A 67613-nucleotide genomic window follows, 5' to 3' on the forward strand; every position below is an offset into this window, starting at 1 on the left:
AACTGCTAATTAATCCACCAAGCTCTCAAAATCACCCCTAGATTTTTTCCAACAGAAACCAAATTCTCTGACTACAAAAAAAAATTGTATCAGAAATCGAAAATTAAAAAATTAAAAAAACATCCATGTTGAAACTAAAAAAAAGTCTGCCTAACTTGTGAGTTACAGAGTTAAAGAATAAAACAGATATTATGAACTAGAACAAAGAGTAGTTCATATCGAAACTTGTTAGATGCAATAAACCTCTCATAATGAGAGTGAAATTTTGAGGATCTTTGACTTTTTTTTTTTAAGAAAATATGGAGTTTGCAGAACTGGTTGCTGAGCATTCAACTTTTGGAGCTAGAACAGAAAAAAGAAGTGTGTGTGTAAGAGAGAGAGAAAATGTAAGGGCCAAGGCATTCAGCAAGGTTCATTATCACATTTTTTTTTTCAAACACAGAGGAAAAAAGAAAACAAAGTTTCTCAGTGAGAGAAAAAAGACAATTATATACTAAGTTTCCATTGTCGTCATCACATCAGACTTCTCATTAGCCAGTTTGGAAGCTAGAAGATGTGGAAAACTGCATTTTAAAGTAACCTACGTACCGGCTGGTCCGATGGTACTGGGTTATCAGAACTCAACTAAAGTCAGTGTCACTAAAATAACCTATGTCCCAAGTGGAGTGACGGAAGGAGACTTCACTTGGGGCCGTGAACACACAATACAATGTACAGGTGATCTATCATAGAATTATATACCTGAAGCCTATATAATTTTATTAACCAATGTCGCCTCAAGAAATTCCGTGAAAACGTTTTTTAAAGAAAGATCTTCATATGTGCTGCGTGCAGTGCTCTCCAGGTCCACCCAGTTGGAACGTGTCAGAATTTCCTTCCTCTTATAACTGGATAATATTGCATACTGTGGATGAACCAACTACCTTTTGTTCATCTATTTATCTGCCAGTGGACACTAGGGTTGCCTCCGCTGCTTGGCTATTGTGAATAATGCTTCAGTGGACATGGACACACAAATATCTCTTCGAGACTCTGCTTTCAGTTCTTTGGGGTCTGTACCTAGTAGTGGGATTGCTGGATCACATGGTGGTTCCTTTTTTTTTTTTTTTTTTGAGGAACTGATATACTGTTTTCCACAGTGGAGACACATTTAATATTCCCAGCAACAGTGCACAAGGCTTCCAACTCCTCCACATTTTCATCAAGACTCGTTATTTTCTGGGTTTGCTCTTTTTTTAATAGTGGCCATCTGCCCTGGCTGGTAAAGCTCAGCTATGGGAGCATCATCCCATGGGCCCAGGTTCATGGACCTGTGGAAGGTCACAGGTTCGATTCCCCATCAGGGCATGTACAAGAAGGCAACCAATCAATGTGTGTTTCTCTTGAACTGATGTTTGTCTCTCTTCCCCTCTCTCTCTCTCTCTCTCTCCCTTCCTCTCTCACTGACTCCTTCCCTTCCTCTCTAAAAGCAATGAAAAGATGTCCTCAGGTAAAAATAATTTTTTTAAATTTTTCAAAAGAAACATAGTGGCCATCCTAATAGGCGTGAGCTGGATTTTATCCACGTTTTAAGTTTGTTTTAAGATGTTAAAATGCTGGACCAGAGTTCTCCTCTCCTGAGCTCACCCTGCAGCCTTTGGTGGCTTCCCTGTGTGGTGATGGTTCGGAGGTGGGTGGGGGTGCATTTCCACGCCACCTCCATCCAGGCTTCTGCTGTAACTGGTCCCCACCAGGCTCGGGAGATGGAGGCAATGACGCTTTGTGTCTCTCGTGCTTCAAGGAGGGTCCAGAATCCCGAAGACAGACCAGGTTCCTCTGGGAACAGCATCATCCCATTGCATTCAGACCCGTGAATTTCAGTTCAAGAATTCTGGGAATTCTGTGCACACTCGGGCAAGCTGGGCCTTTCGGAGCCCAAGTGGATGTGGAATAAAGGAGCCTCAACACTTTGGGTTGGTGTGTGGGTGTGTGGGTATTTATGGGAGGGGTGCTAAAAAGCCGATTGAGCATGTCAGATAAAACATTAACGGCAACAATTACAGTTAGCATTTATTCAACACATTCCAGGCCCTGGTCGGGTGCATTGCCCTGTACACCAGAATGTTGTGGGCTCTGTCTGCGGTCAGGGTGCATATGGGAGGCAAGCAATCGATGCTTCCCTCTCATGTCAATGTTTCTCTCTCTCTCATCAATAAACATGTCTTTGAGTGAGTTTTTGTTGTTGTTGTTGTTGTTTCAAAGAAGCATTTTGCCCTGGCTGGTGTAGCTCAGTGGATTGAGCACAGGCCTGCAAATCAAAGGGTCACCAGTTTGATTCCCAGTCAGAGCACATGCCTGGGTTGCAAGCCAGGTCCCCAGTAGGGGGCACACGAGAGGCAACCACACATTAATGTTTCTCTCCCACTCTTTCTCCTTCTCTTACCCTCTCTCTAAAAATGAATATATAAAATCTCTTTTAAAAAAGATTTCTACGCCCTGGCTGGTGTAGCTCAGTGGATTGAGCGCGGGCCTGTGAACCACACAATTCCGTGTGGTTCGATTCCCAGTCAGGGCACATGCCTAGGTTGCAGGCTAGTTCCTGGTGGGGGACTCACAAGAGGCAACCATACATTGATGTTTCTCTCCTCTCCTTCCCTTGCCCTCTAAAAATGAATAAATAAAATCTTTTAAAAAAGATTTCTAAAAAAAGAATAAATAAAATAATACTAATAAATAAATAAAGGAGCATTTTTCAGGTCTGTGCTAGATTTATGACAATGTTCATTTTATTTTTTCAAAATCACCTTTTATGACCAAAATGGTGATTATTTAGATTGGACAAGGAAACTGGGGCCCAGAGGGGAAATATCACAGGGACAAGGTCACACATCAGCTTTCAGGGGACGAGACCTCTTACAGACTGTGATGAGCAGAGCCACACGGCCCCCAACAGTGTCCACTTCTTAAGTCCCAGGACTTGTGACTATGTCACGTAGCAAAGTGAGAGGCGATGGAAGCTGCAGAGGAAATTAAAGCTGCTTGCTAACCAGGTGACCTTGAGACACGGAGATAGATGATTCTGCATTAACCAGGTGGGCTCAATGTCCTCACAAGGATCCTTATGAGTGAAAGAGGGAGGCAGGAGGGTCTGGGGAAGATCTGAAGGTGGAAAACGAGGCCACCAGCCAAGGAGCGTGGGTGGCCCTGGAAGCCGGGAACGACTGGGGGCGGATTCTCCTCCAGAGCCTCCAGAAGGAACAGAGTCCTGCTGACACCTTCATCTTAGCCAGGTGAGCCCCGTGTCCGACTTCTTGCTTCTAGAACTGCAAGACAATAGGTCTGTGCTGATTTAAGCCACTAACTCTGTGCTGGTTTGTTACGACAGCCGTCGGAAATTAATATAGCTGTTCATAGTGATGTAATGGACCTTGGACGTCCTGGAGGCTGGACGTCCAAGGTCAAGGTGTTGGCAGGGCAGGTTCCTCCTGACACCTCTCTCCTTAACTTGCACGTGGTCTTTCTCTCCCTGTGTCCTCACACGGTCATCCCTCTCCACCTACGCACAGAGATGACTGTTGTCTCTCCCTCTTCAACTGAGGACCCCGGTCCTGTTGGATCAGGGCCCCATCTTTGTGACCTCATGCAACCCTATCTCCTCCTCATTTCCTGCTCTTCTTAGTGTTAAAAGAGCTTACTTTACTGTTCTCACATTTGCTGCTATTTGGAAACAGTGGCGTGACCACACACTGACCTTCACGAACCCAATTCCTTTTCTATAAACAAGGAAGTCTGAGGTCAGTAAGTTTTTCTGAAGGACATTACTGCTATCCTGGCTGGTGTGGCTCAGTGGATTGAGCATAGACCTGCAAACCAAAGGGTTGCTGGTTCAATTCCCAGTAAGGGCACATGCCTAGGTTGCAGACCAGGTCTCCAGTAGGGGGCGAGTGAGAGGCAACCACACAGTGATGTTTCTCTCCCTCTCTTTCTCCTTCGCTTCCCCTCTCTCTAAAAATAAATCTTTAAAAATAATAAAATTAAAAAATAATTTGTCTTTAAAAAAGGACATTACTGCTTTGCCAGAGCTTGCTTGCTTGCTTTCTTTCTTTCTTTTTGCAATACACTGATAATGTACACTTGAAACCTATGTAATTTTATTAACCAATGTCACCCCAATAAATTTTTAAAAAATTAAAAAGAAAAAATTAAAAGAAATTAAAAATAAAAACTTCTTTTTTTAAAGATTTTATTTATTTATCTTTAGAGAGGAAGGGAAGGAGAGAAGGAGAGAAACATCAATGTATGGTTGCCTCTCAAGAGTCCCCCGCTGGGAACTGGCCTGCAACCCAGGCATGTGCCCTGACTGGGAATCAAACCGCGATCCTTTGGTTCGCAGGCCCGCGCTCAATCCACTGAGCTACACTAGCCAGGGTAAAAATAAAAATTTCTTATTTTGTGATTACAGTGAGGTGTTCAAGTTTCTTGTGCTAGTCTAATGGCTTTCAGAAGTTCAATGTGATTTTTAATTTAACTTACTTTTAAAACAGATTTATTGAGGTATAATAAATATATATGCTGAAAGATTTTATTTATTAATTTTTATAGAGAGGGAAAAGGAAGGAGAAAGAGAGAGAGAGAGAAACATCAATGTGTGGTTGCCTCCCATGTACCCAGTACTGGGAACCTGGCCCACAACCCAGGCATGTGCCCTAACTGGGAATTGAACCGGCGACCCTTTGGTTCTCAGCCCAGCACTCACTCCACTGAACCACACCATCCAAGGTTAATAAATACATATTTTTTAACCTACACAAGCTAGTGTACCATTTAATGAGTTTGGACGCATGCAATAACCTTTATAAGTCACCTGCGTGCATAGTCCCCTCTGCTCTTCGCGACAGCCCATTTCAGGCACTTTGGTCTCTATGCTACAGATGGGGAGGCTCTCTGAGAAGAAAGTCTGTGGTCACCCATGGTCACCTGGTCCCTGTCCTGAAGGCACCGGTGCAGAGACCACTCACCTGGGACTGTGGAGAATTAACTGTATCTTGCGCGCCCTCTGGTGGCCATCATGGAGAAAGTCTCTTCTAAGTCGAAGGAAAAAAAATGCCTTTTCATCTGACGAATTGATTTCTGCATTCAGTAACTATTTACTGATTTTCTGCTGTGTGCCAGACAGGGCTCAGGGCCCTTGAGATCCATCAGTGAACAAAACGGACAAGGATCTCTACCCTCGAGAAGCTTCTATTTTTGCAGAGAGAAACAGTATGCCGTCAACATAACACATTCACCTTCACATAATACATTCACCTTCAGTAGAAAGTGGAGTCCTGCCCTGGCTGGTGTAGCTCAGTGGATTGAGCGCGGGCCTGTGAACCAGATGACCGCGGTTCGATTCCCAGTCCCCAGCAGGGAACTCACGAGAAGCAACCATACAGTGATGTTTCTCTCCTTCTCTCCTTCCCTTCCCATCTATATCACAGCAGGGGGAGAGGGGAGGCACCATCTTGACACCCCCATCCTCACCTGAGGACATGCTGGTGAGGACATGTTCATGGTGAGGATATGCTCACTGATTTGAGAGAGAGAAGGATGGAGAGAGATACATCGGTTGTCTCAGTATTCACCTGACCAGAGATCAAACCTGCAATCCAAGTCTGTGCCCTGACTGGGAATTGAACCCACAACCTCTTGGTACATGGGTTAGCACTCCAGCCAACTGAACAACCCAGCCAGGGTGTCTCTCTTGTAAGAGTCAGGACGGCCCCAGATCTGTCCCTGCCTGACCCCGGGATGCCTGACCCCGGGATGCCTGACCCCCGGAGGTCTCTCAAGGCTCCTCACCCTCAGGGCTCTGTTGAAAGTGGACTTTGTGGGATGATGACCCCCCCCCCATGGTGCAGAGTGCAACGTACACAGCTGTGCAGGTAGGCCTGATGTTCTTCCTCTACGCTCCCACTGAGTTCCGTGCCGGCTGTCTCCTTGCTGTGGGCGATAAATGTCTTAACTTCTCTTCTCCAACAGTCTCCCAGCTCCCTGAGGACACGGTAGGATCAGAATTCCATCTCTGTCCCCAGGCACCCAGAAGAGGGGCTGAGACACGGGGAGGGGGGGGCTCACCAGCACTCTACTTAATCAATCAAGCAAATTGGCTAATTAAGATTGGGTTTCTGTCAAAGGCCAGCTAGTCATGTCAGGGGGCTGGGAACTGGCCCATAATTATGCAGAGTCACTGAAGGGTGTAACATCCCTGGAACCAGCAAAGGGGCCGTGCAATAGTCTTAAGAATCCACTGGAAAATTGCACCAGGAGCTTTCAGAGCCAGCTGGGGGACTGTAGCACGGTCCCTAAATCTGCAGGGTAATCACTGTGGAGTCAGGCAATCAGTGGGAATAATAGAAGGGTCCCAAACGCAGCTATCAGGAAACGCCTGGAGGCATTCTTTTACTCCCCAACCCTCTCCCTCTCTCTCTCTCTCCCTCCCATACGTAGTCAACTGCAGGCCAGGAAGAGAGGGTGGACCCCCCCTGCCCCCGCATCTGTGAGTACAGCAAGCCGCTTCTTTCCTGATTCGTTGGCCTCACTGTTCCCGGATAAAGATAAAGCCTGTATTTTGAATCATCTCTGTAGCCATGCGCTGGAGCTCTGTGAGAGAAAAGGGCATGAGTCCCTGAAGTTTGAAAGTATGGGGCATTGGGGAGGGGGATGGAGAACTGGGCAGCTGTCACATGTGGCAGGAGCAGGTCTGACACTGTGAGAACTTGTCTGGCATCGAGAACCACCCCCCCCCCACCCCCGCCAGGGGAGTGCCTGGAGGAGAGGGTCCCCGGATGTATTGTGGGGAGGGTCACGGCAGGACAGCAAGAGCAGGAGCAGGTGTGAGTCATGAGGCAGGGCCTTGCGATTGAAAACTCCCACTTCAGAGGCTTGGCACCAAGTATTTCTTTCTTGTCTCAGGCTTGCTGCAGGTGTTTCTGGATCCACGGGCCAGCTGTCCAAGGCCACGTCAGCCTGGAAGCCACGCCCATCACCTCTGCAGATGTCAGCCAGGAGGCCTGAGAGGGAGGGAGAAGAGGAAGTAAAAGCCGCACCTGGCGGTCAGGCTGCTTCCAGTGGGAAAGGGAAAAAGAGACTACTATGTGCAGAATAGCTGCGATGGTGTCTGGTGGAGGGATGCCCACCATCTCCCAGAGCACCCGCTCACATGCACCTCACCGAGCAAGCCCCAGACGCCGAACACCCCCTCTGGCACTCAACGATGCCCTCATCAGTAGAGAGTGCTGTGTTCTGCCCTCGCATAGATAAGATTGCCACAGACTTGCCCCTGCTTCCCGACAACACCCCAGCGCAGACAAGCTCTCTTCCTTCACCGTGTTCAAAAGGACCGGAGAAAACCCAATTCCTGTGCTAGCTTCTAACTCCCCCACCCGCCCCCCCCCCCATTCATCTGCTCGGGCTTCCATAACCAAGTACCACAGACTGGGCACCTTGAGCCACGGACGTGGATTGTCTTACGGTTCTGGAGGGTGGAAGTCTGCCATGAACGTGTCCTCAGGGTTGGCTCCTCCTGAGGCCTCTCTCCTTGGCTTGTTGGTGGCTGTCTCCTCCCTGTGTCCTCCCATGGTTGTCCCTCTGTGTGTGTCTGTGTCCCAATCCCCTCTTTGTATAAGTCCTATTGAACTAGAGCTCATGAGAATGACTCCATTGTACCTTAGTTGCATCTTTAAATGTCCTATCTCCACCTATACAGTCACTTCTAAGGGCCTGGGAGTTGGGATTTCCAGATATGAATTTGGGGAGACACAGTGCACCCCCTTACTTGGTGTGTTACCGCTCATCCCATCAGGTGCAGTCTCTCTCGCTGCAATGAGTAATAACTCCAACTCGCGTGGACACTTTGAAGAAGGACATAGGAAGTTCTTGGTGGACTAGGAGCGAGGGGGTGGGGGATCCCCAGGCATTTTCACGACACGAAGAGATACCAGTGGCACACCTGGCCGGGCAGTAGCCCGATCGACCCAACACCAGGGACATGAGTCTCTGTCTCCATCCCCTTCGCCCTTGGAGACTGGACAGAGTGGACCCCACCACCACATGCCATGCCCTCTCTTCCCTGGGTCTGTGGGGTCCCCCCCTCAAACACCCCTCCCCCCACCCTCGCCTCAGGAAAGGGAGTGGCTTTGAACCGGACGCCAGATGGATGTTTGGATCCTCACTTAGGCGGGACTCCTGACTCCCCTAAAATCAAGAGAGTTGGAAAAACCTCAACGTGGCAAGAGAATGTGGAAGGATCTCTCCCGATATAGCCCAGGGGAAGGGAAAGGGGACTCACAACAGATGGCATGAGACAGAAGAAAACGGTTTCCTGCTCGCACCAGTCAGCTCACACTCTTTTTTTATTCTATCGTGTTTTTTTTTTATTTTGGATTTCTTTTTTTAGGTATTTTTTTTATAAAAATCTTAGAATGGTTTTAAATGGGCAGAAAAGTCGTAAGGATAGTACAGAGTTTCCCCTGTTGCTAACCTCTGACATTATCACCACAGTGCTGTTTGGTGACCACTTTGTTTGCTAACCAAAGTCCTTGTTTCTCTCGGGTCTCAGTGTTTCCTGATGTGCCTCGGTTCCAGGGACTCGACCCAGGAGACCGCGTCGTATATCCGTTGATGCGACTCACCACTGTCATGGGTGTTGACCTGGAACCTGTGACTGATGCTGTCCGTCACGTTTCTCCCCGGTCCCCCCACCCCCCACGACTGTCACGCTGTTATCTTTGATGAGGCTAATTCATCCCGCCCATGAACACGTATGTGCTTCCACTTATTTGTATCTTCTCGTTTCTTTCTTCAGTGTCTTATGATTTTCCAAGTACAGGTCTTTTATACCCTTGGTCAAATTTATTCCTAGGCAGGGTTTTTGTTTTTGTTGGGGTTTTTTTTTTCCGTGAAGTTCTAAATGTTTTCTTAGTTTCTCTTTCTGAGAGTTCATTATTGGCATATAGAAATGCTATTGATTTCTGGATATTTATTTTGTATCCTGCTACTTTACTGACTTTATTGGTCAGTTCTAGTAGGGTTGGGTTGGGTTTTTTTTTTTTTTTGGTGGAATCTTTAGGATTCTCTACATATAGTACATCACCTGCAAATAATGAGCGTTTTACTTCTTCTTTTCTAATTTGGGGGTCTTTTATTTCTTCTTCTTGTCTGATCGCTATGGCTAGGACTTCCCAACTATGGTGATTCACCAATATGGTGAATAAGAGGGGTGGAAGCAGACAGCCCTGTCTTGTTCCTGATCTTAAGATAAATATTTTTAGTTTTTTTCCCCTTGAACATGCTGTTCTATAATCAGGAGTTATTCTCCACGTCCTCAAGGGAAGAATATTCATGTAAATTATTTGGAATTCTTCTGCATGGGAGAGTTGTCTGTTCTCTCCCATTTATTACTTCATTCAATCAAGTATTTGTATCATTTTCAGGCCTGTGGATATATTTCTTTATACTTGACTTAAATCCAATACTACTTTATCTATTTCATTTATCTAAATATACTCTCCCCCTTTTCTCAACATTTTACTATAAGAAAATTTGAACATACACCCCGGCTGGCGTAGCTCAGTGGACTGAGCGCGGGCCTGCGAACCAGAGGATCGCGGTTCGATTCCCAGTCAGGGCACATGACTGGGTTGCAGGCCAGTTCCCAGCAGGGGACACACCAGAGGCAACCGTACATTGATGTTTCTCTCCCTCTCTCCTTCCCTTGCCCTCTGAATATAAATAAATAGATTTTTAAAAAAAGAAAAGAAAATTTGAACATACAAAAACGTTAAAAGAATCTTACAGTGAAAAAGAACAAATAATCTAATTATAAAATGGGCAAAGGACCTGAATAGACACTTCTCCCAAGACGACATACTGGTGGTCCACAGACAAATGTAAAGATGATGCTCAATGTCACTAATCCTCAGAGAGAAGCAAATTAAAACCACAATGATATGTCACACCTGCCAGAATGGCTATCATCAATAAATCAACCAATGACAAGTGCTGGGGAGGATGGGAAGGAAACCCATGCATGCTGTGGGTGGGAATGCAGACTGGTGCAGCCACTGTGGAAAACAGTGTGGAGGTCCCTCAAAAAATTAAAAATAGAACTGGTTTTTGACTCAGCAAATCCACTTCTAGGGATTTATCCAAAGGGGTTGAAATCATTATCTCCAAGAGACTTCTACGATCCATGTTGATCGCAGCCAAAGTATGAAAACAACCTGAGCGTCTGTAGATGGATGAATCGATTTAAAAAATGAGATATTCACACACAATATGAAGTATTACTTGGTCACAAAAAGAAGGAACTCTTGCCATTTTCAACAACATGGATGGAACTAGAGGGTACTATGTTAAAGTGAAATACGTTCCAGAGAAAAAGACAAATACGTACATGTAAAATCTAAAACACACACACACACACACACAAAATAAAATTAGAGAACAGATTCATAGTTACCAGGCATGGAGATGGGGGGGGATGGGTGGAGTTGATCAAAAGGGTACAAGCTTCCAGTTATAAGATAAATGAGTTCTGGGAACGAGAGTTAAGAATAGTGTACTGTGAGCCCTGGCTGGTGTAGCTCAGTGGATTGAGTGCCAGCCTGAGAACCAGAGGGCCCCCAGTTCGATTCCCAGTCATGGCACATGCCTGGGTTGCAGGCCAGGTTCCCAGTGGCAGGTGGGTGAGAGACAACCACACATTGATGTCTCTCTTCCTTTCTTTCTCCCACCCTTCTCCTCTCTCTAAAAATAAATACATACAATCTTTTTAAAAAGGGAAAGAATACTGTATTGTGTACTTGAAAGTTGCTGAGAGCAGATTTTGCAAGTTCTCACCACAGACACATGAAAAGGTAACTATGTGAGGTAATATGCATGTTAACTAACCTTTCTGTGGCCATCATTTTGCAATATATACATGTATCCAATCACCACGTGGTATACCTTATATGTATACAGTGTTACATAGAGCTGCATCTCAATAAAGCTGGAAAAACTATAGACTATTACAGGGAATACCTAGGTACACAACACCTGAACTCTACCACTGATATTTTGCTTTATTACATATGTATCCCTCTGCCCATCCATCTTACATTATTTTTAAAAGATTCTATTTATCTATTTTTAGAGGGAGGGAGAAAGAGAGGGAGAGAAACATTGATGTGTGGTTGCCTCTCACGTGGTTCCCATTGGGGACCTGGCCTGCAGCCCAGGTATGTGCCCTGACTGGGAATTGAACCAGTGACCCTTTGGTTCACAACCTGCGCTCAATCCACTGAGCTACACCAGCCAGGGCTTATGTTATTTTTGAAGGGAACTACAGACACCACTATACTCCCCCCTCCCAATATTTAAGCATGCATATCATTAACTGGGAGTTCTTATTTCTCTTTTGAGGTAGAATTTGTCATAAAATGCATAAGTCTTAAGCGTACTATAAACACAGGCCCCTGGACAGCCAAAACCTTTATCAAGATGCAGAACAATGCCATTAGCCAAAAAGTCCCCTCAGCCCCCTTCCCACTCAGCTCTGTCCCTACCTTCTCAGTTATAACCACCGTTCTGATTACTCTGCCATCATCAATCCATGTTGTATGCTCTTGGACAGTATCTCAACCTACTCACAGTAGACACACTCACAACCACTTAGTGAAATCTGAATTTAAGTCACAGGAGCCCATGCTGAGCCCTTGAGCCAGGACTTGCCCTGTTTTCTGTCTAGAGAGGCTGGTCAGGGAGCCTTCCTGGAGGAGGTGGCATTGCTGCCTCTCCCTGGCTTTCTTCCCACCTCCCTGGCTGCTCCTTCTCAGCCTCTCTGGGCTCCCCCACCCTCCATTTGCCCATCCATGCTGGTGCTGCTCAGCGTCTGGCTAGACCAGAGCTTACAAACCAGCCAGCTCCAGCCCACGGGCAGGTTTTATTTGGCCCACACAGTATTTTTTTTTTTAATTCGAATTAGTTTTAACATTTAAGAGCTGAGGGATTTTGCTTTTAAAAATATCCAGATTTCTGTCTTCTCTTGGAAATGTGGAACATCTGGCAATGCTGTGTCCCTCTCCCCATATGGCAGGCATTGGCTGCTCTGAGCCATCCCCCACTAGGGGGGCTCTCAGGCACCCAAGCCCTGAATTAACACCTGTCGAGTTTCAGATGGTATTGGAATGGCATGCAGCTAAAACTCCTAGAAATAAATGCTTGAAGACCACCCTGGAATAGCCGTCTGTATTCCCCAGGAGAAACAGACCAAGGGAACCAGGACAGGAGAAGGTCAAGCCCACACACTCCTACAAGATAACATCTCAGGTCTCCCGCACATGAGGAAGGATGTCTTGGGCTTAGTCAGTACAGGATAAAGCAATTCTCCAAAGACACCAGAATGCAGGCATCTGGGACCGAAACCCTGAGTGAGAGAGATAGAGAGCTGGACACCAGAGAAAGAGCCAGAGTGAAGCAGAGGGAAAGAAAGAGGGAGATTCAGTCTGTTGAGACCTTTCCGAGGGGAGTAAAATGGTGTGGGGGCGGTGTATGAGTGTGTAGGAGGGGGCAGCTCTAATCACTCTTCCTGTCTCCGTCATCACCATCACCAGCATCACCATCCTCATCCTCACCATCACCATTTTCATCATCGGGACCATAACCATCACCAACCCCATATCATCACCGCCACCGCCAATACAATTTCTATCTCTAATAATGGCATGGGCGATGAGCCCAGCCCTTTCTCACCAATCTGGGACGAAATATTGGGACGAGACAAGTGGGGTACACACTGCCCCTCCTTCCTCCCACCCATCGCCTGCCCCCCAAGAGATGCCTGGTGTGGGGGTCACAAGCGGCAAAGTCTAGCCCGGCTCCACGGGGGTTGGAAGATTCCTGGGGCAGATTCCTGGGGACCTTGGTTTTCGCTCCAGCTATGACTGCCTGGGTGGTGACATCAAAGTGACCAGGTCCCCTTCGAGGCCCTCTCCCTCCCCAAGGATCAGTGTGGCCTGTGGGATCCTGAGACACGCAACATAGGCAGTGCCTATAAGGTGTCAAGTGTGCGGCAAGACGCAGGGAGATCCTTAAGCCCTGGCTGGTGTAGCTCAGTGGATTGAGCAGGGGCCTGTGAAACAAAAGATCATGGTTCGATTCCCAGTCAGGGCACATGCCTGGGTTGCAGGCCAGTTCCCAGCAGGGGACCCACGAGAAGCAACGATACATTGATATTTCTCTCCCTCTCTCCTTCCCTTCCCTTCTAAAGATAAATAAAAATTAAAAAACAATTCTTAAGTGCATGGAGCAATCCTTTGGAGGGAGCCTTAGGAAGACACAAAGCATGGGTTCTTCTTCTGCTGGGAGGGGTCTTACACCCCTCTGAAGCGAGGGGTCCTCACCAGAGTATGCAGGGGCCTTCTGGAGCGGTCTGTACACTCAGAGGAAAGTTGATGTTTAGCAGCTGCGTCCTTACGCGTTGTTGTTGTTTTTTATAAGCAGGAGAGGCTTTTACCCCAGAGAAGGCGTTCTTTATAGGTGAGAACACGCTGACACGGGGAATTGAGGATTTTTTGTTGTTGTCAGTGACACTGACACTATTTGTAAAAAGCTGTGCAGATACTAGTGACCTTCGCCCGGACGTGAGGGTTGTACGGTGACCTAACAGCACGAGCCGGCTTCCAGGGACCAGGATGAGCGGTACCTGCGCGCGCGGGCCGCAGGTGGGAGCCCTCACGGAGCGTCAGGCACGCCGGGGGCCCACGCGCTAAGCTGCAGTGCCCACTGCCGCCGCCAGGGGCAGCACCGCGCCCGCCCGGCCCGCGCCTCCCGCCTCCGCCCCCCAATCTCCGCCCCCCACCCCCTTCCTCCCCCCCGCTGCGCTCCCCAGAGCCCCGCCAGACCCCGCTCCGCCCGCGCCCCGCTCCATCACCGAGGCTCCCGCAGCCCCGGCGTCGGCCCCGCGCGCCCTCCCCCGGGGCCATGGGGGAGCCCCCCGGCTACCGACCCTCGGCCTGGGTGCATCTGCTCCATCAGCTGCCCCGCGCCGACTTCCAGCTCCGTCCGGTGCCCAGCGGCTTCGCGCCCCAAGAGCAGGAATACCAGCAGGTGGGAGCGGGCGCCGGGGCTGGGGGCCAGCGGTTCTGGGGCCCGCGAGAGAAGGGCGCTGGGTGATGGACCCTTGCGTTCCCTGAGGGTGGGGGCCGGGCCCCGACTTTGGGGTGTCTGGGGGAGGTGGTGCGCGGGGCTCCCATTCCTAGAGGTTCCCCTGGGACGGGCGCTGGGGGGCCAGACCCCTCGCTGCTTGGGTGAGAGAGGGCTAGTGGCCTGTACCCCTGAGTCTCTGAGGAGGGGGGAGAATGGGGGGCCTTGCATCCCAGGCTAGCATCCAGGGTCATCAGGGAGGCTAGGCGTCCTAAAAGATGACCCTTCCCTCATAGGATGGACAGTCCATGGAAGGTGGGGCGCCAGAAAGAGGAGCTGATGGGGGGGGGGGATTCGGGCCAGGACTGGGAACATGAGGTGAAGGTATTGGAAGAGGGGTCTTGGACCCGGTCTCAGGACAGAAGGGGTGGCCAGGGCGTTGGAGGGGCCGGGTAGGGAGGTGGGGATGAGGTTTGGCTTGGGGAGCAGAGGACAGAAACGGTCCCGAGGGTGGGATGGGGTTGGGTGGGAAGCTTAAGGAGCCCAGGGTCTCTGGGGAAGGGGGCCCAGCCTGGCTCAGCTGCAAGAGGGGCCAAAGAACTGTCCTCTGACCCAGTTAAATTGAAGTCCTTGACTTTGAGCTTAATGAGAAAAGCTTGGTTGAGCCGTGGACGGGGTGGGGGGACTGGGTGTCCTGGTGGGGCCCGGGATGGGTCCTAGGCTCTGCCTGTGGGGTGTAGACCCCTCGGATCTGTCCTGGGAAGCCCCTGCGACCAGGGCTGGGAACTGGAGAGCTTAGCACTGTAGGGGGGGGGGTCCCAGAAACGGGGAGAGGGGGATGTGTGATGTATTCTGAGCTATTTGGGTCACGGCCGTGCCAGGCTGAGCGGCTCCTCCCCGCCTCCCGCTCGTGCCCTCTCCCCACCAAAGGGGACCGCGGCCCTGTCCCACAGCCCCTGTTACACAACCGCCACCTCCAGCGCCGGCGGATGCCTGCTCTCGGCCAAGGAGACCGTCCCACGCGGGTGCCCACACAGCCACTCACGTCCCAGACCCCGTGACCGCCTGAGGCACTCGGGCAAGCTAACTAGACCCCCCCCCCCGGGGTAAGAGCACTGTGACCGGAGGGCCCAGAGTCACACACCCCAGGAGGGGACATTGCCCTCCGGGAGGTCACCACAGTGGGCACAGCTGGGAAACGATCAGGGCTCTGGTGACCCTGAGCTGGGGACACACACACACACACATACACACACTCATATACACGCTGATATTCACACTCACACTCACTCATGTGCACCCACACTCCTACACACACACACGTTTTCATGCTCACATGTATACACACTCACATGGACATGTGCATTCACATACATATGTGGACATGCGCACATAGTCTCACACATACACTCGCACACTCATACAGACACATACACACATATATAAACACATATATAAACACATATACACTCGCATACACCCTCATTCATGTGTACACACACATTGTCGAACTCAGTCACACACACATACACACACACTCACATACACATTTGCACACTAATGCTCCCATTGATACATGGTGCCCACCCGCAATCACACACTTCCTCTTTCTCTCTCTCTCTCTCACACACACACCACCTGAGAGACTCTCACACTCACAGATACAGGTGCTCTCATAGAGACACACATATACTCACACGTGCACACACACACACACACACTTGGGCATATTATCCCATGACAGACAAACTCCGTCAGAGATGACACATCTGTAACAGAAACACAAGCACTCCACACACTCATCACACACTCACACACACCACCGTGAGCACAAAGGCAGAGGTACTGGTTTAGGAGAAACAGCATGAGTGAGTCCATAAGTCCGGTTCTGTCCCTGACGTTGTCCCTACCATGCTGTGTGGCTCCAGGGGAACCCCTGCCCCACTCTGGGCATCTATGGAGACGACAAAACCGTAATGCCTCCCCTGTAAAATCCCACCTCGTGGAGAAACCCCGCCCCCGGCTTCCAACCACAAACACTCTTTCCCTCCCTGCCTCTGCCCTCCCACCCTGTGGGTCTCTCTCCATCTCTTCTGTCTCTGTCCGTCCTCCCCCCGCCCCCCGCCTTCTCTGAGCCTCTACTTCCGAATCTCTCTCTGCCTGCCGCCCTCCTGCCCCTGCTCTGTCTTCACTCTCTCGGTCCCCCAGTCTCCATCTCTGAGTCTTACACACACTCACTCTCTCTCCCTCTCTCTGTGAGGCTGTCACACCCCCTCCCCATGAGTCCCTGGGTGACAGACTCACACTGTGGTGGGTGTGCAGAGCTCAGCAGCAGGGGACAGAGAATGAGCAGTGAGCGGGGCAGGCCAGCAGGGAGGAGGGAAGCAGCCTACCACCCCCCCCCCCCCCGCCGCCTCACACACATCTCTAGGAAGAGGAGCCCCCACCCACCCCCCAGATCCCGCTGTTCTGGGTTTCAGTCCTGAGAGATGCTCCATCCAACTATCTGGTTCTGGAGAAACCTGAGGCTCAGAGAGGGGCGGGACCCTGCCGACCATCACACAGCCATGGGTGGGTCAAGTAGAACTAGAACCCAAGACTTGGGCCTCCCCTTGACCCGGTTCCAAATCACAGAGTCCCAGCCTCCAGCCTGGGGGGGCTGGGGACCCCATCTCTCCCCAAAACCTGAATATCACAAGGTGGGCTTGGCCCCCAGCCTGGCAAGGGATGTCTCCCTCCTCCGCTGAGACCCTGGGCACCACCCTCCAGCTGAACTGGGATGGAGCCCAAGCCCCTCTGTGACCCCATGTGACCTCCCTTCCCCAGGCCCTGTTGCTAGTGGCGGCCTTGGCCGGCCTGGGTCTGGGCCTCAGCCTCATTCTCATTGCTGCCTACCTCATCCGTGTCTGCTGCTGCCAGCCCCCCGAGCCCCCCGGCGCCAAGAGCCCCCCACCTGGCGGGGGCTGTGTCACCTGGAGCTGCATCGCTGCTCTTCTCGTCGGCTGGTAATGGGGCCCCAGGGTGGGTGGGGGGAGTGGGGACAGGCTTCCTCTGGTGTCCTAGAATCCCGCTTCAGCCACAAGCACAGTTGTCCCCATTTGATGGATGGAGAAACTGAGGTTCAAGAGACTCAACTTTCCCAGGGCAGGTGGCCTGGCCGGACAGGGTTGGGGTGAAGAGCTGGGTGGTGAGACTGCCTGGGTTTGGGGGTTCTGCCACCGCAGGGAGTGATATAGTGCCCTCCGCTCAGTTTCCACATCTCTAGAATGGGTATTACGGTAACACTCACCCGCTGGTGTTAAGGTTGAATGAGAGATGGTACAGGGCCCAGCTCACCTCGGTACTCCCGATAAATTCGTGAATTCATTCACTCAACAACCACTCCCTTGAGTACCTACTATGTGACCAAGCCTGGCTGGTCACTGCCCTCAGGGCGCGGAGGTTCTGATCTGGGAGACAGACAGTAACTCTGGTCTCGCTCACCCGCAGTAACCGTGCAGGACTCGGGGATGTCACTCCCAGTTTATAAAAAGGAAAGTTCAGGGGAACCGACAAGGCCACATGTCCCAAGCCGCAGAGTGGAGCTTTGGGGACACCCCCAGGGGCGGAGGAGAGGAGCGTTTGGCACCCCAAAACCAAGGGCCAGCTCGGAACACAGCCCCACCGGCAGCCCCCCGCCCCCCACCCACGCGCACACGCTAGGACAGGGCAGCTGTCCCGTTCCACGGGTTGGGGCCCCAAGAGACCTGCCCAGACCCGGGGAGTGGCGCGGAAGCCGGTACTCCCACCCGCGACCCTGGCCACTCCATCATCCCCGGCGCAGTGTATGTGTTGGGGGTGTTTGCGGAGGAGGCGGCCGGGAGGCCTGCGTCCAAGATGCCTCCTCTGGAGGTCCTCCCTGAGTGGGGGCGGACGGGGCAGGCGGACAAAGGCCCGGTGGGGGAGAGACACGGCCGGCCCCCGCGGCCTGGGAACAAGAGCAGCTTTGTGGGCCTGCGGACAATGGGCGGGGGTGCGGGCGGGCGTTGGGTCCCAGGGCTGGGGGTGGGAGCCTGCGCTGCGGCTGGGAACTGGGAGGGCGTCCCGCTCCCGCCCCCTCTGTCTGGCCCTGGCCCCTCCGCGGAGGGACACACTGGAGTAGGGGGTGGGGGCCATTCAGGCCCCACAATGGAACTCTGTGTGCTGGCCGCGGAGGGGCGGGGGCGCCCACAATCCCTTGCTTGGCTCCCAGCTGGCCAGAAGCTAGGGTCCCGCGGGTGAGGGGGGGGGTGGCGGGGGGCTCCAGGCTCGGGTACCCCAGAAGATGGTGGCTGGGGGCCTGAACTCCTGGGAAACCCCAGGGTGTGGGGGAGGGGACGGATGGACTCCGGAGGGACAGGTGCTGGGGACCCTGGATGCTTGAGAAAGGGTCGGGGAGACGGTTGTGGAGCCAGCTGTCGTGGGTGAGGGAATGACTGGCCATCCTGGGGCTGGGCAGGACAGGGGTTCCGCTCCAGTGAGGCGCGAGTTAAATCTGGGGTACCCTCCCCTCTCCACTCCACCTACCATTAACATCACAATGACGTCCCTCGGCCCGGGGGAGTGAGGCCTTCCCGTTACCGTGGCAACCGGTGGGGGCCAGCCTGGAGGCGTTCTTTTCCCACGATGGGCTAGCCCAATAGGGTGGGGGCGGGAGGCGAGAATGGGTGTGTGAGGGCGTGGGGGCTGGCGGCCCCCGGGGTCCCAGGACCCGCTGTGATTCCCCGTCCCTCTTTCTCACAGCGCGGGCATTGGCATCGGTTTCTATGGCAACAGCGAGACCAGTGACGGGGTGGCCCAGCTCAGCTCCGCCCTGGTGCACGCCAACCACACGCTCACCGCCATTGACCACCTGGTGAGGGGCCAGGAGGCAGCGGCCAGATCCTACCCCCTCACCCCTACACTGGTTCCCCACACGGTGGGGCCAAGGGGCCCCCATTCCAGGGAAACGAAATCCAAACTCTGGAGCCAAGACCTGAGACCTAAAATTTAGGACCCTAGGCTCAGGATTTCAGATTCAGACTGTACCACCTCCACCACCCCCCAACCCTGAATGCAAATCCAAGCCTCACACGCGACTCTTTCCAAACCACACCGCAGATCTGGGACTTGGGGCTCCAACCCAGACCCCACACTCACCCCCAGCCCCAGCCCTGGACTTCAACTTAGAGCCGGAACCACGCAGGGAGCAAACACCAGTGACCCCTGCCCCTGCCCCCAGACCTGATGCTTGGCCCCACCGTGGTGGGACACCTCAGTGTTGAGACCCAGGGGCCAGACCAGAGGCCTCACCCCCATCCCCAGCTCCAGCTCAGACCTCAGAATTCACATCCCGGGCAGACCCTGGACCACACAACACAGACAAGGCCCCAGACTCCGAAAGGCAGACGTGAACAATCAGACCCAGGACCCCAGACTGAATCCTCCTTCTGGGGGCCTGAATCTCCAGCTGGGATTGGTTAAAGCCACTGACCACCCAGGGCTCCTGACAGAGGCCACAGAGCTCCAAAACCAACCGGAGAGCCCCCTCTGTCCCTGCCTCAGCCACAGATGCCCAAGCCCCAGATCTCAGGCACCTGCCATTGCTCCTTCCTACTTCATAACCCTGGGGCCGGGCCCCCTGAGAATGCCCTCCCCTGACCCCAGACCCACCCCTGCCCAGGTGCTGGAGATGGTGGAGAGGCTGGAGGAGGCCGTGGCGACAGAGCTGACCACTCTGGAGGAGGTGCTCACGCAACGCACGGAGCTGGTGGCTGCCACCCGGGGGACTCGGCGCCAGGTGGAGGCTGTGGCCCAGCAGCTCCAGGGGCTGGCCTTCTGGCAAGGGGTGCCCCTGAGCCCCCTGCAGGTGGCCGAAGATGTGTCCTTCGTGGAGGAATACAGGTGGGCAACCAATCTTCTTGCTCTTTGGTGGGGGTTCTCAGCCTGCGGCGGTGGGGTGGGGGGTTGTGCCCCAGTGGGCATTAGGCGATGTCTCAGTTGAGACACCATTGGTCGTCACAACTGGGCATCTGGTGGGCAGAGGCCAGGGACGCTGCTTAACATTCTACAGTTCCATGGACAGTCCCCACAGCCAGGAGGGTCTGTTCTATCAGCAGTAACCAGGCTGAGAAACCCTGCTGTCCAGAGCTGGACCCAGTGATGCCCACCCTCACACCAGCTACTCATCCATTACACCGCCCCTCCACTCCTTCCTTCCTTGACTCCCACATTCATTAATTCACTCTTGTACTTCCTCCTGTCCAGACTAGCCTGTTAAGGAGTTCACTCCCTCCGCCGTTCATTGGACACCTGTGTCCACTCAACAAAATCTTATTTAGCACCTTTTGATAGAGAGACTGCAGCCCATGTGGTTACAGGCATGCGCTCTGGAGCCAGATGGCCAGTCTCTAACCACACGACCTTCACCCAGTCCTCTCCAGCTCCGTGCCTCCGTGTCCCCACCTGTGAAATGGGAATAAAGGATAACGCCCCTCCCCCCTTACTAGATTGTTGAGGATCCAAATGAGTTGGCATCTGTTGAGTGATTAGCATGCATTGCACAGGGGTTTGTAAAACGTAGGTTTTTATAACATAGAGTAAGGAACAAAGCAGAGAGGGACTCCTGCCGAGACTAGTGAATGAAGCGGAGAGGGATTTCTGCCATCTTCCAGAGTGGGGACCGGTAATTGACTGTCCTGAGGTGGTGGGTGGAAAGAGCTTTGGAGAACATTAAGCAGGAGACGGGGTGCATTGTGGACAGAAGCTGACGGCTTGAATGGGGAGTCCTGGAAGGCCACACTGAGAGGGCGCTACTTGAAGGAGGGGACAGAACAAGTTAGGCAGACTTCTGGGACAGCCACCCTTCCCAGCGCCACTGTGAGGAAGTCCTCGTTACTTCGTCCACTAAAGGTTATTTCTTGCATTCATCCAAAAAGACATCCTCTGAGAGCCTGGCCCAGGTGAGGGGGCAGAGATGGGAGACTTGAGGTAGACGGGGCTGAAGTGGGCCCTAGGGGGACGCCTCACAGGGTATCAGACATACCTGAGTCGCAGTGAGTCCAGGTTCTTCGAGGTGGGCAAGCCCAGGGACCATACAGACTGGCCTCAGCCCCTCCCAGGTGGGCCGGGGTAGACCTGCAGACCACGCCAAGGTGAGGCGGACCCACCAGCAAGAGAAAAGAAGCCCTGGAATATCTGGCACTTTCCAGTCCCTCAAACAACGAGGCCAGCTTCCTTGAAGGAAGATGGCTGGAGGGAGGGAGACCTTTGCTGGAGGCTTAACAGCAGGTGTCCACAGCCAGATGCTTAGAGCAGGCCTGGCCACCTACCTGAAGCTGGTGGCATGAGCTGGCAGTGGGCCCTTGCAGAGCAAAGGCCTGGAGGCCACCTGGGGCCACTGGGGGACTCCAGCCCCTGCACAGCAACATGGGGCCACTGGAGCATGCTATGTATTGAGCACCGACTACGTGGCCAGCCTGTGCTATATGGCCTTGCGTACCCTCTCCTCTCCAGAGTGGATTGTTATTCGCTGGTACAGAATCACTAATTAACACTTCAAGTTCCCTTATTCATGTTCAAGCTGGGATTTAAGTGTGTCCACGTGCCTGTGCCCTCGCTCATCAGCCTCGCGGCAGCCTTTGGAAGCAGGTGCTGCCGCTCACCATCCCCCGTTACGGGTGGGGAAACTGAGGCACGCGGGGCAGACTTACTGAGACTAAGTTACACACAGCTAAGGAGTGGAGACCCAGGCAGCCTGCCTGCAGATACGCTGCACCCTTAGGTTGTACGACGTGATGCTGGGTGCTCCACTCTGCAGGTGGGGACCGGGGCGGAGGGGGCTGGGCTCCGAGGCCAGATCACAGGTGCAAGGTCACAGGTCACAGAGCTCAGTATGGTCACAGGTCACTGGACCATACTGACTGCATGGTCCAGTCAGTATGCCAGGTGCTCTGACCCTGGGAGCTGTGCTCTTTCTAGAAGGCGAGGGTGGCCTACCTCCTAGTGCACCCATTTCACAGATGAGCTGGGCTGTAGCCTGAGGTCAGGCCTGGTGACAGGCAGAGGTTGGTGTCCAGGGGGACTCTGGGGCCAGAGCGATAGAGGCCGAATGTGCTGCATGAGCACGCCTGTGTGTCCCCCCACCCCCTCTCCAGGTGGCTGGCCTACGTTCTCCTGCTGTTCCTGGAACTGCTGGTCTGCCTCTTCACCCTCCTGGGCCTGGCGAAGCAGAGCAAATGGCTGGTGATCGTGTGAGTCTGGGCGCCCTCAGCAGGCTCACGCCACTGCACAGGGGCCCGAGTCCCACCCCGCGGCATTCTTGAGAGAGGGACCCCAGGCCTCCCGGGTTCCCACGGGGTCATTCCTCTGTCCCACGGACCCCCATGCCCTCCACGGAGCCCCCAGGCTGGGCCTCCTTGAAGTGGGAAGTGTGGGAAATCCTTGCCTGTGGAACGACGCTGGTGCTGAGGATGGCAGTGATCGCTGACATCTGTGGAGGGCCATGCATGCCGACTCCTTCAGCTGTCACTGCAACCTGCCAAGGAGGTGTCTGCCAGGAGCCAGTCAGGCGGATGAGGGACCAGAGGCCGGAGATGACCACGTCTCAGGCTGCTTGGCCATGACGTGGCATTGGGGCTCATTCTACACGCCCCAGGCTCTTCTGGAACCCTCACACCGATCCCATTGGGAGGCGCTTTCCTTCCATTTAACAGAGCCAGAGATTGGGGCACAGAGTGATTGGGCCGCTTGCCCAGGGCTGTCCAGCCAGGAAGTGCTGGCGCCGGAGCCAGCTCAGGCCGGCCTGTCCCATTTGGAGGAGCCCTGGCCTCCTTGCTGTCCCTGGGGTGGTGGTTGGGGGGATGCGCTGGCACTGGTGCTGCCCATTGTCATCCCCACACTACCCCCCCCCCCAGGATGAGAGGTCCTGTCGTCCCATCTGTACCCCCCTGCCCCCCTGGAGGCTTGGAGATGGCAAAACTTGGTCCTGGCTGGTCTGAGCCACAGTCGGGCCCAGGGACTTCGGTTTGGGCTGCCCGCCAACCAGCTGCCTTTCTTACTTACTGCCCACCCTCCACTCCTAGCCCCGCACACCCCGTCCCCAGAGAAAGACCAGGGGGTGACTTTAACCCTAGAGATGTCCCCCCACTCCTGGGAGGAGGAGTCTGGGCGAGCAGATGGCTAACCAAGAGAGAACCTGAGAGTGTGCTTGGCAAAAACAGGGTCCTGAGAAATTCAAATCCAGAATAAGGGGCTCAGAGTCTCAGGGGAGAGGAGGCAGAACTGGGCTGAATCCTGCCAGCCCAGGGACCTTCCACCTGGGGCAGGGACCAGGTGTTCAATTTGATGCCAACAACTACAGGCCCATGCCCTGCGCCAATGTCTCTGCCCCTAATTCTGACCCTCTAGGTTCCAGAGGTTGGGGGTAGAGCTGTGATGGGACCTGGGTTGGGGGAAGGGGAGAGGCAAGGTGGAGAGACTCAGAACCTCAAGTGCAGTCCCTCCCGCCACAGGATGACTGTGATGAGTCTGGTGGTTCTTGTCCTGAGCTGGGGCTCCCTGGGCCTGGAGGCAGCTACAGCCGTGGTGAGTGCAGGGTCCTGGGGCCAGTGTGGGGCTGGTGCCTTAGGACCTGAGAGAAAGGCCATGGGGGCCTGGGTCACAGGTTCTGAGGCCTGGGGCTGGAGGCCTGGACTCCTGAGCCTGAGGGAGGAGGCTGGGGGCTCTGAGTCCGTGGGAGGGTGGCGTTGGGGCAGTCTGTGGTCTGAGCCCCTTTTCCTGCCGCCTCTCTCAGGGCCTCAGTGACTTCTGCTCCAGCCCAGACACCTACGTCCTGAACCTGACCCAGGAGGAGACTGGGCTTGGCTCCGGTGAGCCCACTGGTCTGGGACACAGAGGCCTCTATGCTCAGTCCTGCCTGGGGTGGGGTGGGGGTGTCCAGGGGTGGCCAGGCTGCCCTGTCTCTGAAGCCTCCTGGGTGGGCTGGAAAAGGGTGCCCAAAGGGGTAAAGATGATGGACTCCGGAGACTGGGGTGAGGCCTGAGGGATGGAGGATATGGCCATTTGGGGGCAACTGCAGGGGGGCACAATGGAGTGAAGCAGATGACCTCAGAAGCAGGGATTCCCAGGGAATGTGGGCACCAGCGTGGTTTTAGCTGTAGCCAGAGCAGAAGCTTCTAGGGGCTGGGCGAGTGGCCAGACTCAAAATGCCAGGCCACTGGAACCACAGGAGGGTCCTGAGCTGGGGAGAGCCCCTGGCCTTGAGGGTGGAAAGATGGGGCCCTGCCCAGGGCACCTGCACCTCGCCCCCAACGGAGCCCCACCCCGGCTCACCACCCCTCCTTTTTTCCCCTCCCGCCATAGACATCCTGAACTATTATTTCTTCTGCAACCAGGCCGTCTCCAACCCCTTTCAACAGGTTAGGGCTGCGGGCCAGGGGACGGGGTGGAGGAGGGCGGGGCTGGGGCCTGGACTTAGGGGTCCTGAGGGAGGATGAAGGCGCAAGGGGCCCCCAGTTCTGTGGCCTGAGAAAGGCGTGGGCTGGGGGGCGTGGGCCACTGGGTACTCCTCTCGCCCTGTGTTCCTGCAGAGGCTGACTCTGTCCCAGCGAGCTCTGGCCAACATCCACTCCCAGCTGCAGGGCCTGGAGCGAGAAGCTGTGCCCCAGTTCCCTTCCGCACAGGTCGGCGGTCCCCCTACACCTGGGCTCCCAGGGCAAGGGCCAGGACAGACCATTGGTGTGGGCGGGGCCCACGGAAAGAGCGGGGGGGGGGGGTCGATGGGCATGGCCATGGAAGTTAAGGGGTGTGGTCCTGAGACGTGGGCGGGCCTGGGATAGGTGGTCGGTGGGCGTGGCCTGGAGCGGGTGTAGGAGGGGCCGTGATGGGCGGGGCGGGCTTGGTCCTGAAGTGTGGGCGGGGCCAGGAAGAGGAGTGGGTGGTTGTGAGCGGGGCCTAAATAAAGGGGCGTGGTCCGCCTGTGGCGGGCGGTGCCTGAACAGATGGGCGGGGCCGCGAGACTTGAGGAGGGAGTAGGTGGGATAACCAACCCCCTGCTCTCACCGCAGAAACCTCTGCTGTTGTTGGAGGAGAAGTTGAATGTGACCGAAGGAAACTTCCACCAGTTGGTGGCCCTTCTGCACTGTCGAAGCTTGCACAAGGTGACTCCTGGCCCCTCCCCCAATTATTCTCACGGGGAGCCTCTGATTGGACCCTGAAGGTCCTCCTCCTTCTCCTCCGACCCTGCCGGTCTTTTTCCCATAGCCCCCAAGACACTGTCCCCAAGACTCCCTCTACTCCTCTCCTCCTCGCCCCTCCCTTCCTCCCTCCCAAAGGCCGTGCAGCTTAGTCAATTCTGGAGCGAGACTGCCTGGGTTCCAGTCCCAGCTCTTGACCTCAGGCACGTTGCTGACTTCTCTGTGCCTCAGTTTCCTCACTTATAAAACCAGGATTCGGGGGTGAATACCTGTGAAGCTCTCGTGTCGTGCGTGCTGTCGTCGTCGGAGGCAGGGGTGGGCAGGACAACCAGGAGAAAGAGAGCCTGGTGTCCTGCACACTCCACCCAGTCTTGTCCCTTCTGCTTCCTGACTGATGGGGGCCCTCTCCCCAGCTCCCCAACCTCAAGAGCCTGCTGCAGTTCAGGCCTGAGGCCACACACCTCCTTTCCTTCCCTGTCTGGGCTCTTGATTAGGCTGCCAGATTCTGCACGTGACGGATATCTTTTTACTCTAATTGTGTCCCAGCCACACTGGGGAGACACCTGTACTAGGTTTGTGTGGCTGTGGGGCATCTGAAATTCAAACCTAACTGGGTGTCCTGTGTCAGACCTGGCAACCCAAGGGACCCCCAGAGGGACCCGTCAATCCCACAGAACAGGTCTGAGCTGCTCCTTGCCGCATTCAGATCCCATCCATGGCTCCCGCCGGCCCCCCCCAAAACTTCTAAAACTGGCACGCTAACCAGGGAGCATGGGGGCAGCACTGTGTCAACCGTCCGAGTTGCTGAATACCAGAGCTGAGAGAGGTGGGATGTGCTTGAAGGCCTTGCTGCTCTTTATTCAAATAGCCCGCACGTTTCTCTATGGTCCAGATGGACAGGGGGCTGGAGCACAGCCCCGGGGGTCCTCATGAGGGAGGAGGAGGGCGAATCACTGGACCTCAGGGTCCCCTATATTAAAGTCAGGATGCGGGAGCTCAGGGATGATGCGGCAGGGAGGTGGGCCCTGAAGCCTGACAGGCCCGGTGCCGGTCCCAGCTCTGCCCCTTCCAGGCCGTGTGACTCTGGGCAGGTGGCTTGCCCATTCTGCCATTGCAAAGGCAGCCGTGTGAGCTCTGTCTTTGCAAGGCTGGTAGGGGGATGAAAGGACATGGTGTGTGTCTGATCCTGCCCCTGTAGAACCCCATTGCCCTGATGGGCCCCTCCCCTGGGCTTCATTGGCTCTGTACCAGGAACCCCACCCCGACCCCACCACACGCAGGGGCTCAAGCCAGAAACCCAGGAGATCCCTCTTTCTCCTGTCCTCACCTCCCACAGCCATGTTGCAGCCCTCACTCTGAAACCCCTCTGGAGTCTGAGCGACACTGACACCACCCCCCCCCCTTCGCTGCAACCCTGGTCCCACCCTGTTCACCACCGGCCCCACGGCCAGAGACTCCTCCCCATCCCCTGCTTGCTCCCTGTCCCCATCTGCTTTCCCAGGGACAGCCAACAGTTGGGTCAGCCTTTTAAACGCAATCGGATCAAGGTCTTCGTCTGCCTTAAGCCCTCCAGGGATTCTCCTGCAGGCAGATTAACGCCTCTGCTTCTCCCGGGACCTGCACAGGGACTGTGTGATCTGCCCTGCTTGGTCTGCAGTCTTGCCCCTTCTGCCCCTTCTGTAGAAACGTCAGAGCTGCCTTCAGCCTGTCTCCACGCTCCAGACCTCCCCTGGGCCCAGCTGCTTCCTGTCAGTGCCATCTGGACTGCAGGGCCCCAGGACCGCCTCCCTTGGCAGGGGGTGGCGGCCGGTGGAGCTGGTTACTGAAATCTCCCTGAACCTGGAACCTACTGTGGGCCAGGTTCAGGGCAGGCCCCTGGCCAATCCTTGCTAATGCATGATGGCCAGGCAGTCAGCAAACGGGGGTCCTGATGATTTCCAGGGATAACAGCTGGATTTACCCCGTGTGTGTTATGTACAAGGGGCAGTTCCAAGGCAGGGGGTCTTCTAAGTGTTATCCTGGGTGTTGTCCGAGGCCAGTGATTTTGCCCAGGGGACACTTGGCAATGTGTGGGGATATGTTTGGTTGTCACAACTGGGGAGGTGGCGGGTAGGGTGGAGGTTCTCAGTGACTAACAGGGAGCCAAGATTTGAGGTCATACCTGTGGGTGTAATAATGACAGTGACCACAGCACCTACTGTGCGCTGAGCGCTTTCTATGTGCCAGGCTCTGTGCTGAGCATGTGTGATGGCAAGGAAACTGAGGCACAGAGAGGTTGAGTGACTTGCCCAGCATGGCCCAGCCGGGAGGATGGTCTGAGTGGTGCACAGGGAGGGGACACTGCCCACTGATGCCCTCCCTGCCCCCCCACCCCCAGGATTACGGCGCAGCCCTGCGCGGCCTGTGCGAAGACGCCCTGGAAGGCCTGCTCTTCCTGCTGCTCTTCTCCCTCCTGTCTGCGGGAGCCCTGGCCACCGCCCTCTGCAGCCTGCCTCGCGCCTGGGCCCTGTTCCCACCCAGGTCAGGAGGGGAGAGAGGAGGGGGGAGGAGAGCCTGGCAGGGGCGGCGGTGTTGAGGGACCAGCCTCCTGATGGATTCCCCCATCCTGCTTCTCTGCCACTGCCCCCATTGCACCCCAGTGACGACTACGATGACACAGACGATGACGACCCTTTCAACCCTCAGGTACTGGGCCCCTGGGTCCGAGGGAGGAGGATGGGGGCCCACACGACTGCGCCAGACTCCCACGCCATGCCCCCCTCCTCTGGCTCCAAACCCCCCGCAGGAATCCAAGCGCTTTGTACAGTGGCAGTCATCTATCTGAGCCCCTTCTCCACGTCCCACTGGAGCCAGCCCTTCCTCCCCGGTGAGTTGCCAACCTAACACCCCAGCTCCCAGAGCCGGCCTCCGCCCTCCTCCTCTCCCAGTCTGGGCATGGTGGTAGCCTTCCCCCCAGCGTCCAGTGCCCTGTCTCTGTCTCCCTCTGCAGTTCCTTCCCTGGCGGCCAGAGAAGACCCCACTAACCCAGCCTCACTGGGCTCCCACCACTAACACCACCCCTGGCCACGGACACCCCAGACAGGACTGCCTTCCTGCCCTGCCCTCTCTCTACACGTGCCCTTAGCCCTGAGAGAAGGCTGATGGCAGGGCGGGCGGGGCAGTCCCCAGAGAGGGGACCCCCCCTCCTCCTTGGCTGCCAGGGCCAGTCTTGAAGAGACTTGTGTGCCCTCCCTCCCACCATGCACTGGTGGGCTCGGGGCCCCTGATCTCCACTTATGGCACTAACTTGGGAATGGGTTGATTTGAAATAAAAGGGAAGACTTTATTTTACAAGCAGCTGGGTCCTTCCTATTTCTCCCCTTCTCAATCTGGCCTCCTGGTTGGAGGGGATCCCTCTTCTACCCGGCTTCCAGGCTCCTTGGCGTTTCTGCTCCTGCCTGGGCTGTGCAGCGGTTCCAAAGGAGTTGCTATTAAAAAACAAACAAACAAACAAACAAACACTTCCCCCTGATTCTAAAAGCAGTGCACACGTCCTAAGCAGGAAAACAGTCATCCCTGGGATGGAAGAGACGGCCTAGACATAGATCTTAGGGTGTGTACACAGGACAGAAGTCAGATTTCAAGTCAGGGTGGAAAGGACTGGTTGGTTTCACATCATTGCTAACGCCGTGCGCTCTCCATCTCGAAGAAGGCACTCTATAGACAAGACGCGTGCAAGATGTCAATGTAGGCAAGGGAATAGAAGTATTTCAAGAGGAAGGAGAATTTGGTATATTGTATACCATGCTTAGAGGCGGTGGACATCCTAAAGCCAGAGAAAAAGGTAATCTAGTTTATAAATGGTAGTAGGATGAAAAATAATACCATAAAGGGGCAAATTGATAGTCTGGAGAAAATTGTGTTGCTCTTTTAAGAAATACTACGTATGGCAAAGAAATATAACGCTCACTACGTTAATATAACCTACAAAGCTTCCACAAAGAAGAAGGCTAACTAACTTAAAAACAAGCAGCTAGCCCTGGCTGGTGTGGCTCAGTGGATTGAGTGCTGGCCTGTGAACCAAAGGGTCACTGGTTCCATTCCCAGTCAGGGCACATGCCTGGGTTGCAGGCCAGGTCCCCAGTAGGGGGCGTGTGAGAGGCAACCACACGGTGATGTTTCTCCCTCTCTCCCTCCCTTTACACTCTAAAATTAAATAAAATCTTTAAGACAAAAACAAAAAACAAACAACTAAGTTGAACATCCAATGAAGTGAAAATCCCAATACCAGTAAACAGATGAAAAGACATTGAAACCCGGATAATTAAGAACCATAATTGAAACACATCCCCCCCCCCCACCTCCCAGTTCTCATTAAATTAAAATTAAAGGAGTGCTTACATCCTGTGCTGGCAAGGATGTGGAGGACCAGGGCACTTAGACACACTGCTCCTGAGACTGTGAATCGCAATCCTATGAAAACTATAATTTCACATGAGATAAAATCAAAACTGCCCAAACCCTGTGTGCTGGGTGTCCCGGTTTTGGGAATCCATTTATGAATACGAGGCAGAGGCATCCAACTAAGGACATATATGTAGGGCTGTTTGCTGCAATACTTCGGTTGGCTAAACTCTGGAGACTAAAATCTACAAAGACAAATCCATTTAGTCACTGTATGACCGGGCTCTCTGAAGCTGTCCACAGCTGTTGGCCAGGTTTGGGATTTTGGGTGGGGCAGGGGAAAGGGGGTGGAGCCTGAGCGATCTGAGGTGAGTGTGACAGACAAGGACAGTGGAGTGGACAAATGCAGATGAGGCCGTGGTTCAGGGACGTGGGCAGTCCCTTGAGCTGTGGGATCAAGGCTGCCTCATCTCCCGGACGGCTTCCCAGTACCTCAATTCTGAAATCAGAGAGCTGCTAGACAGACTGGAGGGCCTCCCTTAACTCACTAGCCTGACCCACCATCCTGGCACCCAGTCCCTTACCGACAATTTCCCCGCCTGGGAGGAGTTCACACCTATGTCCTACAGAAACACTGACGGGGTTACTTCCAAGTGCCGTGCAGGGTATGGAGGGTACTGGGTGCTGTGTGGACGATAAACCATATTGCCTCTTAAAACTGAAAAACCCCAGATCCCACCACACACACACACACACAGCCCTCAGGGGCTTCAGGTCAGAGCTTGTTGGTCCAGATGGCCCACATGCCTTGCAGGACTGCTCCCGGCTCCTTAATCTTTTCCATCTTGCGAACTGCAAGGAATGTTCAAGGCAGCTTCTGGTGTGTGGGCCTGAAGCTGGGAAGAGAAAGCCAGCACCATTTTCAGCCCGGGTCTCTGGGGGCCACCTGTGTTGACTTTCTTCTGACTGAGCCCTGTTCCCTGCCACCCCCTATCCCCCAGCAGGGCCAGCCCTGCTGCTTTGTTGGGCTGCTTTGCTCTCCGGCCCTGCCTTCTAGTGATGCAGACCAGGTCCAGGAGCTGATATTTGTGTTGATTATTCGTGTTGGTTGGATACCTGCAAACTACCATGAGGAAATCAGACTGCCTGATTTCCTGCCAAGGAGCCTGCCAGTCATCTCCACTTGGGAAGCTTCAACCAAGAAAAAAAGGACATTTGCTTAATTTAACCTTTATGAAAGATAAATCTGTTTTATTTTAAAATGATACATATGAGCGGTTTCACTGCTCTCCTTCCTGAAACAACCCAAAAGCCAGACAACATACATGAAGCAATAAAGGTGCTCAGGACCCTGGATGTCAGGCAAAGAAGAGAGATCACGGGGAGATGGAAAACATGGAGCTGAGGCCTGAAGTCGACAGAGCCCGGCCATCAGTTTCCTACCACAGGACAGGAGAGGGGAATTGAGGCACAGCACCTCCCACAGGCCTCACTAAAAACTGCTCTAGAAAAAGTCTTATCTCTTTAAAAAAAAAATGCTCAAGCCAAAAAGAGGAAAACGGGAGCAGAGAGGGACAACTGCTTTGTCTGTGCAGTAGCCCACTCCCTGTCTCATTGCTTCACTAATAAACTCTCTTTCACTTTAAACTCCACCTCCCCCCAAAAAGATGGACAAATAGAAACCCAATAGCAAGTTGATAGGTTTAAATGTAGCCACAACAAAAATCACGTTAAAGAACAGTCACAAACACTGCTTTCAAAAGGCAGAGATTGCACGCTTGGGTTAAAGGAAAGGCCCAACCAGATAGTGTCTACGAGAACCCACCCTAAATACAGGGGAAGAAACTAAAACTAAAAGGACGCTAAACACGCGGTGGTACCCTGCATTGGACTAACAGCCAATAGTGGAAAAAAGGGTGAAATTCCAATAAAGTCTGGCATTTAGTTAGTAATGTGCCAATGTTGGTTTCTTAGTTTTAACAAATGTATTACAACAATACATTTGTTAGCACTGGGGACACTGGGTGGAGGTGCAGAACTCTGAATACACTCTGCAACTTTTTTTAAATCTAAAAGTACTCCAAAAGTTTAATTTAAAATAAAAGGGAGTGGGAGGGAGGTGAAGGTGGAAGAGGGTGTGGGGCGGGGGGAGGGCGTAAATGCTGATTGGGGGGGAAGGATGAAAAGGTCAAGCACGCTAACAGAAACAATTCACGGTATCATCAGGAAAGTTATAGTAGGAAATGGAGGAAGGGGAGACGCCTTTAAATACTGCTCCACCACCTGCTATTCCTACCGCGATCGGTCCCCCAACAGACGGGATAATTTTGTCCGCGACCTGGAAGGAAACAGACGCACCCTCGCAAAGTTTCGTTACAAGAAATTTTTAAAAGGGGCTATTTACACAGATGTTCCGACTTCCTCAGAATGACATCAGTGGCCTTGCAGGACCTGCCTCATCACTCCAGGACCTATATTCCACCGCCGTCCCCGCTCCCTCCATCCCCCACCTTAAGCAGGCCTTTTTCCCGCCTCCTAGTGTTCACATANTGGAAGGAAACAGACGCACCCTCGCAAAGTTTCGTTACAAGAAATTTTTAAAAAGGGGCTATTTACACAGATGTTCCGACTTCCTCAGAATGACATCAGTGGCCTTGCAGGACCTGCCTCATCACTCCAGGACCTATATTCCACCGCCGTCCCCGCTCCCTCCATCCCCCACCTTAAGCAGGCCTTTTTCCCGCCTCCTAGTGTTCACATATGCTGTTCTCTCAGCCAGGTGTGCCGTTCCCGTTTCCTTTACTAAGCTTCCATTTCCGATGGCGCTCGTTTCATCCCGAGTTCGTCATTCTCTCCCCCAGGCTTCGACATCCCTGGACAATGGACAGTCTTACAAGTCCCGCCACCCTTAGTTTATATTTAGTAATCGTAACAATACACCCACGAAGGCAGCCAAAACACAGCGGCGCGGCGGGGTAGGCCGGCAGGCGCTCCACTCCACCCGCCCTGTCCCCTCCGGGACACCGTCCCCACCCGGTCTTCCGGCTCGCCAAAAGCGTCCACCCGGTCATTGCGTAAGCGGTGGGGGGGCGGGCTCAAGTAAAGTCCGCGGCGTCCATTGGCTGTGCGGGGTCGACGGAGGCGGGACGAGGCCTCCGCGTGACGTCAGAGCGCCGCAGTCGGAACGACGAAGCCCAAGGAAGACAAGAGTCAGCTGCCTCGCGAGCAATTCCGGGGCTGTGTGGTTATTTCTTTGGCCCACTGTTGCCGAGTCCCGGGGACGAAAGTACGAGGTGGGTGTGGGGGGCGGCGGGCTGGTGGGCACGGCGTCTCCTCTCCGTCTTAGCGCCCCGCCGGCGCCAAGGCCTTGGTGGCTGTCACCCCAACGGACGCTGCCCGCGAGCGTCGACAGGGTGTGGCGGGCTAGGGCGGCACTGCGCCTGCGCACGTGGGGTGGGGCCCGTGGCCGCTCGCCTTCTGGTGTCTGGGGTCTGTTTCTGTTCCCCGCGGGTCCCTTGGAATAGCCGGGCTTTCCCCAGCGCCCCTCCCGTATCTCCCGTTGCCAGGGCAGTTCCACGGAGTCCCAGGAGACGGGTGGCCCTTGCGCCGTCTTCCCGGGAACGTGGTGCGCAAGCGCGGCGCGGCCTGGGCGGTGGCACCGGGGCCAGGTGCGGGTATCCGGACTGGCCTTTCCTCCACCGACCTGTGCCTTTCCCGGGCCTGCCCGACGGCCACGTGCCCCCGCCTTTTACACTTGCCAGGGCCGTCACTCCGGGCACCTCCAGGCCTTACCCTAGTCTCCTTCCCGTGCTCCCTCGCCGTCAGTACCCCGCGCCTGAACCCCTGCTTACTCTTCCGTGCCCTCGGCCCCCGGCTCCATTTAAGACGGTTTCTAGCTCCAGAAATGTTCCCAGCTCCAGACCCTTGTTTCTATCTCCTCACTTCTTGCAGGTTTGTCGGGTTCTCTATCAGGACTGGCTTTTGAGCTTATCCATACTTCTCATCCCTTCAAATTTAGTCCCCCCAATTTTTGCCCCCAAAACACCTGTTTACTTTCTGGTGCCCCTTCCCACTCCACTCTTAACTTGGGGAGATTGGGGCTTCCCTAACGCTCCCACCGCAGACCCGAAAGGAGGCGGTTTCTTCGTCTCTCCCAGGCCTAAGTTCCCGCCGGGGACTTCCCATATGCGTTCCCTGCCTTAGGGAACCTTTCTGCAGTGGTTCTCGTGGAGCTTTCTAGGAAGCCATTTCCTCACTTTGTTGTCAACTTCTGCACTGAACTTCTTTTTGTTTCTAGGAGTAATTTACAGAAATCTCCCCTTTCTCAGGGTTTTTTTTTCCTCTGTTCTCCTAGGTTCTTTGCCAAGACTTCCTCAGACCCTTCCCTCGATTTACAGAGTTCTCCCAGTCTTAAGGGTTCACTCAGACTCTCTCATTAGAGCGAGGAAGTTGCTTCTCACCCTGGGCTGAGGTCGTCTCCCCACTCTCTGACCTGCCTCAGTGTTTCCCTCAAATTCTTCCCTTTCATATGGGTTTCAGATCCTCCTTATTCCCTTTGGGAAATCCCCTCAGACTTCCCTCTTTTCAGGCCCTTCATTTTCCACCCAGGGCATCGCAGGCAGGCCAGGTGGTCTTCCCCTCACATGGTGGCCCTTTTATCCCACACCCAGAATGTTCTTCAGGTCCTTTCCCCCAGGGCCGCCTCCTCTACGACCCCCCTCTTCTGCCTGGCTTCCCCTGAGTTCATCTGCTTTTCCACTTTGTGACGTGTTTTTTGCTGCTTCTGGAGTCTCCCTAATTCCTTCATTTTTTCACAGACAGTGAAAAAGCAGTCTGGCTCCCGAGGCCCACCCTTTACACCCCAAGGTCCAGATGGCGGCCAACGTGGGTGATCAGCGCAGCACAGACTGGTTAGTGGGACAGAGGTGGGGGGCGGGTATGGGGGGGGCCAAGAGGAAGCTTCCTCCAGTGGGGGGAAGTGATGCAACAGTGGGTAGGGGTGGGGCCTCAGAGTGCAAGGCCCGCTTGGTTCCAGTGGGGAGATGGTCACGTCTTCCGAGCCTGCACATTTCGCAGCACAGCACTTGTTTTACAGAATTGTGGTGCTTCATTTAGTGACCCACGGTTGGGAAACAACCTCCAACACGTACCACTCGGCCATCTGCCTTTTTGCCAATTTCTTATTTTCTTCAAAGCTGTGATTACAACCTGCTGAGTGGGGTGGTGTCAGACAGAAGTCACCAGTTCATAGAACATTTAGACCTGCTAGGCACCGGGGTCCTATGTTAAGTCTTACGGGTAGTGGTGGTTACTTTGTTTGCTTGACTTTTTAACAGCTGCTTGTGTGCCAGGCACCTGCGAAAGTCCTGTAGGTAGGTGTGCCCATCGATTCTGCTCAGAACTGAAACAGAGATGGGGTGTCAGCACACCGTAGGTGGGAGATTTGGGCTGCAGGAGACAGCAAGAGGGAGACCAGGACTCCCAGCCCAGCGGTGCAGCTGGGGAGAGCAGGCTGACTCGATGTGCTCCCTTTGCAGGTCCTCTCAGTACAGCATGGTGGCTGGGGCTGGCAGAGAGAACGGCATGGAGACGCCCATGCACGAGAACCCAGAGTGGGAGAAGGCCCGCCAGGCCCTGGCCAGCATCAGCAAGGCAGGAGCTGCCAGCACCTCCGCCAAGGCCAGCAGCAACGGGCCTGTGGCCAGTGCACAGGTGAGGAGGCCGCGTGGGCCTGGGCTCCCTGGGGGGTGGGGCACACTTGGTGTCCTCCCGGGTTGGAGGTCTCTGAAGACACTGTAGGAGCCCTAGAGTGGGGGAAGCGGGGACTGTTTCCTTGAAGCATCAGGGGCGCCATGTGTCCCTGAGGTACCCAAGTCTGATGGGAGAGACAGTGGCTCTCGGTGGAGAGACGTCCCCAGTTCTGCTCCCTGCAGTCAATCAGGAGATAGGCCTGCCCTTTGGGGCCTGTGGGCCTGTGAGCCGGGGGCTCCCGCTGCCCAGGCTGATGGCCTCAGGCCTCTCCCCACAGTACGTGTCGCAGGCGGAAGCCTCGGCCCTGCAGCAGCAGCAGCAGTACTACCAGTGGTACCAGCAGTACAGCTACGCCTACCCCTACAGCTACTACTACCCCGTGGTGAGTGCGCACCCTGCCCCTCCCCCTGCCCCAGGGCCCGCTGGGGCCCAGCCTGGTTGTGAGGGTCTTCATTACTTAAAGGAGCACCTCATTCTCCACTCAGCCTCTTTTCTTGGCTTTTAACAGCACTTACTACCTCAACACTTTATATGTGTGTCCACATCTGTGTGTATTTTTAAAAAATATTTTATTTATTTATTTAAAGAAGGGAATGGAGGGAGAAAGAGAGGGAGAGAAATATCACTGTGTGGTTGCCTCTCACACACCCCCTACTGGGGATCTGGCCTGAAACCCAGGCATGTGCCCCGACTGGGAATTGAACCTCTGACATCTTTGGTTCGCAGGCCGGTGCTCAGTCCACTGAGCCACACCAGCCAGGGCCCACATCTACGTGTATTTTGAGTGCCAGCTTCATTCAGGCATGAATTGTTACTTTTTTGTTTTTTTCTTTTTTATCCTTACCCAAAGACATTCCTGGGGGTTTCCAAGAGAGGGGAAGGGAAGGAGAGGGAGAGAAACACTGACAGTTGCCTCTCATATGCGCCCCAGATGGGAACCTAACCTGCAGCCTAGGCATGTGCCCTGACTGGGAATCACACCCGTGACCCTTTGGTCCAAGAGGTGGCAACTGACCACCTGAGCCATATCAGCTGGGGCGGGTTCTTTCGTGTTTGCTCTGCTGTAGTGCTTAGGAGAGCTGGCATGGAGCAGATATTTGTGAAATAGAGAAAAAATCTTGAGAACCAGTGGGATATAGAGTTGATAGAAGGTTTTTATTTAGTAACTTTCTCAATGTAAGGGAACTTGGTGCCTTTATGTGGTGGAGAAAAGGAGAGCTGTGAGCCATGAGGGGAGGGTCAGGACCGCATCGGCTGCTGAGCAGCCGGAGGAGGGGGAGCTGGCGTGCCGCTGACCCTCCCCTCTGCCTGTGCAGAGCATGTACCAGAGCTACAGCTCCCCCTCCCAGTACGGGATGGCCGGCTCCTATGGCTCTGCCACACCCCAGCAGCCGGCGGCCCCCCAGCACCAAGGCACTCTGAACCAGGTAACGCCCCAGCCCATCTCCATGCATGTTGCAGCTGGGGGTGCAGTTTTTGAGAGACCTAGCAGTAGGGATGCCTGTGTTAAGATGTGACCTCCCCCACCTCACCCCCTTTCTCTCCAGCCAAGCACGTGCTGCTCTGCGAATGAGGAGGGCAGAGCAGAGATTTTGAAACTGGATGGGCCTAGGGCTTGGTGAGGCTGGGGCCTGGCTGTTGGGATGATGGCGAGAGCAGCCGGGAGTATGGCAGCCTGTCTTCTGTACCTCCCCCACACGTGCGCAGCCATACACGCAGTCTGGCCCTGCACTTACTGTGTGGAGCAGTGCAGGGAGGCTGTGGATCTGGGTTCGAATCCCAGCACCCCCTCTGGTGGTGTGACTACAAGTCAGGTGCCCAGCAGCTCACCCAGTTCAGAGTGGGAATGGTGATTGGGGCATAGGGTGATGTGAGTGGGTGTGATCACTGACCTGGGGCATACGCTCAGGACATAACCATGGGGTGGGGGAGGGGTGCAGCCACTTAACAGCCAGGGCTGCCGGAAGGCAGCTCAGTGTCCAAGCCTGAGTCTTCTCAGTGTGAAAGGGTGGTTAACAGGGGAGAGGCATGGCCGAGCTGAGGGCCGAGTGAAGTGACTGAGGACTGAGAGAGCAGCCCCGAGACTCTGCCCCTGTCCTCAGCGCCGCTTTCTTCGGCAGCCCCCGGTCCCCGGCATGGACGACAGCATGTCCTACCAGGCCGCTCCCCAGCAGCTGCCGGCAGCCCAGCCCCCTCAGCCTTCCAACCCGCAGCATGGGGCTCATGCTCTCAGCAGTGGTCCCCAGCCTGGGACTGCCCCAGCCACACAGCACAGCCAGGCAGGGCCTGCTTCAGGCCAGGCCTACGGGCCACACACCTACCCCGAGCCCACCAAGCCCAAGAAGGGTCAGCAGCTGTGGAACCGCATGAAGCGTGAGTGGGCAGTGGTGCAGAGAAGCCAGGGTGTGGGGCTGGACCTCGCCGCACCCAGGCAGAAGGCATGGGGGTGCTGGGATCGTCCCAAAGCCTTGGGGTGCCCACCTAGAGTTGGGCCTCTCATTCCCGGGGGCCCAGGGGTGGCCTAACCCCAGTTTTCACTGCCCACCTCCACAGCGGCCCCTGGGACTGGTGGCCTCAAGTTCAATATTCAGAAACGGCCCTTCGCCGTCACCAGCCAGAACTTCAGCTCCACATCGGAGGGCCAGCACAGCAGCTTTGGCCCCCAGCCCAACCCTGAGAAGGCCCAGAACCACAGGTGACGACCTCTTGCCTCTGTATTCAACATCCGTGTACCCCCAGGCAGGCTCTGCACCCTGGGGTTGCCATGAGCACGAAAAGGGAGGGAAGAGGAAACGCTGCAGCCGAGTGTGCACNGGCCCTTCGCCGTCACCAGCCAGAACTTCAGCTCCACGTCAGAGGGCCAGCACAGCAGCTTTGGCCCCCAGCCCAACCCTGAGAAGGCCCAGAACCACAGGTGACGACCTCTTGCCTCTGTATTCAACATCCGTGTACCCCCAGGCAGGCTCTGCACCCTGGGGTTGCCATGAGCACGAAAAGGGAGGGAAGAGGAAACGCTGCAGCCGAGTGTGCACGTGCCTCGGCTCATGGAGCGGTTGGGGGGTGGGCTTTGTCGGCATGGGTGCCCCCCAGCTGAGTCCCCACGCCTGCCTCTCGAACAGGGGCAGCCTGTCTGGGAAGCCGGATGACTGGCCGCAGGACATGAAGGAGTACGTGGAGCGCTGCTTCACAGCTTGTGAGTCAGAGGAGGACAAGGACCGCACAGAGAAGCTGCTCAAGGAGGTGCTGCAGGCCCGGCTCCAGGATGGCTCAGCCTACACCATCGACTGGAGCCGGGAGCCTCTGCCAGGGTGAGTGGGGCCTGGAGACGGGTGAGGGCTGCCTGGGTGCCTGGGTGGGGCCGGGAGGGCAGAGCTGAGGGCTGTGGAGGCTGGCGAGCGTGCAGGGCTTGGTGGCTAAGAGCTCCCTGTGGATAGAGAAGCCTGGCGTTTGCCTCCCCCTTCCGCAGCAAGTTACGTATCATCTGGGTGCGTGCCCTTCCTGCCCGACATGGTGTGTACCCCAGGGCAGGTGGCAGAGGAGGACGTTGGGAGCGTGGTTGGTGATGTCCTGCTCTGTCCTCAGGCTGACTCGGGAGCCTGTGGCGGAGAGTCCCAAGAAGAAGCGGTGGGAGGCCCCCAGCAGCCTTCACCCTGCTAGGGGGGCAGGCTCCACGGCCAGGGGCGGGGGTGCCCAGTCACAGCGAGGGACACCAGGGGCTGGGGGTGCTGGCCGAGCGCGGGGCAGCAGCTTCGCCAAGTTTGGCAACCGCAATGTCTTCATGAAGGACCACAGCTCCTCCTCCAGCACGGACTCGCGTTCCCGCTCCTCCTCCCGGTCCCCGACCCGCCACTTCCGCCGCAGGTGCGCAGGCTTCGTGGGGGTGGGGAGGCCTAAGGGGGCACCAGCAGGGGCCTCACCTTTTGCTTCTCCCCACAGTGACTCCCATTCGGACTCGGACAGTTCTTACTCAGGGAATGAGTGTCAGCCTGTGGGCCGCAGGAACCCCCCCCCCAAGGGCCGGGGAGGTCGGGGGGCCCACATGGATCGGGGCCGAGGCAGGGCACAGCGAGGGAAGAGGTGAGCGATTGAGAGGGTGACCAGGGAGGGTGCCCTGCCCTCGGGCAGCACTGGAGAGGCTGGCGGTGCTGGCCGCCTGCAGCCTCACCCACCCTCCTCCCTTCCCCCCAGGCACGACCTAGGTCCCACCAAGCGCAACCGAAAGAGGATGGCGGCTCTGGAGTGCGAAGACCCTGAGCGTGAGCTGAAGAAGCAGAAGCGGGCAGCCCGCTTCCAGCATGGGCATTCCCGCCGCCTGCGCCTTGAGCCCCTGGTGCTGCAGGTGGGCGGCCTGGAGAGCAGCGGGGCCGACCCTGACTGGCAGGAGCTGCAGATCGTGGGCACCTGCCCGGACATCACCAAGCACTACCTGCGTCTCACCTGTGCCCCGGACCCGTCCACTGTGCGCCCTGTAGCGGTGAGTACCGGGAAGGGCAGGGGCCTGTGGCTGGCCGGGTAGGGGCTTGTGGGCCTGTGGGTTCTTCCTGAGATGGAGAGGAAGACCCCAGCATCCTCAGTGAGGTCCAGGGACAAGGCAGGGAACATTCGTCCTGGGGGCACACAGGCCAGGTGCTGACGTGGGCACTGGGCTCACAAGCGCTCATTCTTGCCGACCTGTGGGCTTTCTCATGTCACTGGGTGGGTTTGTGTTGCAGCCCTTGTTTCAGACACCAAGTTAGTGGGACTTAACAGGGCTCAGTATGTCCCTGCTCTGCCTGCCTGCCACACTGGGCCTCCCTGTGACCCTCCCCAGGTTTTGAAGAAGTCTCTGTGCATGGTCAAGTCGCAGTGGAAGGAGAAGCAGGACTATGCCTTTGCCTGCGAGCAGATGAAGTCCATCCGGCAGGACCTGACGGTGAGGGCCTAGGGCTTGGGGACCCGGGGCGGGGGAGAAAGGGGGTGGGGGAGCTGCATCCCGGCCTGACTCCTGCCTGCTCCCCAGGTGCAAGGTGTGCGCACCGAGTTCACAGTGGAAGTGTACGAGACGCATGCCCGCATCGCCTTGGAAAAGGTGAGTTGGCTGAGGGCTCCCCAAGGCGCCCCCAGGCTCCCTTCCAGGTCTCACTGAGCCTCACTGTGCTCCTCCTCCTTCCTCACCTCACTCACCTCACTCGCCAGGGTGACCATGAGGAGTTCAACCAGTGCCAGACGCAGCTCAAGTCGCTGTACACAGAGAACCTGTCTGGCAACGTGGGCGAGTTCACTGCCTATCGGATCCTCTACTACATCTTCACCAAGAACTCCGGAGGTGAGAGGCACAGCGCAGGGTTTGGGGGGGGGGGGTGGCCCAGTCCCCAGGGTCAGGCCTTGCTGATCTTTTGTCTCGGCCGCAGACATCACCACGGAGCTGGCCTACCTGACTCGGGAGCTGAAGATGGACCCCTGTGTGGCCCATGCCTTGGCACTGAGGGCAGCCTGGGCTTTGGGCAACTACCACCGCTTCTTCCGGCTCTATGGCCATGCACCCTGTATGTCTGGCTACCTCATAGACAAGTTTGTGGACCGAGAGCGCAAGGCCGCCCTCAAGGCCATGATCAAAACGTATGTTCAGCTGAGCTCTCCCTTGCCCCTCCTCTCGTTTCCCTCCGCACACTCCCAGTGGGCGGGCCTTGAGCCCCCATCCGCCGTCAGTCCAGGCCCCTCTGGGCTCCTGCCTGGTTTCCTCTTCCCTCTTCATCTTCTCCCCTGTCCTTCCTGCTCTCCTCTGCACAGCCCGCCATCCATCCCGACCCTCCTGCGTGTCCCTCCGTCCACCACGTTCTGTCTCGCTCCCGGCCCCTCCTCCCCTGCTGCTCCGCCACGTCTCTTCCACGGCTCTCCTGTCACCAAGCTCCTGCTTTAGGGACAAACTAGAAAACTTGGTCCCACTCTTGGCAGCTTCTGGTCAGATGGGACAGGCCCCGTTCCTGCTTGAGTCCTTCGAGTGCAAAAAATGTTAGGGAAACAGGCTGGCCCTGGGTGGTGCTTACAGAGGGCATGTCCTCTGTGCCCCAGACTTGGAGTGTGCCCGAGTGCTTGTGAGTGTAGGGACTGGCGGTGCTCAGGGCAGCGTGTCACTTCTCCCCCTGGGACCCAGGGCAGGATCAGGAGGCATCTTCTATTGTCACGGCTAGTGGGACGCTACTGGTTTGTGGTGGGTACGGAGACTGGGGGTGCTGCTGGCCAGCCCACAGTGCGCTTGGCGCCCCACAGCATCTACTCAGGCCCCGCTGCCAGGCTTTCTGTGGGTGCAAGCCCCTGGTCGGGGTCGGAGCACACCAGGGGCCTTGAATGCCATGTCGGTTAGCATGGGAGCCATGGGGGTGCTTTGGAGCTGGGGAGGGGCGGGCAGCCTGAAGGGCAGGGGCATACTCCAGGGGCTGCAGAAACAGAAGAGGACCCAGGGCAGAAGCAAGGAGGACAGGGATACGCAGGACCTGCTCACTGGCCAGCCGTAGGGAGGGGACAGTGTGCCTGAGGGATGCCCTGCTGCCCCTCTGTGCCCACCCCGTGCAGCTGGACTGGCCCCTGCAGGGCAGCTCCCAGGCTTCTGTGCGCTCACAGGGTGTAGCTGGGCCAGCACTGCCCTTGTTAGTTTCCATGCGCTCGGCCCTGGCTAGGGACCCGGCCTTGCGCCTTGTCGGAGGTTGGCCTGTCACTGACCTCAGGCTCCACTTTTCCACTTCTCAAGTGGCACTGCCTTTCCTTGGATGACACGTTCCTTTGTCCCAGAGCCAGGTCCCTGCACGGTGACTTGCAGGCAGCTCCGATGTGGGTGCCACAGGTGCCCCTGAGCCCCGTGGGCAGGCTGGGCTGGGAGACGCATGGGCTTGGGGCAGGATCTGGTTGAGTCCTTTCTGCCACTCACTTCCTAGGTGACACTGGCCAAGTGGCTGTGCCTCTGGGCCTGCAGTCCCCTCAGTGTGTGTTTGTGAGGGTAGGTGACTCAGCTCTCAGGCAGAGACTGCGGTGCGTCAGTGTGGCGGCTCAGAGCAGCTATCTCTGGGCGTGTGCCGAGTACTCAGTGAGGAGTGTCCGTTGTTGACAACCAGAGATTCCTGTTTGAAATGTATAGTGAGTGCTGGCTGGTACCTGTGCCTAGGGTGTTCCCTGAGGCACTGGGTCCCAGGTGTGGGGTCCCATGAGGGCTGGGTCCCAGCGTAGCCGTCAGCCCTGCCGTCCCATGCCTGGCCCCTGCCCCTCGGCCACAGTGGCCCTCTTTCTGAGGGACTGCTCAGGCCCTGGAGCAGTGGAAGAGCCAGGTGGGTCCTCCCCCCCCTTCCCGACCCCCCCGCACAGGTAAGTGAGGGTCAAGGGGGGGCACAACTGGGGTTGGGGCCGTCGGCCCCATTCTTGGCTCCCCGAGCCCCAGAGGTGGGGAGGGGGGAGTCAGGGTGGGTGCCAGAGGTCAGCAGGTAACATGCTGAGGAAACCTTTTGGGTGTCTGAAGGGGGGGCACCCACTCCCTGCTCGTGGGGGCCCCTGCCTGCTGCCCGCCTCATCACATTCTCCTCTTGTTTCCATAGCTTCCGCCCTGCGCTGCCTGTCTCCTACCTGCAGGCCGAGCTGGCCTTCGAGGGCGAGGCCGCCTGCCGGGCCTTCCTAGAGCCCCTGGGCCTGGCCTACACGGGCCTGGACAACGCCAGCATCGACTGCCGCCTCAGCCTGGCGCAGCTGTCCGCCTTCTGAGCTCCACGTGAAGGGGGTGGGGGGGCAGGGCCGCGGCCCCACTGCCGCCTCTGCACGTTTTTTGAGCCATGGACTTGGGTTGTAAAATAATTGTGGGGAGTGGGCTCCAGGAAGAGCCACCATCCCTGCCCCCGTTTTCCTACCGGGGAGTCTGTACAGAGATTTTTTCTACCTTTTTATTTTTTGTCTCAGAGGGATGGGCTGGGATGGGAGGAGGGGTGGGGCTGCAGAGGGTTGGGGGCTCGGTCTGTCCCCTCTGCACCTCTACTAATGCTGTCTCAGTGTTTTTTCTCTCTCTCTCTCGAGCTTGTGCTGTGGCACCAACCTGGCACCCCAGCCCGTCCCATGCTGGGGGGCCAGTGGAAGAAGACAGGCCATTCCGCCCGTGCCCGCTGCGGCGGGGGCAGCAGCACGCCGCCCGCCGCTCACCGCTCCTGTGCCTACCTCACCACAGACTCTTGTTGCCCAGCCCTCTGGGGCCTCAGTGCTTGGGGCCAGGGGAGCCATAGAGACTGTGTCCTGCCTTTGGCTCCCACCCCAGAAACACCTACGCCAAGCCACACCATGCCACCAGCAGATCCAAGCCGCCACCCTGCACTGAGGACTCCAGAGGCCACCGCGGGACCCCACCGGCCGGGCCGCCTCGTCTGCAGTTGTACTAAGTTGTCTCGTGTCCCTTCCTCCCTCCACCCCAGTGTTTCTTCTCGTTTTTTTTTCCCCCTTTCCTCCCCCCTCCTCCTGTTCCCTGCTCCCTTGGTTCAGCACAGGTAAACGGTTCCCCTCCCCCCTCCATGGATCACCAGCTCACGTCATGTTTCCTTCTTTTCTTTTTGTGTGTGTTTATTTAAGTTATTTTCCCTCCTCCTCCCTTTTCTTTTCACCCTCCCTCCCTCCCTCTTCTGCCATGTAACTGGAGGACGCACAGTGAGTTGCAAACAGCTGGACTGTCAGGCTGCTTTTCTTCCAGATGTTCCTCCTCTGCCTCCCTCCCCTTTCCTCTCCCCTCCCCTTCCTCCTTCATTCTATCCTTGGAGCACTGAGCACGTTTGGAAGCTTGAGCAAAACCAAAATTAAAGAGAGAGAAGAGAGAGAGAGCGCGCGTGCTTTGTTTCTCCTGCTGGGACTGCATCTCCTTCGGTGTTTGGGGCTTGTCAGCCCTAGAGGTCTGGGACTGTCACCGCAGGGGCACCTCAGCCAGGGGCTGGTAGGTGCCCCCTGCCCTCCCCATGCAGCACAGCCAGAGTTGGCTCAGGAGTTGGCTCCCCAGCTCCTGCCCTGGGCTGAACCCTGGTGTGGGGAGGTGGTCCTGGGAGCCCCGGGGTACCTTGGCCAGCGTGAGGTGGGGGTGTAGGCCTCCAGGGGGCTGTAGCACTCTGAGCCCCTCCGCCTCCAGCCTCTGGCTCAGCACTTGGGCCATGTTTTCTAGGGAGGGGGAGGGCAGAGCACAGAGCACGTGGGAGCCCAGGAGCACCGGCTGCCTGAACCTCACATGCGGGGGTGCCTGGAGTCCCGGGGCTGAGAGCACATGCCTGAGTGCCCTGACAGCGGCCACGGTGTCCCCCGGGCCCGCCAGCCTCAGCAGGGCCAGCGTCAGGTGCAGGGCCTGGGGGGGAACCATGAAAGCAGCACAGGATGGCGTCCTTCGGACCAGTTCTTCCTGGGCCTTGGCCACCCCTGCCTGCAGCCTGGGGTCTGTCACCATGAGGGCCACAAAGTGCGTGGGGCGAGGCTGCCGAGGGGCCAGGGCCCAGGCCACTGTGGCCTCTCTGCTGTCCCCGGGACCCCACTCCACTTGACACTTTTCCTTCGTCTGGGGGAGGTCTCCTGTGGGGGGCTGCTCCTCTCTGGTTTTGTCTTTGGCAGCCGGCTTCCGCGCCCTTTCGGGCTGCATCCATGGGGAAGCCTGGCTTCTGGTTCCAACCAGCTTCTGGGCATCCACAGACGCCCCTGCCAGCACCAGGCTCCCCTCTATGTGGCCCGTCCCGACCGGCTCTCTGCACCCTTCTGCTGGGGCAGCGCCAGCACGGGGGGCAGCTACACAGTCCTGTGCTTCCCTGGCCCCAGGCACGTCGACCTCATGCCCTTCCCCGGTCCTCGGCTCATCCTCCTGTGCATCTCCGTCCCTGAGCGGGTTCCTGCTGCTATGTGCATTTCCGGCCTCATGCGCGGCCTCATCACTGGGCACATCGCCGGCCTCCTGTGCCTCTCCATCCCCATGCACGTCCCCGTCCTCGCTGTCCAGTGCGTCCAGGATGGTGGGCCCGCGGCCCTCCGCCGAGCCAGAGCCAAAGACGTGATCAGTACGCGAGGCGCGGTCCCACACGATGCGGCCACGGAAGCGGAAGTAGCGCACGCGGTGCTGCGGCACAGCCAGCGAGTCGGGCCCGAGCGCCGCCAGCGGCTCGTCCCAGCAGAAGGAGCTGAAGGGCTCCTCCAGCACGCCCAGGAAGCGGTCGACGTAGCCCACCGAGAAGTCAGCAGGGTCTAGGCGCGGGTCCCAGCGGATGCGCTGGATGACAGCCGCGGCAGTGCGCAGCGGCGGCTTTTTCATCCCGGCCCCCACCTCCGCCCCGCAGCTAGGCCGCGCCGGGGCCGTGGCCCCAGGGTGGGGCTGGCGACAGCGGCCGCCGAAGCGGCAGCGGCCCTCCAGGAAGAAGCGGCAGGCCTGCGGCGGAGGAGTCTCCATGGTGGGGGCCTCGGGGGACGACTCAGGCTCTCCTGCCTCCTCCATAGACACCCGGGCGGTGACCGGATTGTGGCGGAATGTGGTGTTGTCCGCGGTCGCTCTGACCACGCCCTGGCCCGGGAAGCAGGTCCACTGGCACTCTGGACTCCGACTTCCGCCCAAGCGCGCCTCGCCCTCCACGGTGTTCTGGGGCATCCTGTCCCCGCCCCTCCACGGAGTAGCAGTTTACAGGTGTGGCCCCACCCCCTGTCCAAATGATTTACAGCCCTCCTAGCGAGCCTGGCTTCAGTCCCAGCTAATCATTTAACGGTGTGGCCACGCCCCCTCTGGGTCCTTAGTCTGACTCCGCCCTGTCTAAAGATTTACATGTGAAACCCCGCCTCTTTCCCCCAGCACAACTCAATTGGCTGGTCCCGCCCCGCCTCTCTATTTGCATATTCTGCCACGCCCCTCTGGGTTTCTCCCTCTGCAGGCGCAGGGGACAACCATAAATTTGCAGGCTCGATCTGAACTTGGTAGCTCAGACTTGACGCCGCTGCCTCCCTAGTGTTCAGGTCATCGCCGCTTTGGGGGAGGGGGGGAGGTTCCTCCTGCAGGGGACCACGCCTCTTCCCGGCCACTTTTCTGTGTAGCTCAGCAGGGCACGGGGCGGGTGAATCAGGCCGCCACCCCGCCCGCAGCTGCACTCAAGTCAACAGGATGAATGAATGAGGCTGTGGAATCAGCCACGTCAGGACCCCGCCCCTGGGAGGGGCTCCGCCTGGTCACACGCCCCGGGCTTTTCGGAAGGGTCCTCATTGCACCACCTTAAGCCCACCATCAGACCCGACTGGTCCAGTCTCCTGGGGGACCAGAACTCCATCACTCCCCTTTCCCACATCCACAGTGAACAGTGAACAGACAGAACCGGGGCACAGACCTTGGCCGTTTATGTATAAAGAAGTGGGGTGCAGGATGGCAAGGGCGCGGGGAACCCACAGCCTACAGGCCGATGACCTCGTCCAGCTCGAGATCCGCCTCGGGGAGACAGCGAGCCCTGGGGTGCTGAGGCCCGGACCCGGGGTCCCCGTCGGGCTTGGCGGCCGCGGCCCCTGGGCGCTCCGCGTCCATGACGCCCAGCACTGCGTCCAGCATCGAGGGGCCCAGATCCAGGTGGAAGGACAACAGCGGGTCGGCGGGAGCGGGCGCGCGGAGAGCGGGCGGCGGCGGCTGCGGCACGGCGGGCGGGGGTGCGGAACGCGGGGCCCCCGCAGGCGGCGCCCGGGGCTCGGGGGGTGGCCCCCCACCGTGGCGGCTCAGAAACGACGTGTCCCCGAAGGCGTCGCCACCGCGCCCCACGTGCAGCGTGTGCCGGAAATCACCGAGAGGCGCGGAGATGGAGAGGGTGCCGCGCTCCGGTCGCTTCTTGGGCTGCGCGGGGCCCAGCTGCTTCAGCACCGGCATCTGCAGGGTAGGGGGTCGGTCAGCGCAGCCTCCACTCAGAGTGGACCCCTGTGCGTGCGGCACCCCAAGCCCTGGGCCTCGCCTGCCTTCCCCAGGATGTCATCCCCTCCACCCCAAAAGGGACAGGATGATGGCGGGAGGACTACACCCACTTCACCTGTGGGGAAACTAAGGCTCCCAGAAGCCCGGAGGCCTCAGCTGCTTGATTCACGTCTCAGATTTAATTTTGGGTCTGCCCAGGAGCACCACGCTGGGCTGATTCCACTAAGAACCAGCACTTCAGTTTCCCAGAGGCCAGGCGACGAGCAGCACCCCCCACCCACCCACAAATGCTCTCCAAACTTGACAGAGGCCCCGGCTCTTCACACATGCAAGCCCCTGAACGCAGGGCTGACCTCGCTGACGGAGCAGCAGGCAAGGTGCCTAGGACTCACGCACTTCCTGAGCCCCGGGAAGAGGGGAATTGCTTAACTGTTGGGTCTATTTCTAAATGTCTGGATTGTATTTAACTTTATCCCAACGCGGCCCTAAAATACAATGTCATCAAGACGAAGGGGCCTGCTTGAAGATTCTGACTGGGGAGGCAGAGGGAGGGTCTGGAAGTCTGCGTGCAGTGGCTAATTAGGATTGTTTAATGTTAAAAGAGACAGTGTAATATCTTACTTTTTGCGAGAGAGCAATAACGAGGCGAATTTGTCTATGTTTAAAAATTGGCCGAATGGAGTCAATGCAAAGCTGGCAGCTTGTGAACTGGAAGCTAAGGGACAGGGTTCATGTCACAGGGAAATGCCTCTGAACCTTTGCCCACATCCTGGAACTGGGCTGTTTTTATGAAACTTCTGGGAGGGCCTTTGGCAACCTTGGGCCTTTCTGTTATCAGGCACTGTAATAAGGAACGATTTTCTTTCTGTTTGAAATGAGGCCCCACCCTTCGCCAGCTGTAGGGACCGGGACGTAAGACGTGACCTCTCTTTGTCTGTCTCCCGTCTGTAAAACGGATAAAAAGGCACTAGCTTCCTTGCTCAGAGAAAACTGCCTGGAAAACTCTTATTTGTAAGGGTGCTGGCCAACTGGTAGTGCTAGTGTTATGGGGGGGGGGGGCAGGGAGGGCACCCGACATGTGTTCCCAAACAATCTCAGTGAAAGGAAATTTCGATCTGACCAAATCCTCGGAGGAAGGCAAAGCAGCCAACATTGTTCTCTCAGTAACAAGCACCCTGGGAAATATTAGTGATAAGGTGGAGAAAAGTAGAGCCAAAAAAATTTAAAATCATCTTAGGTGGACATGTTATGAGAACAGCCCTCTAGCCTATGCGCAAGCGCACACACACACACACACACATATCTCTAGGAAAACCAGTCTTAATTCAAAAGTTCTTCGGTGTTTCTCAGCCTTCTCTGACCTCAACCTAGATGAATAAATATAGTTTTATTGCAGCCTCAGCAAACAATCACCGTACCTCTCCCCCTGCCCTCCACATAAGGCAAAAAAAAAAAAAAAAAGTACTAAACAAGACTTACTGTTTTAACATGCTAGATGCTTGGGATATTTTTATTCTAATCTATTTTATTTATTTTTTAAATGCCGACCTCTACTCTCGAATGAATCTCAATTCACAGTTTAAAATAGATCCTCTCTCAGGGTCCATTATTACTCTGCTGAGAGTTAACAAGTGAAGACAGCCCAGCTCAGAAAGCCAACTGCTCAGGCTTGCATCTGCTTGTGCCCACTGCTGTGTGGCTTTGGGCCAGTGACTCAACCTTTCTGATCTCACTGCCTCACCTTGAAAATGGGATGATACGCACATGATACTTCTTAGTCTCTTGGCCACGATAGGTGAGAAGTTCCCCATGACAGCCTTAGCACGGTATCCGGTGCACACAGCAAGTGCCCAATACATGCTCAGTCCCGCCGTATCCCAGACGAGGGAAGGGACCCCAGAGAGAGTATGTGATCCGCCCAAGGTTACAAAGCCAGCTCTGTGGGACCCCAGAGTTACCACCACTACACTCTGGCTCTTTTGCACGGATGCCACACCCTGGACAGCTCTTGGCCACAGCTTCCCCCTGCTCAGCCCTGGCTCACCCCTCGGCCCACCCTATTGCCTTACGAGGCAGTGACGTCACCGCCACTTTCCAACACCTGGCAGCCCCTTGAGGTCTCAGTATCTGACATAAATCAAACACACCTGGCCTGCTATTGCCATTCTGTAGGACCCTGAACTAACTCCCTCATCTCTAAACTTCCGTTTACTTGCCAAAAACAGGAATCAGAATGCCGACATGCTTCCCTGTCCCAGGTCACTCGGTTAGTTGGAACACCATGTCATAGACCAAAAGATTGCGGTTCGATCCCCAGTCAGGGCGCATACCAGGGTTACAGGTTCCAGCTTCAGCTGGGAAAATACAAGGGTGCAGGGAGGGGCAATCCATCAATGTTTCTCTCTCAGATGCGTGTTTCTCTCTCTCTCCCCCACCCCTCCTTTCTCTCTCTCAAATCAATGAATTTAAACAAACAAAAAAAATGCCTGCATGCAAGGGGTGGTCGAAAAGCACTCTCAGGATGCTGATGTTTTATTTCCCAAGCACTTATTCTGGGCCACACAGACGGGCGAACGCCTGTAACCCTCCGACCATCCCAAACGGGGGAGACCAGGTCTGTGTTCCAGCTGTGGTGGCCGAGGCACAGGGCGCGGGGGAGGGGGGACTTGCCCTGGCCAGCAGATGCGCTCCAGAGCCTGAGGGTGACATCAGATCCCCACGGCCCTCGCAGGATAGGACAGGACAGGCGGTGTGTGTGCCCACGGAAAAAATGATGTTTCAATTCGCTCTGAAGGCCTGGGATTTCCTACACCCATCTACCATGTTTGTTTTGCTCTCTTTTTTCCGTTGTTTTTTTTTTTTTTTCATTCCAGATGAGGACAATGATAGACATAGCTTTTGTTTTGTTCTGTTTGCAGTGTTTTGGAGAGTCCCCTCTTCTCCCAGATCTGAGGCTTTGGGGTGAGCCACGCCACTTCGCCCAGCCTCTGGTCCTCTTGAACCGAGGTTCTAATCTCCCTCCAGCAAAGCTGTGCGCTCCATGCAGTGAGGTCACGATCAGAAAACGCCCGTCCCTCGGCCCAGGCTCCCCACAGAAGGGCCGTTGTTTGTGACAAACGTGAAGCGGGCAGAGTGGCAGGAGCCAGGCTGGGGACCCGCGTCGCCTGACCCCGGTGCCCTGGGCTTCGGCCCGCTTCCCGCCCCCGGGTCCGCTCCGTCCCCTTCCTGTGCGCTCCAGCTGCAAAGGCGAGTGGGGGGCGGGGGAGTCACAGCTCTCCTCTGTCCCCTCCTGGCCCCAGCCCCGCCAGGACGGAAATAACAACCCGCTCCAGATCCGGCCCGACTGGTTCCCAGCTCGGTGGGAGAAGCGGTGAGGCGGGGCAGTGGGACCCTGGCGGGAAAGACCCCGGCCCCTGCGGACAGCAGGGCCCGCTTCCTGCGGCCACGTGGCTGCGGCCCCGGCTTCAGCCTCCGCCGTCTCTCCAACCGTCGGTCCCGCTGCCCTCCGGACCTGACCGGGGGCCCCGACCGTGTCACTTACCTCGGGGTTCTCGTGGAGCGGGCCCGGCTCTCTCAGGCTCGGCTCAGGCTGGGACGCCGCGCCCTGGGTTCGGAGCCCGCCTGGGCCTGCGGTTCCCAGGCCCCTGCCGTCTTCCTCCTTCCTCCGGGCCTGATCTCACCTGCCAAAAGGAAGTGTCATGCGGAACCTGGAAGGGGACCTGGACCCAGGCGTCCGCGTCCAGGCCCCGTGTCTCTCGGGTCCCAGGAGTCCTGCTCCCAGCTCTTCCTCCCTCAGCTCAGGAGTCAGGGGTCCCGGCCCCTCCCCGGCTCAGACCCGAAAGTCCGGGCCCCACCCTCTGGCGCCCACCCCAGCTTTACCTGCGCCCGAACCGCAGTGTCAGCCCCTCTCGGGGGCCATGGTAGGAGCCCAAACGGGCGCGGAGTCAACGCTCAGTCCGTCCAGCGCAGTCCGTCTGGGGCAGACAGGGTTAAGGCACAGGCCCCGCCCCGCCTTCCTTACTCCCCACCAGCCTTCCAAAAGTTTGCCTCTAGGATTTTTCAAGGACTAGAAAGCAGCGGTGGAAAAGCTGAGGCCCCTCCGGGCTGAGTGTGGGGGCGGGCGGAGGCCGGGACTGGGTGTGCTCCGGAGGACACGCAGAAGCGGGTGGGGGAGGCACGGGGCGCGCCCCTGGCCCGGCCCCTCCCCCTGCCCAGTTTGGAATTTCCTGAAACTGGCTGTTTAGGAGAGTAATTTCTTCCAGATTGCAGCTGTTGGGGGAGTGTGTGTGGGGATTGAGGGAGAGAGAGAGAGAGAGAGAGAGAGAGCGAGCGAGCAGGCAAGGAGGGTGGAGGGGGTCTTCCACGGGCAGCGCTGACTCTGCCCTGGAGACGTTCCTGGCTGAATGTCCCTGCGCGAAACTGGTCACCCATACACAGATCATTGCATCAGCCTGGGAGCCTGGGCCTAGAGATGACAAGAAGAAGGCCAGATTTGGGCGTTAACGAAGATCCCTCAGGGGCCACTGTGAGAGAGGGCCTGACCTGGAGGGACAGCAGAGTCCTCCGGAAAGAGGCTGGCTGGAGGGCGCAGAGGCAGAGCCCCGGGGCGGGTGGGGGAGGCGGGCTGAGTGGGAGAGGGTGGCAGCGGGGCCCGGAGGGAGCTGACTCTGTTGAGAGCTGGGGGTGGAGTTGTGGGGCTTGAGAAAAAGAAAGTTAAAGAGAGATAGCAAGGAGGCGTGGCTTGAACAACCGCGAAGGAAGAGTGGAAGTTTATAAAAGCGGAGAAGGAAGAACGGAGCAGGTTGGAGGCCAGGTGGAGCCGAGGGCCCTGAAGGTGTGGCTGGAACCCCCTTTTCAAATGGATTTTGCCTGGTTTGTCTGGGAAGCCCAGCTCCAAAGCCGGTGGGAGTGGGGACGCCGTCCGGGAGGCTGTGTGGAACGGAATGACTTGGTCCGACCCAGGGGGTGGAAAGTTCCCTGCAGGGCCTGGAACGAGGAGGTTGGAGACTTGCAACCAGAGTAAAGTTTAAGCCAGGGCTGGTGTAGCTCAGTGGATTGAGCGCGGGCCTGTGAACCACCCGATCGCGGTTTGATTCCCAGTCAGGACACATGCCTGGATTGTAGGCCAGTCCCCGGCAGGGGACTCACAAGAGGCAACCATACACTGATAGTTCTCTCCTTCCCTTCCCCTCTAAAGATAAATAAATAAAATCTTTAAAAGTGAAATTTAAGGTGGGGATGGAGGTGGTGGGGAGGGGTGGTCACCCAAAACCAAGTAACCCAGATCAATACTAGACTTAAATCACAGATTTGTGTTCACCAATTTTTACTGATGTTAAGTTCACATAGAATAAAGTGAACTATTTAAGCGCGGCATTCATTGGGTGCATTCCCCGTGTTGTGCAACCATCATTTTTTATCCAGTTTCAAAACATTTTCATCGCCCCAAAAGGAAACCCCCAAACCCACCAGCGGTCACTCCCCACCCTCCCCTGCCCCGGGCCGCTGTCTCTGGATTTGCTTGTTTGGGACGCATCGCATACATGGGGCTCATCTGATGTGCGGTCTTCCGTGTCTGGCTTCTCTTCAAGGTTCATCCACACCGTAGCAGGTATCAGCCCTTCATTCTTTTTATAGCCGAAAAATATTCCACTGTACGGATAGATGTTTTAAGATAAATACTATTTTGATGCCATATATTTTTTTAAGATTTTATTTATTGTTAGGCAGAGGGGAAGAGAGGGAGAAAGAGAGGGAGAGAAACATCAATGTGTGGTTGCCTCTCACGCGCCCCCTACTGGGAACGTGGCCCATAACCCAGGCCTGTTCCCTGACTGGGAGTTGAACCAGTGACCATTTGGTATGCAGGCCAGCACTCAATCCACTGAGCCACACCAGCCACGTTAATGCAATATTTTAAAAAGGATTGCAAAAATGATCCACAATGAACAAAATTATCAAAACTTCAGATGAAGACAGGATCAGGGTTGGGATGGGAGCCTGAATAAAAAGGAAAAGTCACTCGCACCTTTACTTTTTTAAAAAATGGAATTTATTGGGTTGACACAGGTTAACAAAATTATACCGGTTTCGGGTGCACAGTCTCACAACACATCACCTGTACCCTGTATTATGTGTTCACCACACACCAAGTCAAGTCTCCTTCCATCACCATACCCTCCTTTATCCCCCATACCCTCCTCTTTCCTCTCCCCCTCCCCAGGCAATCACCACACTGATGTTCGTGTCCATGAGCTTTTCTCTCTCTCTCTCTCTTTTTTGTTTTCTTTTTTGCTCAATCCCTCCACCACCACTCCACCTAGCCCCCACATGGTTACTTTGTTGATATTTCATTTGATCCTGTTAAAATGTTGATACTTTGTTCCTTATAGATGTGTTATTCATTCTTTTTTGTTGCATTTATTCATTTGCTACATTATAGTGTTGTGCATCATGGTGACTGAATCTTTGGGGCTCCCTTGATATTATTTTTTAAAAAAATTTTATTCATTAATTTTTCAAGAGAGGAAAAGGCAGGGAGAAAGAGAGGGAGAGAAACATCAATGTGTGGCTCCTCTCACGCACCCTCTGGGGACCTGGCCTGCAACCCAGGCATGTGCCCTGACTGGAAATCAAACTGGCGATCCTTTGGTTCACAGGCCTGCACTCAATCCACTGAGCCGCATCAGCCAGCGGCCCTTGATATTTTTGGGGGGCCTCGCCCTAGAACCCCAGAAAGGGGCCTGGTTTAGGGCAGGGGCCCAGAAGTGGAGAAGAAGGTACAGACAAAAGGGATATTCAGGAGGCAGGCTCACTTGGACTTAGGAACCAAAAAGGTATGGGGGTTGCGAGAGAGAGAGAGAGAGAGAGAGAGAGAGAGAGAGAGAGAGAGAAGCCTGGGCTGTGCTATTCACTTTGCTTCCATAACGATGGACCACAACTCATCCACACCTATCATCTCAGTTTCTGTAGGGCAGAGTCGGGCGGCTCCTTCGGCTCTCTCTAAGCTGAAATCAGGATGTCGGCTCCCTGGCTTGGAACTGTCCTTTTCCCAGCTCATTCAGGTGCTGGCTGAAGTCCCTGGCTCTTGCCGTTCATCGGTTGGGGCCGGTCTGCTCCCGAGGCTCCTCCAGCCAGAGAAGGTGCTCTGCTTTTAGGGCTCATGTGATCAGGTGGGGCCCAGCTGGATCACAGGTGTATCAGTCAGGGCTCTCCAGGGAAACAGAGCCAGAAGGAGACATACATATATAGACATATATCTCTCTCTATATTTAGATATCCATCTAGCCCTGGCTGGTATAGCTCAGTGGATTGAGCGCAGGCCTGTGAACCAGAGGATCGCGGTTCGATTCCCAGTCAGGGCACATACCTGGGTTGCAGGCCAGTTCCCAGCGGCGGACGCATGAGAGGCAACCATATGTTGATATTTCTTTCCCTCTCTCCTTCCCTTCCCCTCTAAAGATAAATAAATAAAATCTTTTAAAAAGAGAGATATCTATTTAGTTTTAAAATATACTTATATATTACCTGTAAAAGATTGTTACTGATTACCAAGTACTAATAATACTATCCATCTGTATTGGGTGATGGCTATGTATTCATGCGTTACTTGGCAACCAGTTACCTGTAACTATGTAATATATATACCCACTCATACGTATATGATTTACATGGAGGAACTGGGTTTTGAGGTGCTGGGTGCCGGCGAGCCCCAGCTCTGTGGGGCTCACTTCGGAGGCTCGGGCAGGCAGGAGCAGATGCTGAATCTGCAGGCAGAATTTCCTTCTCCTCGGGGAAACCTCCGTGTTGCTCTTCGTTCAGCTGATCCGACGATGCCCATGCGTTCTCCAAGGTGACCCCCTCTACTCAGGGTCCACTGCTTGCAGGTGTAACCACATTGACAGAACGCCTCCACGGCAACACCTGGATTAGAGTTTGGCCGAACGACCAGGGGACTGTAGCCTGGCCGAGTAAACACGCTGGATTAACTAACCCTCACGCCAGCCTGACTTCCTTATCTTAGGGTTCGTGACTCGAACCACATTGGCCAAGTCCCTTTGCCAGGTGATGCGACATATTCATGGGTCCCAGGGGTTCATGACTGGATCTCCCTAGGGGGGCATTCTGTCCATCCCATGGACCCCAGAAGGCAGGGCCTGGGGGTGTGGGGCCACCACCAACGTGGAGAGCAGGAAGAGCACGTGTTTCGGAAATGCGGAAGTCACGGCCTGGGAGAGACCTGCGCGATTATTTCGGGTCCTGTGCTCAGGGGGTCCTACCCTTGGTTTAATGATCTGTAACCATCCTGAAAGCACTAGTTATTCTGAACAAGGGACCCCACACTTTCCTTTGCACCCCGTCTCCGTCCCTTCAGTGACCACCCTACCATTGTCTGTGTCCATGAGTTTTTGTTTGTTTGTTCGTCCTGTTTGCTTGCTTGTTGTTTTATGTCCCACCGATGACTGAAATAACATGGTTCTGCCTTTTTCTGTCTTTTTTTAAAAAAGATTTTATTTATGTATCTTTAGAGGGGAAGGGAAGGCGAGAAGGAGAGAAACATCAGTTTGTGGTTGCCTCTCATGATTCCCCTGGTAGGAACTGGCCCGCAACCCAGGCATGTGCCCTGACTGGGATTCAAACCAGTGACCCTTTGGTTCACAGGCCGGCACCCAATCCACTAAGCTACACCAGCCAGGGCTATTTGTTGGTCATTTTTAAGGTCCTTTTGGGAGAAGTGTCTGCTCATGTCTTCTTCCCATTTTGTTTATTTAACTACTTTAATTTTTAGATGACTTGGTTAACATGGGTATTAAGCTGTGCAGGTGAGATTTGAACTCAGGCAGGCTGGCCCTGACAGAGGACGGGTGGCGGACACTACAGAGGGCGTTTCCTGTCCATTGGGAGCAGGGAAAAAAAGAACCTGTCCAACAGAACTTCCTGGGAGGATGGAAATAGTCTGTTACCTGCACTGGTCAGTATGGTGACCATATGTGTCTGCCAAGCACTTGAAATGTGGCTGAGAAACTGAAGTTTAAATTTTACGAAATTTTAGAGGTTAAACTGGAAGTAACTGCTAGTGGTCTGGTACTGGGCAGCCCTCGACCAGAGCACTAGAGGGGGTCCAGGACAGGGTGGTGTGGGGGAGGGCTGCCTCTTCAAGGGACAGGAGGAACAGTGGAATGACTGCAGCCTGGGCTGGTGGGCATGGGTTGGTTCAGCTGGATGGAAGGGGATATGAGCCCAGGCGAACTTCAGGACAACATCTATTGAGCACTTGCTGTATACTAAGCCTTCTTTTAAGCATCTCTAACGTATCATCTCATTTAATCCTCATATCAGCCTGTCTGGCAGGCGCTATTCTTCTGTCCATTGAGCAGATGAGGAAACTGAGTCAGCATGGCAGGGCCTCTCCCAAAGCCATACGTGTGCAAGGACCAGGGCGTGAGGCCATGGGCATTTCTCCTGAAGCTCAGGTGGCATGTGGAGAAGGCCAACGGGCTGGGGAGGGGACCCAGCATTGGAGCGTTGCCATGGGGAAAGATTCCCAACACACAGAAAGGCTTTGAGAGAGCCCATCTGGGTTCAGAGGGGGAAGGGAGAGACACAGAGGGGGGAGGGGAAGAAAGAGAATGATGTGGAAGGAGACTGAGGCACACGGAGAGAAAGAGAGAGGTCTACCCTCAGGGAGAAGAGCAGAAGCTCAAGAAAGATGGGGACACAATCACACACCCCCATGGCACAAACACAGGAAGGGAGAGACTGAAAGAAAAGAGACACACAGCACGGGGAGAGAGAGAGACAGCAGACAGTGTAATGTCGAGACAGGGTGGAACCAGAGCACCAACACCCAACCATAAAAACGGAGAGAACAGTGAGAGGCCCTGAGAACAGAGAGCCCCAGACCCCTGAGAGTGAGAGAGGCAGAAACTCAGAGGACAGGAGGGCAGGAAATAGAGAGAGACTGAGTGTCAGACAGAGGAAGGGAGACCTACCCATACAGACAGAGGGAGAGAAAGAAGAAACAGAGAGAGAGGCAGAGTTAAAGATGCAGAAATACGGGGAAGTGGAGACAGAGAGAGAGAAATGAAGAGTAAGGAAGAGAGGGGGAGACAAAGACACACAGAGAGAAGAAAGCCAGAGAGAAAGCAGGGACCCAGCCAACAGAGGGAGCCCAGGAGGAGCTGACACACTAGGGAGTGGGTTGCAGCACCTGCCAACTTCCGAGAACAGCTGAGTTCTCTCTCTGGAGCTCCCTGTGATGCGTCTCAGCTCCTTCCTTCCAGCTGACTCCTCCGGCTGTGACCTTGTCTCCCTGCTCCTCAGACCATTTGCAGTTCCCACCTTCTCTGTCCGCCAACCCTACAAGGAAAAGTTCCCGGGAGCCTGTTGCAGGCTCTGTGGAGCAAAGGGGTGTCTTGGTCCACGGAGAAAAGGCTGAGGAAATAAGGAACTCCAAGAGATCATTGCTGCAAACTCATGGCCAAAGTACTATAAGCCTCGGCCTTCCGTCTGGGAGTAGCGGACTCCCTGAATTTATTCTTCCTGCCGTGACACTAATGGTGGGCAGGTGGGATTATGACAATAGCTTGCACATTAGTGTCAGACAGGCTTGGCTTTGAGTTCCAGTCACATCAACTCTCACCCACGTGGCTTCCGGTGACTCTCTCCATAGGGACCCTCATGATAATTCATACAAGCCGTGACCATGACTGCATACAGTTTATCAAGCCGTGTCTAGGCACTTAATGGTTGAAATAATAATGATGATAATAGTAGCAACATCTCACAGTCTTGAAGGAGTGCTAATTGAATTCAGGTGCTTTAGTTTATCACATGTATAAACTATACAGATTCTCACCAAATCCCCGTGAAGGAAGTCCTACCAGGATTTTCATTCTAGAGATGACAAAGCCGGCGTGTGGGTGGCTTTCACTAAGTCACAGAGTCAATAAGAGGCAGACCTGTAATGAGACCCAGGAGGCCTGGGTCTCAGATCCTCTGAGAGCCAGAACCTAATCATCTTTCACCACTGACCCTCCAAAAATACGTTCACAAGCCAACACCGCTGCTATTGCCATTTTAGAGAAAAACGAAGTGAGCCTCAGAGAGGTGAAATGACATCCCCAAGGACAGAGCGCTAGCGAGAAGCAGATGTAGGTTTGAAAGCAGTGTGGTGTGGCTTTGGTCTGTATTTTAGTCATACCCAATAGCTGGCCACCTAAACTTGGTCCAGGAAGACACATTTTGACCTCAGCAAGGAAGCACCAACACTATGGGACAGCCTAGTGTGTTCCAGAAGTTGTAATTCTGAGTGTGAGGCCCAGGTCCCAAACTTCTGTTCCTATTCAGGATTCATGGATTGTGAGGGGAGTCCGGATTAATGTCAGTTACTGCCATCTCCTGGTATTTTCTTTTTCTTTTCTTTAAAGAAGAATTTCAGAAAAAAATTTTAAAGATTTTATTTGTTTATTATTAGAGAGTGGGGAAGGGAAGAAAAAAGAGGAGAGAAACATCAATGTGTGATTGCCTCTTGAGCGCCCCCTACTGGGGACCTGACCTGCAACCCAGGCATGTGCCCTGACTGGGAATCAAATCAGCGACCCTTTGGTTTGCAGGCCGGTGCTCAATTCACTGAGCCACATCACCCAGGGCTCCTAGCATTTTTTTCTAATTTACCCTCCTCCTCTCACTGAATATCTTTCATTTGAGTCCCTCATGAGAACTGTATACAGGGGGCTCAGCTAGCGAAAATGGCTCCATAGACTCTGACCATGGTGCTGAAAGTACAATCGAAAAGAAAATTCCCGATCAGCACCACGGACAGCAGGATCAGGTTTTTGCCCCGCCCCGCCCCCAATCCCACCCATCCTGGGGATGGGTCCAGATGGGCAAATTAGGGAAAGTGTCTAGATACAAGTCCAGAGGTACTGGGGACACCCAGAGAAGGAGCCAGATTTTGTAGGAAACAGGGAAGCTCAACACGTGGGCGGGGGTCAGCACAGAATGCTGTCATATGAGGAAGACACATTTTTTTCTACTTAACACTGGGGCAGGCAGACAGGAAGCAAAAGCGGAAGCAGCCTGGACTTGGCTCGGTCACGTGTTGTCTTCTGCGCACTCGCTATGAGAGTGCCTCCTGGGTGCGATAAGAATGCTTCCCTGGCTGGTGTGGCTCAGTGGATTGAGCACTGGCCTGTGAATCAAACGGCTGCTGGTTCAATTCCCAGTCAGGGCACATGCCTGGGTTGCAGTCCAGGTCCCCAGTGGGGGTGGGTGAGAGGCAACCACATATCGATGTTTCTTTCCTTCTTCTTCCTCCTTCCCCTCTCTCGGAAAATAAATAAATACAATTTTAAACGAATGCCTTTATACAATGTCAAGGAAGTGACGACTGTTTTACAAGCATTACATCATTACCTTTTTTTCCTATTGCAGTAAAGTTCACAAAACACAACATTTACCATTTAAAAGTGTACCATGCAGTGTCACTTGGTACATTCATAATCTGATGCAACCATTGCCTCTTTCTAGTTCTAAAATATTTTCATCATCCCCGCAAAAAAACCCGTGTACCCATTGTACCGGTCAAGGCTTGTCACAGAAACAAAGCCAATAGGATGCGTGTGTACAGAGATTTATTTCATGGGATTGGCTCCCACAAGTATGGAGCCTGGCTCCAAAATCTGAAGGGTGGGCTTAGCTGCTTTTGCAGTTCATATCAACCTATGTGTCTAAGGGTCTGTATCAGTACCGATACACCCATCTCTGTCTCTATGGGACTGTTCTCTTAGTTTTTGTCCTTAGTTTTATTGTTGACACTGTTAAAGATGTCCACGATCCTCCCCTTTGTCAACTTCTACCCAGTCCCCACTCCCCCTTTTCTCTGGCTATCACACTATGCATCAATTTATGTGACTGCAATCTATATATGAATGCATGTGTGTATGTACGTATTAATTTGTTTAAGAAGTCCTTATAGTTTTTTTCTGTAAAATAAAAGACACATTTTTTTACTTTCACAAAAAAAATGGATTGATTTAGATATTTTGAGGATGCTGGCTATCTCCTGCCATTGGCTTCTACTGGGTACAGGCCAGCGGTGCTGCTAAATAGCTTCCAGTGCATAAGGCAGCCCCACAGCACAGAATTATTTGGTGAAAATGTCAATAGTCCCAAGAAACTTGACAAACCATTTTTGACACCTGTGATAAGTCACAGCACCTTCTTCATATACTGCGCAAATCTTTTTTTTTTTTTTTTTTTGCATTTCGGTTGCATTTTTTAAATAATTCTTGAAATAATCGGCCCTGGCTGGTGTAGCTCAGTGGATTGAGCGCGGGCCTGCGAACCAGATGATCGCGGTTCGATTCCCAGTCAGGGCACATGCTTGGGTTGCAGACCAGTTTCCGGCAGGGGCCAGTTCTCTACAGGGGATGCACGAGAAGCAACCATACATTGATGTTTCCTTCCTCTCTCCTTCCCTTCCCCTCTAAAGATAAATAAATAAAATATTTAAAAAAAGAAATAATCAAGCATAATATGCCAAAAATGTTGCACATTTTCTCCCATCTTAATATAAAAATAGTGTCCCAATTCACCCATTTTGATGTTTTTTACATGCACATTGATATGACAGCTGTCACAATGCAATCTAACAAAATTGTTTCTAATCATGTTAAAAACAACTACAGGCTTCTGGCCAAGATGGAGGCATAGGTGGAAATGCTGTACCTCCAGGCACAACCAAATTTAAGGACAACAAAGATTTAGAAACAAAAACACACCCAAAACAGACAGAAAATTGAACTGTACCGAAGTTCGACAACAATGCACCATTCATCCAGACTGGTAAGAGGGGTGGAGTCAGTGGCCAGCGAGAGAGGTCATACCAGGAAAAGGCGGTGATGAGTGGACTGGGCGGGCACAGGAACAAAAACCCAGTAAGGCTCGCAAGGTGGCTGGCGGACTGCAGACACACATTCGTGTGCAGATAAACCAGGCAGGTTTAAAAACAGTCAGTGAAACAGACTGGGCAACCCAGGGCCCCAGCAACTGGAAATAAAGCCTAAAAGCACCGATTAGAAAACCTTTGGGGAGTTGAGGTGCCAAGAGAGGCTCCCAGCCTCACAGGAGAGTCTGTTGGGCAGAGCCACAGGGTCCTAGAACATACACAAGACAACACACATGGGAACCAGCACCAGAAGGGCCCAATTTGCTTGTGGGGAGAGGCAGAGAGGACCAAAATCTGAGAGAAAGCAGAACAGACACCAGCACCACTCTCTGACCCCACCTCCACATACAGCGTCACAGCCCAGTGACTGGGTTGCCCCAGCCTGGTGAACACCTAAGGCTCCACCCCTCATACCTAACAGGTGCAAACAGACCAAAGCATTATGGCTCAAGCAGAAGAACAGATCAAAGGCCCAGAGCCAATACTTTTAAGCAACAAAGAGATAGCCAACCTATCAGATGCACAGTTCAAAGCACTGGTGATCAGGATGCTCACAGAACTGACTGATTTTAGTCACAAATTAGATGAAAAAATGAAGGCTACACTAAGTGAAATGAAGCAAAATGCACAGGGAACCAATAATGATGGAAAGAAAACTGGGACTCAAATCAATGGAGTGGACCAGAAGGAAGAAAAAACAACCAAACAGAAAAGAATGAAGAAACAAGAATTCAAAACGATGAGGAGAGGCTTAGGAGCCTCCAGGACATCTTCAAATGTTCCAATATCTGAATTATAGGGGTACCAGAAGGGGAAGAGGAACAGCCACGAGTGGAAAAGTTATCTGAACAAACAATAAAGGAGAACTTTCCCAGATTTGCAAAAGAAAGAGACTTCCAGGAAATCCAGGAAGCTCAGAGAGTCCCAAAGAAGGTGGACCCAAGGAGGAGCACACCAAGGCACATCATAATTACTTTAGCCAAGATTAAAATGAAGGAGGGAATCCTAGAAGCAGCAAAAGATAAGGGGACAGTCACCTACCAAGGAGTTCCCATCAGACTGTCAGTGGATTTCTCAAAAGAGACCTTACAGGCAAGAAGGGGCTGGAAAGAAGTATTCTAAGTCATGACAGGCAAAGACCTACATCCAAGATTGCTCTATCCAGCAAAGCTTTCATTTAAAATGGAAGGGCAGATAAAGCGCTTCTCAGATAAGGTCAAGTTCAAGGAGTTCATCATCACCAAGCCCTTATTATATGAAATGTTAAAGGGACTTATCTAAGAAAAAAAGATAAAAAATATGAACAGTGAAAGGACAGCAAACTCACAGTTGTTAACAACCACGCCTAAAACAAAAGCAAACTAAGCAGACAGCTAGATTAGGAGCAGAACCATAGAAACTAGATTAGGAGCAAAACCATAGAAATGGAGATCACATGGAGGGTTAGCAACAGGGGATTGGGAGGAGGAGGGGGGGGAGAAAGTACAGAGAATAAGTAGCATAAACAGAAGGTAGAAAATAGACAGGGGGAGGGCAAGAATAGTATGGGAAATGTAGAAGCTAAAGAACTTATGACACATGGACATGAACTAAAGGGGGGAATGGTGGGAGAGGGGGTGTGTAGGGTGGAGGGGAATGGGACAACTGTAATGGCATAATCAATAAAATATATTAAAAGAAAAGACAAATACACACTACTAGAGCCATTGTACAGAAACAAACAAAAAAAAACTAAAGGGACTTTCTAGCCAACCCAATATCTATGAACTATCTATTGGTATCTGCCTATGTAACTCTGTATCTAAGAATCTGTGTGACTAACTCTGTATGTATCTATCTATGTATCTCATTATCTGTGTATGTATCCATGTATGTAAATACCTATGTAACTATTTCTATATCCACCTATGTGTCTATGAATTCATGTACATAGGTAACTATTTATGCCTTTATGTATCTGAGTGTCTAAGTATCCATGTAGGTATCATATATCTATCAATTTATCATCTATCTCCGAGGATTTAATACTCTGTGGGTGTCATCAGGACACGGGCTCTGCCTGGTTATGAAATACCTCACTAGAAATGCCTCCCGGAAACCAAAGCCTCTTGGAACCCGAAGAGGGGAAGCTAGAGTCGGGCCTGGGAGCACCCAGTCACTTCCTGTGTCACCGCGGAAATGAGCCATGAGGAGGCTCCTGGGAATCCATCCTGCGCACTTCCTGACCAGCAGGGCCCTCGTTCTCCGACCTCCAGGACAAGGACAAAGAGGACAGTGAGAGGCTGGTCATGTCTCCCAATCCCACCACCTTCCTGGGCCTCGGTGAGTTGGAACGCAAGGTCAGGACCTCAGGGAGAAAAGGGGTGGCCCCAGAGAGAGAGTCAGTCATGCAGACAGTGACTGATCTGTGTCACCCGCACTGAAGTCTCCAGTCGAGGGCCCAGGGCCTCTAACCTGTTCTGGACGCTGAGACAGGGACAGGTCAGATAGATACAGGCAGGCCAGAGGGGGCTCTGGCTGGGAGCCAGCTCTGGCTGTGACCGGGAACTTGTGGGGGAGCCCGTTATAGGGGAAGGAAGCGGCCCACTGGGAGTCACGTTGATGAGGGTGGTTTGGAGGTTCTGGTAGAAATGAGGTCTTCCCCTGACGGCAACCCTCGTTTCGAAAACTGGGCAGTGGGCATTTTTCTCACTGGGGCTTCTCTTGCAGTGCTCTGCCTGGGCCGGGCGATTCACACGCTGGAGGGTGAGTCATTTCTGCCCTCAGTCTCTCCTGACATCCACAAACACCCACAGAATGTCCCTCCAGATTTCTAGACGCCTGAGATCCCATAAATACTGGACCCCTGGTTCTCGCCCACTCACACCTGCCTCCTCATCCGTCCGCTCCTGTTTTCTCAGGGAAGGTCGTCAGTCCAGGACCAGAGAACACGATCATCCTTGACTGTCCTTTTCTCACCCCCATCTTTCTCCTTCCCAGAACCCTGTTGATTTCAGCCCACATGTTCTCACCTGTCCTCACCTGTACCCATGTCCCAAATCTGAGCTCCATCTGCTTTCCCCTGCACAGCAGCTATTGGCCTCCGGGGGGCGCTCTCTGCTGGCTCTGCCCTCTTCCTTCCTGTAGGTGAAGTTAGAAAAAACAAATCTGATGAGTTAACTTCCCAGCTGAAACCCTCTGCTGGTTGAATTGAGGTCTCTTATCAGATTGCTTATCAATGTATTTCCTCTGGTTGTGGCCAGCCCCATCCTGCCCTGCTCTGTCTCACTCCCTTATCACCAGACACCCTGGGTTTCTTTCAGTCTCTCTTGTAGGCTGCACCCACCCAGCACTCAGTACGGTCTCACACCCTGAGTTCTCCGCTTTCAGCACCCTGGCCGCCCTGATCTGCTCAGCTGAGCAGCTTCCTATGTGTTCACTGCATCTCTGCTCAGACTTCTGTTGCCCAGAGGGGAAGGGTCTCCTCAATATGCTCTCTCCTTATGCCTGTGGGGTAGTCACCACAGGTCTGTCTGGCCTCAAGGCCTTTCTCAGCAATCTACTTGTCCCCCACATCCCTGCCTACAATAGAGATCATCTCCATAGCTTATTTCTCTCTCTCACAACGAAGCAGTTTTCTGTGGAGTTTGGCAAGAGACAGTGTGGCAGCCCCAGTGTGTCACCAGGGATGCAGGCTCCCTTCATTCTGTTCCACAACCTTAGTTCAGGGCCACCAGCACTAAGGTTGCCTCTGGATGCAAGATGGCTGCCAGGACTCCAGCCATTGCATGTGTTTGCAAAGAAAGGCAGAAGTGGAAAAAGGTCCTCCAGGCTTAACTGCCACCTGGCAAGATAACTCAATGAGACTGTCACCATTAGGGTGACATTCTTTCATCTCATTGTCACAGACATAGTCACACAGTTGCACAGGACTAACCCTGAAGCTGCCAGGTGTTGTGTTTTGTTTCACGAGGTACTGGATCTGGTTACAAAGTGATGTTCTGGTTCAAATGAAGGTGGAGAGTACAGATGCAGTGGAGGCGACACCAGTCTCTGCCTCACTGTCCTCCTGTCCTCATAGGGAAGGAAAAGCTATTTCCTCATGATGAACCCTGAGATCTGCTCTGCTTGCTCTCAGGAGCCCTTCCCAAACCCTCCATCTGGGCCAGACCGGGCCCTGTGATCCCCCGGGGACAACCTGTGACCATCGTGTGCCGGGGCCCTGCTGGGGCTGACGTGATCCGCCTGGCGTCTAGAAGATCTACTTTTAGGGACCAGAAAATCTTGTCTCAACATGGCTCCCCGTGGACAGAGGCCAGATTTCTCATCCCCGCAGTGAGTGAAGACACGGTTGGGCGTTATTGCTGCTACTACTGGAAAAGGTCCAGCTGGTCTGAGCACAGTGAGCCCCTGGAGCTGAAGGTGGCAGACGAGGACGTCTCCACTTCACCTTCAGGTTTGTCCCAGGTCCCCACACCCTGTCCCCGGCTGGGTCCCCTGTCCCAGGCTCCCTGCCCTCCTGCTGGCCCCCAGCCCTGCGGCTCTCCTGACCCCCCGCACTCATGTCCTTGGCCTCAACCCCTAGACACCATCAGACACCACAATGGCCTGGATACTGAGCCTAGCATGGGATGCTGGTCACAGCCTAGCGTGGAATGGCCTGGAAGCTGTCCCCGCAGGACTGGGTGGGGAGTGGACTTCTAGATACCAGTTAGGGACAGATCCCCTTGAAGGGGATGTGTGTCCTCTTGTTCAGGGTAGTATTAACTGTCCTTTTATTAATGTCAGTTACTGCCATCTCCTGGTATTTTCTTTTTCTTTTCTTTAAGGAAGAATTTCAGAAAAAAATTTAAAGATTTTACTTGTTTATTATTAGAGACTGGGGAAGGGAAGAAAAAAGAGAAGGAGAGAAACATCTGAGCCAGATGCTGAGGGGCCCCAGGCCACGTCTCCCCCCATTTCTCTTTGTCCCGCTGTGACACAGACATCCCAAGGGTCAGCGTGCATGTCCAGGGTGTTCCCAATCCTCCAGGCCTGGGGGTGTGTTCCCCCCTCTATTCCGAGGTTGTGATCCCTCCCTGCCCTGGCATCTGTGGGAGGCACAGTGACCTGACAAGTGGGGTCAGCCCCCAGGACCCTCTTATCCTACGGCCAGGTGACATGTCTGCCCCTCACCTTGTTTCTCTGTGGACCATGATCCTGGTCCATCCAGGTGATACGCACCGTTAACTGCTTTGTGCTCACGTGTGGAGGGGGACAGGACATTCTGAGGGGTGTCCAGCCCCTCAGACAAGTAGACACAGAGAATTCCATTCTGCTGTGCTCTCATGTCTCTGTCCCCTTTCCTGGGAGTCCAGGGGCGTCCTCCGTACTGAGAAGGGCAGAGAAAGAGGCCGGGTGTGGAGGCTGTGGGAGCTGCAGGGCCAGGCTGAGAGGGACGGGCCAAGGAGGAACCTGGGCTCAGGGCTTCTCCTGCCCCCTCACTGGAGCCCCTGGAGAACTCAGTGCCCCCACGTGGAGCCCCATTTGGGCTGGGAAGTGGGGACCTCAGCCTCGGGGACCCCTCAGGGGGGGCTCTGCTTGGGAGTGGGCAGTGGGGGTGGTCCTGCTTCTCTCCTGAGGGGTGGACACTCAGCAGGCAGGGACATCTTGCATCTTCACCTGCAAGAGGCCTGTTCAGCCTGGGGGTGTGAGAGTGAGGAGGGAAGACTCACCCTGGATCCCTGAGCAAGTCTGTGTGCAGCTGGTCCCTGCACTGGGGAGCTGTGGCTGACTGGTAGTGAAGCCTGGGGGTGTGGCCCAGGGGCCTGGAGGTGGGGAGGGCAGGGGCTGGGTGCTCCCAGGGAGGGGAGGGTCTTTGCAGGAGGCAAGCACTGGTGCTTTCTCACTCCCAGGAAAATCCCAAGAATTTACATTCCCAGTCTCAACAGTCATCCCTCCACCTACAGAAGTCCCCCTAGCACCCACCGAAGGGGGCTCCCAGACAGGTAAGTCGCCAGGGGAGAGTCCCCAGGGCGGGGAGTCAAAGGGACAAGTCCTGTCCAGTGGGGTAGAAGCTCCTGTCTCATAGGCTCTGGACTTGGCTGGTTCTTGCCCACCTGTCAGTGACCCCCTGTCCTCTGCTTCCAGCCCCCATGTCCCAGAATTACACGGTGGGGAACTGTGTCCGCATCGGCCTGGCTGGCGTGGTGTTGCTGATCCTGGTGGGGATTCTGGCAGAGGCTGGGCACAGCTGGCACAGCTGGCCCCACGGACCACAGGGATGGACACAAGGGAGCTCCTGCCAGAGAGATTAGACCCTGAAGCCCCGAGAGGA

General features: G+C 54.9%; 5 protein-coding genes and 2 long non-coding RNA genes across 12 annotated transcripts in view; 3 read left to right on the forward strand and 4 right to left on the reverse strand.

Moving 5' to 3' along the window:
• Nucleotides 1-5418: 5418 nt before the first annotated feature.
• Nucleotides 5419-7284, reverse strand: LOC118983325 (uncharacterized). 2 transcript variants are annotated; one of them, XR_005065697.1, is made up of 3 exons: nt 6465-7284; nt 5892-5961; nt 5419-5448 (listed from the first exon to the last, which is right to left on the reverse strand). It is a non-coding gene; the product is annotated as an uncharacterized LOC118983325 (long non-coding RNA). The 2 variants fall into 2 exon arrangements; XR_005065696.1 differs by having other exon boundaries at nt 5892-6012.
• A 6608-nt stretch (nt 7285-13892) lies between these two features.
• TTYH1 (tweety family member 1) lies at nt 13893-28670 on the forward strand. Of its 2 annotated transcripts, XM_037040650.1 has the most exons (14): nt 13893-14109; nt 16972-17150; nt 18907-19018; nt 19826-20046; nt 22299-22394; nt 23655-23727; nt 23936-24011; nt 24505-24560; nt 24732-24824; nt 25209-25301; nt 27715-27857; nt 27977-28022; nt 28123-28203; nt 28327-28670. In XM_037040650.1, exons 1-13 carry the CDS (start codon nt 13984-13986, stop codon nt 28159-28161), a joined length of 1353 nt encoding a protein of 450 aa, XP_036896545.1. In that variant the 5' UTR covers nt 13893-13983; the 3' UTR covers nt 28162-28203; nt 28327-28670. The 2 variants fall into 2 exon arrangements, with proteins under 2 accessions (XP_036896545.1, XP_036896544.1); XM_037040649.1 differs by lacking the exon at nt 27977-28022.
• A 4259-nt stretch (nt 28671-32929) lies between these two features.
• Nucleotides 32930-44290, forward strand: LENG8 (leukocyte receptor cluster member 8). Of its 4 annotated transcripts, none has more exons than XM_037040653.1 (17): nt 32930-33013; nt 34538-34630; nt 35057-35092; nt 35258-35432; nt 35749-35853; nt 36788-36898; nt 37574-37844; nt 38025-38166; nt 38591-38779; nt 39054-39332; nt 39408-39548; nt 39660-39945; nt 40282-40383; nt 40471-40539; nt 40647-40776; nt 40862-41069; nt 43034-44290. In XM_037040653.1, exons 2-17 carry the CDS (start codon nt 34593-34595, stop codon nt 43194-43196), a joined length of 2445 nt encoding a protein of 814 aa, XP_036896548.1. In that variant the 5' UTR covers nt 32930-33013; nt 34538-34592; the 3' UTR covers nt 43197-44290. The 4 variants fall into 4 exon arrangements, with proteins under 4 accessions (XP_036896548.1, XP_036896547.1, XP_036896549.1 ...); XM_037040652.1 differs by lacking the exon at nt 43034-44290 and adding an exon at nt 41275-41452 and having other exon boundaries at nt 40862-41244; XM_037040654.1 differs by lacking the exon at nt 35057-35092 and having other exon boundaries at nt 37592-37844; nt 43034-44288.
• On the reverse strand, nt 42600-52874 carry LOC118983316 (uncharacterized). The gene is made up of 2 exons (XR_005065695.1): nt 52837-52874; nt 42600-42701 (listed from the first exon to the last, which is right to left on the reverse strand). It is a non-coding gene; the product is annotated as an uncharacterized LOC118983316 (long non-coding RNA).
• On the reverse strand, nt 44079-46092 carry LENG9 (leukocyte receptor cluster member 9). The gene has a single exon (XM_037040655.1). It carries the CDS (start codon nt 46075-46077, stop codon nt 44371-44373), a length of 1707 nt encoding a protein of 568 aa, XP_036896550.1. The 5' UTR covers nt 46078-46092; the 3' UTR covers nt 44079-44370.
• Nucleotides 46796-51495, reverse strand: CDC42EP5 (CDC42 effector protein 5). The gene is made up of 3 exons (XM_037040656.1): nt 51247-51495; nt 50909-51047; nt 46796-47325 (listed from the first exon to the last, which is right to left on the reverse strand). Exon 3 carries the CDS (start codon nt 47323-47325, stop codon nt 46864-46866), a length of 462 nt encoding a protein of 153 aa, XP_036896551.1. The 5' UTR covers nt 50909-51047; nt 51247-51495; the 3' UTR covers nt 46796-46863.
• Nucleotides 52875-63503: 10629 nt separating the features above from the next.
• LOC118983317 (leukocyte-associated immunoglobulin-like receptor 2) overlaps nt 63504-67613 on the forward strand; it is a 4702-nt gene continuing 592 nt past the window's right edge. The window contains exons 1-5 of the mRNA XM_037040658.1: nt 63504-63640; nt 64028-64063; nt 65436-65753; nt 67192-67284; nt 67427-67613. The exon at nt 67427-67613 is cut by the window's right edge and continues 592 nt beyond it. Coding sequence (XP_036896553.1) covers nt 63607-63640; nt 64028-64063; nt 65436-65753; nt 67192-67284; nt 67427-67593 — 648 coding nt within the window. The 5' untranslated portion in view covers nt 63504-63606 and the 3' untranslated portion in view covers nt 67594-67613. The remainder of the gene's footprint in view (nt 63641-64027; nt 64064-65435; nt 65754-67191; nt 67285-67426) is intronic.

Source organism: Sturnira hondurensis, unplaced genomic scaffold (genome assembly GCF_014824575.4).
Source record: "Sturnira hondurensis isolate 20B ecotype Veracruz unplaced genomic scaffold, ASM1482457v3 Scaffold0002735, whole genome shotgun sequence".
Classification (NCBI taxonomy): domain Eukaryota; kingdom Metazoa; phylum Chordata; class Mammalia; order Chiroptera; family Phyllostomidae; genus Sturnira; species Sturnira hondurensis.

Coding starts and splice junctions, on each gene's coding strand:
- TTYH1 (XM_037040649.1), top strand. CDS start 13,984: ATGGGGGAGCCCCCCGGCTACCGACCCTCGGCCTGGGTGCATCTGCTC. Junction 24,561..24,731: donor TCTCCAACCCCTTTCAACAG/GTTAGGGCTGCG, acceptor GTGTTCCTGCAG/AGGCTGACTCTGTCCCAGCG. Junction 27,858..28,122: donor TGGGCCCTGTTCCCACCCAG/GTCAGGAGGGGA, acceptor AACCCCCCGCAG/GAATCCAAGCGCTTTGTACA.
- LENG8 (XM_037040651.1), top strand. CDS start 34,593: ATGGCGGCCAACGTGGGTGATCAGCGCAGCACAGACTG. Junction 36,899..37,573: donor ACCAAGGCACTCTGAACCAG/GTAACGCCCCAG, acceptor CCCTGTCCTCAG/CGCCGCTTTCTTCGGCAGCC. Junction 39,333..39,407: donor ACCCGCCACTTCCGCCGCAG/GTGCGCAGGCTT, acceptor TTCTCCCCACAG/TGACTCCCATTCGGACTCGG.
- LENG9 (XM_037040655.1), bottom strand. CDS start 46,077: ATGCCCCAGAACACCGTGGAGGGCGAGGCGCGCTTGGGCGGAAGTCGG.
- CDC42EP5 (XM_037040656.1), bottom strand. CDS start 47,325: ATGCCGGTGCTGAAGCAGCTGGGCCCCGCGCAGCCCAAGAAGCGACCG.